This window comes from Callospermophilus lateralis, chromosome Y (assembly GCF_048772815.1).
Source record: "Callospermophilus lateralis isolate mCalLat2 chromosome Y, mCalLat2.hap1, whole genome shotgun sequence".
NCBI lineage: Eukaryota > Metazoa > Chordata > Mammalia > Rodentia > Sciuridae > Callospermophilus > Callospermophilus lateralis.
In genome coordinates, this window is record NC_135326.1 from 11,468,230 (window position 1) to 11,537,271 (window position 69,042).

The 69,042-nt window shown below is 57.6% G+C and overlaps 3 protein-coding genes across 5 annotated transcripts in view; all 3 read right to left on the reverse strand.

Annotated features, from left to right (window-relative positions):
• Positions 1-14,033, reverse strand: part of Gyg2 (glycogenin 2) — a 22,913-nt gene extending 8,880 nt beyond the window's left edge. The window contains exons 1-7 of the mRNA XM_077107779.1: positions 13,960-14,033; positions 9,384-9,525; positions 6,648-6,822; positions 4,806-4,968; positions 3,461-3,587; positions 1,118-1,446; positions 332-414 (exon numbers count right to left, since the gene is read on the reverse strand). Of these exons, the coding sequence (XP_076963894.1) occupies positions 332-414; positions 1,118-1,446; positions 3,461-3,587; positions 4,806-4,968; positions 6,648-6,822; positions 9,384-9,525; positions 13,960-13,966 (1,026 nt within the window). The 5' untranslated portion in view covers positions 13,967-14,033. The remainder of the gene's footprint in view (positions 1-331; positions 415-1,117; positions 1,447-3,460; positions 3,588-4,805; positions 4,969-6,647; positions 6,823-9,383; positions 9,526-13,959) is intronic.
• Positions 14,034-22,421: 8,388 nt separating this feature from the next.
• Xg (Xg glycoprotein (Xg blood group)) lies at positions 22,422-38,378 on the reverse strand. The gene is made up of 11 exons (XM_077107850.1): positions 38,303-38,378; positions 34,610-34,651; positions 33,264-33,287; positions 30,749-30,811; positions 29,904-29,969; positions 29,006-29,062; positions 27,720-27,776; positions 26,471-26,515; positions 25,595-25,630; positions 23,183-23,299; positions 22,422-22,528 (listed from the first exon to the last, which is right to left on the reverse strand). Exons 1-11 carry the CDS (start codon positions 38,364-38,366, stop codon positions 22,512-22,514), a joined length of 588 nt encoding a protein of 195 aa, XP_076963965.1. The 5' UTR covers positions 38,367-38,378; the 3' UTR covers positions 22,422-22,511.
• A 3,506-nt stretch (positions 38,379-41,884) lies between these two features.
• On the reverse strand, positions 41,885-56,577 carry Cd99 (CD99 molecule (Xg blood group)). 3 transcript variants are annotated; one of them, XM_077107814.1, is made up of 10 exons: positions 56,424-56,577; positions 50,481-50,504; positions 49,334-49,384; positions 48,006-48,050; positions 47,041-47,097; positions 46,740-46,787; positions 46,557-46,607; positions 45,936-46,049; positions 42,782-42,835; positions 41,885-42,381 (listed from the first exon to the last, which is right to left on the reverse strand). In XM_077107814.1, exons 1-10 carry the CDS (start codon positions 56,491-56,493, stop codon positions 42,356-42,358), a joined length of 540 nt encoding a protein of 179 aa, XP_076963929.1. In that variant the 5' UTR covers positions 56,494-56,577; the 3' UTR covers positions 41,885-42,355. The 3 variants fall into 3 exon arrangements, with proteins under 3 accessions (XP_076963929.1, XP_076963928.1, XP_076963930.1); XM_077107813.1 differs by having other exon boundaries at positions 42,782-42,838; XM_077107815.1 differs by lacking the exons at positions 41,885-42,381; positions 42,782-42,835 and adding an exon at positions 44,501-44,609 and having other exon boundaries at positions 56,424-56,574.
• Between the last annotated feature and the right edge of the window lie 12,465 nt (positions 56,578-69,042).

The following is a 69,042-nucleotide window of genomic DNA, read 5'->3' on the forward strand; positions in this document are numbered from 1 at the left end:
AGGTGAAAAATGGATCTACACCCAGCACTTTTCTCCCCATTCCTATCTGGACCATTGATTTCTCTCTGAAATCGGAGCAGGTGGGAGGCTGGGGGCGGGGGACAGCTCCCAAGATGGAGTCTACTGTTGATTCTGGGAATTGGCTGATTCTACATTTTTCCCTCCTATAAGGACCCTTGTGATGAGGCGGGTCCCCTGGGATAATCCACAACCCTCTCTGCACCTCAGCATCCTTGACTCCAATCCATCTGCCAAACCCCCTTCCTCGTACAAGGTTGTGCGGGTCAGGGCGTGGGCGCCTCTGGGCAGAGGGTGGGAGGCGGGTACTCACGTCTTCACGTCCTTCAGGGGGCGTCGGGGTCTCCGCCACCGTGGTGGACGTGTTCTCCAGAGCAGACCGCAGGTGGCCCGATCCTGGTGCAGAATTTGCACACGGCACCTCAGAAGGGGCAGCTGAGTTTGCACACGGCTCTGCGGCACCGGGGGCTGAATTTGCACGCGTCACCTCGAGGCCATCTGAGCAAACCTGCACACACACACACACACACACACACACACACACACAAAAGGACACATTTTCACTAGTCCGCTCTGCTCCGGTCCCCCCGGTCATCCTGCCCCGTGGGTGTGCAAGAGCTGCCCATCAAACGGAAGGATCTGTGCCACTGGATTCCCAAGAACCTGTAAATAACCCACAAGTGTTCCGTGTGGCAGCCCAAGAACCAATAAACTCCTTCCTATTTGCTCCTAGCCTTCAAAGGTTCCCGAGAAGTAGCATCCGGAACCACCGATTTCTTTTTTTCAAGCAAAAAAATCAGAGTTGACCTCCAGCCAGACGCAGTGGCGCAGGCCTGTGATCCCAGTGGCTCGGGAGGCTGAGGCAGGAGGATGGAGATTTCAAAGGCAGCCTCCACCAAAGCGAGGCCCTACGCAACTCAGGGAGACCCTGTCTCTCAATAAAATGCAAAACAGGGCTGGGGAGGGGGTGTAAATACCTGTCCGATTGTTTTGGGGGAGTAAGAACGAGGGGGGAAATGGACCTGTGTACTGGTTCCGTGCAGACGCAGCTATTTGCAGAAGTCTTTTGTATCCGCGGTTGGAAGGGAACCGCGGATACGGAGCATCCGCGTGTTTAGACACAATGGGGCGAAGCCAGGGGAGCTGAGGGTCTTGGCGGGGACAGGCTGGTCCTCAGCCGAACTAGCAGAGGAACGTCCACTCACGCGGAGCCCCGCAGGTCCCTGCCTCTCCTGCGCACGGGCCGTTGGGTACAGAGGCCGCGCGCCCTCCTGGAACAGCCTCCACCAGAGATTCAGGAAGGTCACGTGCTGCCGGGGGCCGGACCCCGCGCCCTGCTCCGAGACGGAGCCCGTCTGCGGGTCGTACGTGCAGTTCCAGGGCTTAGTGGACCCCAGAAAGTGCACCACCTTCGCGCCGGAGCCGAACCTGAGGAGGAGGAAGGGCAGATCCCGATTTTCCACCAGGAAAGGGCACAAGAGGTCGCCCGAGCAGGACGGTGGAGGTCCTCACCGAGCGCCACCTGGAGGGGAACCGTCTGACCCGCCACCACTGTTGACAGGGACCTTAGTAGGGCAATGATTGACAGTTACTTTGGGTAAAGGGAATAACATTTTTGGGGGATTTTGTGTGCGTGTGTGTGTGTGTGTGTGTGTGTGGTGCTGGGGATGGAACCCAGGGCCTCTGCATGCGAGGTTAAATGCTCCACCCCTGAGCCCCGTCCCCAGCCCTATTTTGCATTTTATTTAGAGACAGGGTCTCCGTGAGCTGCTCAGGGCCTCGCTCTGGCTGAGGCTGGCTTTGAACTTGCGATCCTCCTGCCTCAGCCTTCGGACCCGGCCCCCTAAAGATCATTCAAGAAATCCACATGTGCAGTTCTTAGAAAAAGCATCCCTGCTCCGAAATGCTTTGCACCAGCCGGGTTCCGGATCTCCGCTGTCACCAGGTCTTGGAAACAGCATTTGTGCATAGTGAGACATCCTGAGCTGGGCTCCGTGGCACACGCCCGTCGACCCTGCAAGCTGGGGAAGCTGAGGCTGAGGGAGGATCTCAAGTTGGAGGCCAGCCTCAGCAGCTTCCCGAGGTCCTCGACAATTTGGCGAGACCCTGCCTCCACATGACGTATCAAAACGAGGCTGGGGATGTGGCTCAGTGGTTAAGCACCCCCGGGTGGCACCCCCGACACCCCAAATAATAAATGAATGAATAATGAAGACGTCCTAAGATGTCTTGGGTATGTGTCACGCCTCATCAAGAAATCAATTTGCTTCACCTGCAGCCTGAAGGTCATTTTCCACGGTATTTGGAGCACACCTGGGCTCTGCCCGGGACCCACACACAATATGGGATATGGGTCCAGTTCTTGGGTTCTGCAGTGTGTCAGATTTGGGATTTTGCAGGGTCGGGGATGGTACCCAGGCTGGGCCAGCACCCCACCTCTGAGCTGCACCCGGCGTCCACACATCAGTCCTGTACAGAGGAACGGCGGGGCAGCTCCAGCGACCTCATCCTTCAAAGGATGGGGACAGGGAAATAAAATAAAGAGCTTTCGTGGCAGATGACACAGGCTGCAAACCAAACGCCTCTCAAAATAAAAAGAAAAAGGATCAAAGATTCTGAAATCTCCCCTTCTGAGCCTTTTTCCGGTGCCATTCATTATCACTCCCCAAGTGCTTTTTGGACACTTTTGGTTTTAATTAACTCCCCACGAAATTTTAACACCAAAGGCGCATGGTCTATCTGAGATTCACACATTATTTTTTTTTTTAAAAAAAATATATTAACAACAACAACAACAACAAAAGACTATTTGCCGTCCCCAGAACCAATTTCTGCCTCCCTGGGAGCAGCAGGACCCCTGCTGGAGTTATTCATCTCCTGGATTATTATCACATTTTGATTTTCATTTTAACGTCTCCTCTAGCAGCAGAGCTCCAGATTTTGGGGTCCCAGGACCCCAGGGAAGAAAAAAAAAATCACTGAGACCCAAAGAGGTATAACCCCATGGAATTCATCTTCTCTACTTTACCCTCATAGAATCTAAGGCTGAAAATTAAGGAATACCGTCATCCATTCCTTAAAAACAACCCACTATACAGAAATTTCATAATTTTTCTTTTACCAAAAAGGAAATCCCTGTATTCAAAACAAATATCTTTCTGGGTGCCGTGGTGCACAAGCCTGGAATATGAGTGACTCAGGAGGCTGAGGCAGGAGGATCGCAAGTCGGAGACCAGCCTCATCAACTAACTGAGGTCCTGTCTCAAAATAAAACTTTTTTAAAAAAGCCTGGGGGTACAGTTCAGGGGTACAGCACTTGCCTGGCATACGGGGACAGGGTCATCTATTTCCCTTTCCTCTACGAAGAGCTGAAATCTAATCTGGGAGATAAAAACAACCAGTGGCTACGGCCAGTTGGGGTTCAAGATGGCGGAGGGCTTACTGCTGGAAGGCTGGACTGTAGGTGTAGGCTGCGTTGCTGGTCAGGTTGTAGATGAACGGCAAATGCTTGTGGATATCTGCCGTCGGCCAGTCACTGAAGAAACTGTTCAGCAAGCCTTGATCTGCGCCTGGGCCACCCGCCAACACAAACAGAGGTCAGTAGAGTTGGGTGCGGTTCTCAGGTCGGCCTTATGTGAAGGACCTAAGGTCTACACTGGCCTTGAGAGGTCCTGTCTGCCAGCTACAGTGTTCCCGCGCTTCTTGGCAGTGATCGGCTACCCATACCATTACTAAAAATCAGGGTGTGTTCCCTACAGGATCTGCATCCATTGCCCCCCAAAATTAATAATAAAACTGTATACAACCTCCAGCATCCTCCACTCACCCCCAGTGAATTCCATCTGGTAGCTAAAAATGGCTTCCCCATTGTTATGTTAGGACTGTGCAGACTCTTGGAAATGGGCTACATGTATTTTGCATGAGATTTTGGGGGGCCTGGGGGACAATGATATGGTGTATATATGAGGTGTGTCCCAAAAGCTCATGTGTGAGACAACACAAAAAGGTTCAGAGGTGAAATGATTAGAAGAGGTGTAACCTAATGGTGGATTAATCCACTTGGATGGACTCACTGGGTGGTGACTGTAGACAGGTGGGGTGTGGCTGGAGGAGGGGGTCCCTGGGCTGTGCCTTTGGGGTCTCTGTCCTGTCCCTGGTGACAGAGCTCTCTCTGCTCCCTGGTGCCCTGTCCTGAGCTGCTCTCCTCCTCCAGGCCCTGCCGCCATCTTGTTCTGCTCCCCTTGGGCCAGAGCCATGGAGTTGGCCACCAGGGACTGAACCTTGGACACCATGAGCCCAAATAAAATTGTCTTCCTCTAAAATGGTTCTTGTCAAATCTTTTGATCACAGTGATGAAAAAAATCGGATGATAGCAACAAAGACCATGCACCCTGCAAAGCTGACAACATCGCTTATTTGGTCCTTCGGAGGAAGGTTGGAACACCTGTTGTATACGATCGGCACTGCCAAGGTGCCTGGGAGGGAGTATTCCAAAGGTTCTCCTGGCTGCTGCCTATTGACATAATAACTTCTTGGATGTCTCCCTGTCACCCTGTGCTGTTTGAATCTACAAAGCTGTGAGTGGCTCGTGATTTGTGCCCAGCCAGACTGCGGCATTTGGTGGCCCGTACGGGGAACGAACCCGGGACCTGGCTGACTTCTCAATCTGCACCTTTGTCTCCAGGCTCCAGCTCATGGATGCGAGAGACACGTTGAGCTGGGTATAAAACTGGATCCCGGCCACGGGTCCTCTCTGCCCTGCCGACTTCCAGGCTGCCCTCACTCACCGTCAAAGCTGCCGTGCTCCGTGGCATGCTGCAGCAGGAGCTGGTGGGTCTCCAGGGAAGGCTGGAAGACAAACACCCCGCTATTGAAGCAGTCAGGCCATCCCGGATCCGGGGCTGCGGAGAGTTCTTCCCTGTCAAACAGCTCGTCGATGTTGTGCAGAACCTGGCGAGGCAAAGCCACACATCTGTCGCCTCCACTGGGCAACCGAAAAAATTCCACAGGGGCCTAGAGTGAGCCCAATGCACCTCTGGTGCCCAGAAACCTTAGACCAATTTTTTTTTGTGTGAGATTCTTAAAACTTTTAAGGTGAAATGAGAAACCCTAGTGAGAAAGACTCCTCTCCAGTTTACCTGCAGTTGTTGAGTCCGCACTGGGTCTGGAATGATTTTTCTCATGGATCTTCAGATTCTAGAATGAGGAGGATTATCCTTCCTTACATCAGCAAGTGTGCAAAATGGAACTGGGGTCCCAGGAAGGGACATGGAGACCATCCATATCCAGCAGATACTGGGTGAATTTCGTCGCAGAGTGGAAATGGTCTCCCCAGCCTCGGCGCCAGCCTCTGGGATACGCCACCTTGAGCCAGCACCCATTCTTGGGGGTCCTAGAACTTTCTCTTATTTTGCAAAACTCTTAGCTTGCTTCCCATGTCCTGGAGCCCATTCAAAAACCACTTAGGATTTGTTTCCGTTCCACGAAACTCAGAGCGAGACCAAAATGCACTCAGTACATTTAGGCTACCCGACATCCTAGCTCAGCAACTCACTGGGCCCTTGAGAACCTGACCCCTAATTGCAACTCCCTCTAACACGTACTGGTTTCTAAATCATGCCATTTGGCAGGGGGCGACCCTGTTTTGGAAGACAGGGTGCTTCACTACCTCTTCCTAAAGAGGTGCTTTTGCTTAACCAAAACTGATTCGCGGTTGACCAACTCCGTCTTGCATTCCAGATCCCCCGTGGCCATTCTGAAAATGCCCATCCCATGATAGTTCTAAGGTACCACCCCCCAAATGACATCGGGGGACGCCACCATTTGCATTTTCGGGGATAGCGCGCTGTCCAATCCGGAATCTACAATTCAATGTACATTATGCTCTTTTGAGCAGATGAGATACTGTGGCTGGGACGGTTTGGATCTGGAGTGTTCTCCACAGGCTCCTGTGTTAAAGGCTTGGTCTCCGAAGCAGCAGTGTCCAGAGCTGGGGATTTGGGAAGTGATTGGATCGTGAGGGCTCTGAGCTCATCAATGGATTAATCCATTGATGGATTACCGAGATGAAAGGGTTATTGGGAGGTGGTCTAGGCTGTAGGAGGTGGGACCTAGTTGAGGGGAGTAGACCTTGGAATGGCACATCTTATCTCTGGCTCTTTTCTGTTTCTTTCTCAGCTCCCCTGAGCCAATCAGCTTTCCTCTACCACTCCCTTCCGCCATGATGTTCTGCCTCAACTCGGGCTCAGAGCAATGGCGCTAGCCAACCATGGACCAAGACCTCTGAAACCCTCAGCCAACATAGACCCTTCGTCCTCTAGGTGGATTCTCTCTGGTATTTGGTCATGGCAATGGAAAGCCAACGCCATGGTTCTCAACCACTCTTTGAGAAAGGATCAGTCTTCAAATCCTTCCTGTCCTCACCAGGGTCTAGCCTACTGCCCCTATGTTATTGGTGGTTTGGACGAATTGAATCTCCATGGTGCAGACAGAAGCGCTCATCACCTCTTGAGAACTGACCTGCAAGAGCTGCCATGCCCTGTTTAGGAACAGGGTCGTATTATGGCACAGAGGCATCAGAGCCTCCTCATCAAGCCGAGAAGTTGGTCCTCACCACTCCCTGCACTCACCAGGGTGTCGGCATCCAAGAAGACGCACTTGCTGTAGTGAGTGAGGGTCCAGCAGTGGAGCTTGGTGAGGGTGACCCCCAGCTCAGGTCTCTTCAGAAACGCCAGGTGGATGTAGTCCTCGCTGTCCATCAGATTGACTTCAACGACCTCATCGAACACCCGTGAGAGGGCATCCCTGATAAAGACACGGGTCACCAGAGGACCATTAGCCCAGGACAACACCGTCCTGCCAGAAGATGCCCAGGAGCTGCTCCCAAACACGGAACAAAGCTCCAATTCCCATCACACCCACAGCAGACTCAGCATTTGGGGTTGTCTCCCATGGCTGTCTCTCAACTGGGCACACTTTGCACTCGTTCTGGAAATGACCCCAAACGGGACAAGCATACAGGTTGAAGGGAACTGTTCTAGATAGACTGACTCAGGTCATCTCTTAGAAAGGTAGCTTCCTTCATAAAATATGTCGGCAGGGAGGTGTGAATGCCAAAGTGATGGGAACCCACTGATGTCCCCCGCAATCTCCCGTCAATTTTTGCTTTACGTGTTCAAAACCCACATTGTTAGTTGCATACAAGTTTGAAGCTCAGATCTTGAAACATTATATTTTTTTATCAAAATAAACTTATCCCTGGTCCATTATGATTATTCTTTTTTTAAATTTGGCTGACACTGTACTTCACAGTGACCTGGAACATGTTATGATGATATTTTTTTTTAATATGAGCAAGTGCTAGAAAATTGATAAAAGTATGATAACAGGACATCAAGACCCAACAAGGAAAAGATTCCAATTTCCAGAGCAGAAACAATTTGGTCAGCAAAATAACATACACAAAGCATTAAAATAAATGTTTCTGGGTCTCCATTGAAAAAAAAATTTGAATACACAACCAGGGAAGAGGGAGGAGGATGACCTTGGGAAAGAATTCCACATAATAAATACAGAATGAATGAGGAACAGAGAAAATCTACGGTAAGCAAACAGCACCATCATAATTCTTGCAAGCCAGACTGACTCACTGACGGATGCTTAGATACATGCATGAATGTTTGAGGAGACGCATTTGGTTGCACAAACCTAATATGTCTGTCCCAGGATATTTATTCTCCATAAAGGGAAAAAATCACAACTTGATAACGGAGAATGCCAACTGTGCCTACTTCATTTATTCTTTGTCAATGTTTCTGAAGGGGACAGACAGACCTGGGTGCTGGGACACGAGGTCCAGGGGACAAGTCTATCAATGGCCCCCGGTGCTGACCCCACAGCTTCCTTCCCAGAAGCCCTGGACCTGCAGCCCTGCGTGGCCTCCGGGCACAGGCTCCGCCACCTTCCTCACACTCCACCTGTGACCTGCAGGGGACATGCAGGCGGGAAGTCATGTCCCTGAGAGGAGCCAGGTGACCCTGAAGGGGGGACTTCTGTGACCCTGACGCAGACCAGGTCCTGGGACTCAGGGGGACGAGGATCCTTCCTCCAACCATAAATGGCACTGTGGCCTGAGACCTCAAACCCTGCTGTGCGGCTCTGCCCGTCTCCTAGAAGTGGAATGTTTCATGCATACAGTCGGAAGCACTCAGGTTGTGCCTCTGCAGACAGGTTTGCCTCATAATGCCTGGGAGAGGGGTGGGTCATCTGGCCTCACACCCCTGGTGGTTTGTGGTCAGGGTCCACTGTCTGTCTTCTGTGCATGAAAAGTCAACCCGGTCTGCGACATCCTACCATGGTCGTTTTGCCCAGATCTGACATCTCCTGTCCACTGTGACCAAATGTATTTTCTTCCCTTGATCTCCTTCCGTTTGGACGCTGACAGACTTATTGGATCAAGAGGAAATACAACCTCGGCACCCATTCCTTGGATCTTCAAGAGAACGGGTCACAGCCAAGAGGGTCCAAATCTGATCGTGTTGCTGGGCATCCAGCTCAGAGATCCACCCAAGGAGGCCACCATTTTAAAAGACATTGGCCAACCCAGGGAGGCAAAGACCTCAAAGAGTAAAGCAAAGACTGACACGGGGTGACTATTTGAGAGGGATGGAGACGTGCTCATCACACACACACGCCCGCTACTCTGCCTTTGCTTAGTGATTTATAAGAGTTCTTTATATAGGAAGGATGGTAGCCAAACTCTGCATTTTCCCACTTTGCATATCGATCTCTCTCTCCATCCAGCTACCATCTACCACCTAAATATCTTAAATACGTGTACCTACCTACCTATCATCTGTCTATCATCCGTCAATTCTACGTGGTTGTCACAACCTGGGTGGGGTTGCTCCTGGCTCCTGGTTTCAACGACCTGCCATCAACCATGATCCCAAGCTATTCGGCAGAAAATTCCAGAAAGAAACAATCGGCTGAGGCCCAGAGCAATGGAGCCACCAACCACGGACTAAGACCTGCTGAAACCAGGAGCCAACATAATAAACCTTTCGTCCAACGTAATAAACCTGGATTTTCTCAGGTATTTTGTTACAGCAACGTAAACTGACTAACACTGTGGTTCCCAACCACTGCTTAGGAAAGGACCAGACTTCCAATCCTGCCTCCACCTCAGGAGGATCCCCCTGAGTTCTAGGTGGTTTCGATGGACTGAAAAATCCACATTGGAGACAGAAATGCTCATCGGCTCCTGGGAACCAACCTGCAAGGGGGGATTGAGAGTATGTCCTGGGTCCCCTTGGGCATGGTGACCTTTACTGCGTCGGGGTGCATGTGGAGTCCCCAGCTCTTACCTGAGCAGGCTGGACACCTGAGGGGTGATCAACACCACCAGCTTCCTCGACGTCTTGTGATTCCTCAAGGACAGTCCCAACACCAGGGCCCCCTGGCAGTAAATGTCGTTGGTGGCCAGCGTGACGAAGGCCTGTGTGGTCACTGGGGGTAGGACAAGAACATGAGGGTTACTCTCCTGAGAGATTCCCCGAGACACTGGTTCACAAGTGGGGCTCTAAGGCGATGAGGGATCATGAAGCTCTGACCTCATGGGTGGATTAATCCACTTGGCGGATTTTGTTGTGTGGGCATCGCACAATCTACTTACACCGACGAGATGGCTACGGTGTCCACACCGCAAGAATCCCCTAATAACACACTTCTGAGAACACCTGGATAAAGTCCACACAACTATATTCTGAAGTCTATCAAGCGTCCCGTGGATCAAAAGGATTAATCCATTTGGGGCGGGATGGATGATGGGAGGTGGGACCTAGTTAAAGGTAACTAGTTAGTAGGTGTGTGTCCTGGGCTGACCTTCTGTCCAGTCCCTTCCCTTCCCTTCCCTCCCTCTCTCTCTTCTTCCTGATTGACAGGACCTGCCCACCTCCATTCCCTTCCGCCATGTTTTTTTTTCTCCCTTGGAGCCAGTTGACCATGGAGTGTACCTTTGAAGCCATGAGCCCAAGAGGAGCCATTTAGCTCCTCGCAGGTCACTTAGTCACATCAGGGAAAAGCTGATAGAGACACTTTGTCTGGTGGGAACCCAAGGTCCAGGGGACAATTCTGTCAACGGCCCCCGGTGCTGACCCCACAGCCTCCTTCCCAGAAGCCCTGGACCTGCAGCCCGGCCTGGCCTCCGGGCACAGGCCCCGCCACCTTCCTCACAGACCACCTGTGACCTGCAGGGGACATGCAGGCGGGAAGTCACGTCCCTGAGAGGAGCCAGGGGACCCTGAAGGGGGGACTTCTGGGACCCTGACGCAGACCAGGTCCCGGGACCCAGGGGGACCAGGATCCTTCCTCCAACCCTAAAATCTGCAAGAACAGGTTCCACTGAGAACCAGGCAGCAGGGGCCAGGGGACCCAGAGTGGCCATGGCCGTGGGGACTGGAGAGTCGGAGGTCACCCTGCTGTCCGTCAAAGTCAGGAGGGGACCTGGGCGGGGCTCTCTGGAGACTTCCCTGGGACCCCAATAAAACTGGGGGGCAGGAGGGGCACGTTGTCCCTGTCCCCTCTGAGAGGACCCCTCTGTCCCTGGAGAGTGTCACCTACCCACATGGACCGGCTGCCAGCATTGATCTGGATATTTCCAAAGCACTGGGTTGTCCATGATCGAGCAAAGCCAGAGGTTAGGACAGGAGGTGGTTTGAGCGCTGGTGGGAAGGGACCAAAGGACCTACCCAATGGACAGCCAGAGACCAGGTGTCCCCTGCTGGACGGTCACAGATGGGATCCTCAGAATCCAATGCCCCCCATCCCCAGGAGAAAACTAAAAGTGGAATCGACTCTAAAGAAAAGGGAAGGTTCCCGAGAGAAAGTCACCCCCCCACGTAGAAGCGGGACCCCCTAACTCCTCATGCACAACGTCACCCCCCAAATTCAGGCCCACCGAGAAGCCACGCCCACAGGCAGGACTGACGTGGACAGTTGCTCAGCTAACACACCCGGACGCAGAGCTGATGGGGAACAGAAAGGTGCCCGAGAACTTGAATCCCAAACAGAGCAGGAAGGGGTGGGGGAAGGAAGGAGGGTTCCCAGAGGACCGGACGTCCCACGCGAGGGACATCCAAGGAACGAATTGGGCACACGCCTGTCATCTTAGCAGCTCAGGAGGCTAAGGAGGGAGGATGGCAAGTTGGAGGCCAGCCTCTGGAACTTATCGAGGCCCTAAGCAACTCAGGGAGACCCTGTCTCTAAATAAAGTACAAAATAGGGCTGGGGACGGGGCTCAGGGGTCGAGGGTCCCTGAGTTCAATCCCTGGTACCCCCCAAAAATACACAAAAAGTCAGGAGGTGTTGATGTCCCTCTGATGCCCACCCCTTAGGCTGAGAGGAGGAAGATCGCTCCCAAAGTCCATGCCGCTAGACACACGGGGGACACAGACCCAGAGGAGGAGCCCCGTGGAGACTGCAGTGAGGGGCCACCAGCCCAGGGCCACCTGGAGCCCAGGAGCTGGAGAGGCAGGAGGAGCCCCCTGGAGCCCGTGGAGGGAGCTGGACACCATGGTAAGAGCTGGGTCCTGTCCACAGCTGGACCCCAGCACCTTGAGTGGGACCTGATGTGGGAACAGGGTCTCTGCAGAGGTCATTAGTGAAGGGTCCTGAGATGGGCTCCTCCTGGGTCAGGGGGCCCTCGTGCAATGGCCGTGTCCTCCCAAGAGACAGGAGGGGACACAGACCCAGAGGAGGAGCCCCGTGGAGACGGACGCAGAGACTGGAGTGAGGGGCCACAATATGCGTCCTTAGGTGCTGCAGTTCGGTAGGGGACAGTAATGTGAGCCATGGACGTTTTCAAAGCCACATGGACATTGACCCAGGAGGTGACTAAGGGCTGAAAACCAGTAGAACTTACCGCAGCTCCCCACACCTGATTGGCAGAGGCGAATCCAGAGACCCCCGCCCACCCAGGAACATGGGGACTCGCCGTGTGTCCACCCCATCGTCCATTCCCACCCCAACTCCGAGACGGGTTTTAAAGCCCAGAGAAATCGGGGCCACCCGTGAGTCACTGAGCTGAACGTCACCTCTAATTGCAAAGCCACAAAAGTCCCCAAAATAACTCTTCTCTCCTGTCTCCAACAGAAACTAGATTAAAAATAACCCGGGAGGGACGAGGCCACCCAAGGCAGACGAGTGTCCCAGTGAGGTAGGGACGGGGATCGCAGGCTGGATGTGGGGACAGGGTGGTGGGAAGACAGAGGCCCAGAGGAGCCGGGTAAGAAGGGGACACCCAGAATTTCTCTTTGGCTTTAGTTGTTTTTCCCCCCATCAGTGTGATCAAAGGACCTGACAAGAAGGAGAAGTTGATTTGGGCTCCTGGTGTCCGAGGTCCAGTCCCTGGTGGCCGACGCCATGGCTCTGGCCCAAGGGGAGCAGAACAAGATGGCGGCAGGGCCTGGAGGAGGAGAGCAGCTCAGGACAGGGCACCAGGGGGCAGAGAGAGCTCTGTCACCAGGGACAGGACAGAGACCCCAAAGGCACAGCCCAGGGACCCCCTCCTCCAGCCACACCCCACCTGCTGCAGTCACCACCCAGGGAGTCCATCCAAGTGGATTAATCCACTATTAGTCTACACCTCGTATCCAAACCATAGCGTCTTTTATCCCAAAGGTCCTTTAATTCCAGAGGGTTGCAAATAGCATTATGGACACCGTGTTCCAGCGAGGAGGAAGATGGGGTTGGGTACCCTAACGGCAAGGGACAGGGAGGGCACGGGCGTCAGCTATCAAATCAGCAATCGATAGCTTCATACGTTGGGTCTGTAGCTCCGCAGGAGGACAGCAGGAAGGACCGCTGACCCTGGTGGATATTACACATGGAACCCCATCTCCCCAAAGTCCTCGGCTGCAGCCCTGACCCCAGGACCTTGGGACGTGACTGTATGTGGAGACGGGTCTTTGCAGAGGGGATGGGGGTGCAGTGAGGTCCCCAGGGTGGCCCTGACCCAGCAGGACTGGGGTCCCCGTAGAGGACGAGAGGAGGACACAGACGCACACAGAGGGACGGCCCCGGGAGGACACAGGGAGAAGACGGCGGCTGCAAGCGCAGGGGAGAGGGTCAGGAGGAGCCCGCCCTGCCCACCCTGGACCTCGGACCTCCAGCCTCCAGCCTCCAGCCTCCGGGACCCAAAATGGATAAAAGAACCATAGACCGGGCTTATGACTCCTATACACAGCACCCACGAGTGGAGGAGCCCTCTGTCCGGCCACCAACTGTCCCTCCGGACAAGAACATTCACCGGTGAAGGGAGCGCAGCCTCCCCTGGGCCCTTGGAGGCCATCTAAGCTGCAAAACCGGCTCCGCGGATCTGAATGCAGTTTGCTTTTAAGACATCGGGGTGACCAGCTCTGGGGGGCAGCACCCAGGAGCACGCTCCAGGCCCCAGGTCAGCAAAGCAGTCACTCTTAAAAAATCAACTCGAGGCTCAGCCAAGAGTCTTCCACGGAGTCTGCCAAAAAGTGGTTATTTCTTGGCCTCCGCCCTGCATCCACCTTCCATCTCTCCCCACCAAATAACACCACGGGCGTCTTCTCCGCTCAAAGGTGGTTTTTGATTCCTGCAGAGAGCTGAAAAACCCCCAAAGCAGGTCCAGCAGGACATTCCAAGCCTGGTCAAGGAGTGTCCGGCGGTGGGCTGGCTGAATGCTGGCATTGTACACACCCCGGCGGCCTGGGGGGCGGGGGGCACGTGGTGGCCACTCAGGAGAGCTCCACCGTGGTTCTGGGAACAGAGGACCCTTTCTGTGGCTGCCGGGAACAGAGACTCCCAGTCCACCCAGACTCGGCAGCCAGTTGGGGACTCAGGTTGGGAGCAGTGGTCAGGGTCAACGTGGGGAGGGGGGGGGTCTTCTGGAGCCAGCAGCTGGCTACTCACCGGACATGTTGGCCGCCGCTGGTTCCCAGAGAAGCCTGCGCCCTGGAGCGGTGGATGGATCCTCCTGGCCCAGGCCTGCGGGAGGAACCCTGGGTAGCAGCTCCGGCCACAGTCCCCGGGCCCCAGGCCCCTGTCACCTGCGCCCCACGCCTCCCCAGCGCAGGGTCAGCCTCTAGCCTCCACCTGGGCTCCCCACCCCCGCGGCCCGCAGCCCCTGAACCTGGTGTGTCCAGGGCCCCACGCGGGTGTCCTCAGTCGCCTACCCGCGCCCCACACCTCCGGCATCTTCTGCCACCAAGGCGGACCGCGAACGGGGCTCCTTGTCCTCTCCCGGGCCAACCCTGCGCCCTGAGCGCTGCGCTCCCCAAGTCCTCCCACCTCCCCGGGCCTCTAGCCTCCCCCAGGCCTCCCGCTCGCACAGGGCCTCCCGCTGCGGCGCCCCCCCCCCCCCAGACCCTGCGCGCCATCCCCACTCCCTCTATCTCCCCAGAGCCCGGCCCACCTCCTCCACCGGCGCCTCCCGCTGCCTCCCGAACCAGCCTCCCCTCTGCTGCCTCCAAGATGCCTGAACCCTGCAGCAGCCCTGCCCCTCCCCGGCCCGCCCAGGACCCACGCTGCCTTCACCTCCCGCGGGCTCCTGGCGAGGCCGCGCCCCGCTCCCCCCACCCCTCCGGCGTCCCCTACGCTCCCTAGCAGCCTCCGTCCCCGGCCTCCGCTGCGCCCAGGCCACCTCCACGAACCACGCTCCTGTGCTCGCTCCACAGCTCCTGGGCGCTCACCCCGCAGCCTCCTCCCGGGCCCGCGCCCCCTCCCCAGCCCTCTGCCCTCCCGCGCCCCAAGCTCCCGCCGCCCTCGGCAGCCTCCATCCCAGGCCTCCGCGGCTCCCCCCTGCAGTCCCCGCACCTCCGCGGCCCTCGGGCGGCCTGTGCCCCCGCGCCGCCCCGCAGCCCGCGCGGCAGGATTGGCCTGTCGCAGGAAGCCCGGCCCCACCTCCGCGCCGCCACTCGCCTGGCCCAGCGGTGTCGCAGCCCCGGCCAGAGAGCCCTCGCGCCGCCCGTCGCCCAGCCTGGGCTGGCTGCCAGGAGACGCCAGAGGGGACCTGGCTGCGCGCCACTCCCGAGAGCCACCTCCCCTCCCCGCAGCCAGCGGTTCCTGGCTCCCGGGTTTGGACATTTAACCTTTACTCAGCCAGCCCCTGAGCAAATGTTTGCTGTGGCTTCCCCGGCGCGGGCCCCAGGCCAGCGGGCGGCTCGGCCGAGGCCAGGCTGGGAGGCCCCCGGCCCAGGAGGCGGGATTCCATTCCCCATCTAACTGCATGCGCGCGGGAGAGAAGGGGCATAAATGAGCGAGCCCGGCTCAGCTGTTGGGTGCGTGGGGGGTTGAGTGCCTGCACGCGTGGGAGGGTGGATGCCTGCAGACGAGAGAGAGAGAGAGAGAGAGAGAGAGAGAGAGAGAGCAGAGCAAGCGCGCGCATTCCTGAGCACACGTGAGGAGGGACTGGTGGAGGGAGCCCGGGACTCACCAGAGAGTACACCCCGGGCTGGGAAGGCGCCAATGATTGACAGCGTGAACGGATGCGTGCGTAAAGGACCCGCTACGCCAATGAGCCAGAGAGCTGCATGCGTGCGTGGGGGAGCGAAGGGCCGATTGAGTTCGTGCGTGCAGGATGGAGTGAGCAGACTCACGCCTTGGTGCAGGAATAAATGCGGGCATGAGTGAATGGATACGGAGCTGGATACGGGGCGTGCAGGCGTGGATGTGTGAATGAGCGCACGCCGAGTAGGCCGCGTGCCTGCGCGAGCCAATGGGACGCAGGAACGACGCACGCGTGAGCCAAAGCGAGTGGGCGCCGGAGCAGTGAGTGTGTGGGTGAGCGTGCAGATGAATGAGCTGAGCGTGTCCATCAGCGCGTTAACGCCGGCCGGCAGGATGAGCGAGTGCTCGGGAGCGTGCCTGCACCAGCGAATGAACCGAATGCGTGAAGGAGCGGGAGGAGTGCGTGGGTGTCTGGGGGATGAGTGGGAGGATGATGAATGAATCCCATCAGCACGTGCACGGACCTAAGCGGATGGGCTGGGGAATGAAGGAGGCCCTGGGAGAAGGCTGCATCAGCAGGTGGACGGAGTGAGCCAGGGCAGGAGGAAGAGTGAATGAGCAGGGTCCCTGATGAATGAACGCGTGCCTCAGCCGGTGAGTGGACGAAGGCAAGAGCACGCGCGCACGAACAGATGAGTGGAGAGAATGGAGGCGCAAGCAGATTCCGCTACGTGAGGGAATGAGATGATGAATGAATGAGTGAGTGAGCGCGTGAATGAGTGAGTGAGCGCGTGAATGAATGAATAAGTGAATGAATGAATGAGCGCGTGAATGAATGAGCAAGTGAATGAATGAATGAGCAAGTGAATGAATGAATGAGCAAGTGAATGAATGAATGAGCAAGTGAATGAATGAATGAGCAAGTGAACGAAGGAATGAGCATGAACAGATGAGTTGAAAGAATGGGTGCACAAGCAGATTCCGCTGAGTGAATGAGCGAATGAATGAATGAATGAACAGATGAGTTGAATGAAACAGTGAATGAGCAGGGGCCTTGAATGAATGAATGCGTGCCTGATCAGGTGAGTCGAACGAATGCACGAGCAGGTGTACGCATGAACTGTTGCGCTAAATGAATCGCGTAAGCAGATTCCGCTGATGAATGAGCAGGGGAATGAATGAATGAGTGAGCAGGGGAATGAATGAATGAGTAAGCAAGGTAATGAATGGATGAACGCGCGAATGGATGAATGAGCGCGTGAGTGAATGAATGAGCGTGTGAATGGATGAATGAGCGTGTGAATGGATGAATGCACGTGTGAATGGATGAATGAGCAAGTGAATGAATGAGCAAATGAACGAAGGAATGAGCATGTGTGCGCATGAACAGATGAGTTGAAAGAGTGGGGACACGAGCAGATTCCGCTGAGCGAATGAGCGATTGGATGAATGAATGAACAGATGAGTTGAATGAAACAGTGAATGAGCAGGGGCTTTGAATGAATGAATGCGTGCCTGATCAGGTGAGTCGAACGAATGCACGAGCAGGTGCACGCATGAACTGTTGCGCTAAATGAATCGTGTGAGCAGATTCCGCTGATGAATGAGCAGGGGAATGAATGAATGAGTGAGCAGTGGAATGGATGAATGAGCAGGGGAATGAATGAATGAGTGAGCAGGGGAATGAATGAATGAGTGAGCAAGGGAATGAATGAATGAGTGAGCAGGGGAATGAATGAATGAGTGAGCAGGGGAATGAATGAATGAGTGAGCAGGGGAATGAGTGAGTAGGGGAATGAATGAGTGAGCAGGGGAATAAGTGAGTAGGGGAATGAATGAATGAGTACATGTGCCCATGAACTGCTGAGTTGAATGAATGGGTACAGGAGCAGATTCCAGTGAATGAATGAATGAACGAGCACGTGGTTGCGTGAACAGATGGGTTGAAAGAATGCACGACCAGTTTCAGCTGGATGAATGAGTGAAGGAGCCGATGGATGAATGAGTGAAGGAGCAGCTAAGTTGACTCAGTAGATGGTGAGTGGAATGAATGAGTCAGTGCCGGAATGAACAGGTGAATGAATGAATGAATGAATGAGCGCATGCGCACCTGGACAAGTGAGCCGAATGGGTGCTGCAGTAGGTCTCGCTGAATGAATGAGCAGCTGAGTTGAATGAATGAATGGGTGGACGGATGGATGGGTGGGCGCATGCGCACCTGGACAGGACAGGCGAGCTGGACGAATGGGCCCAGGAGCGGATCCGCTGAAGGAATGCGGGCCTGAGCAGGCGGGTTGGAGGAAGAAGGAGTGAATGAGAAGGTGAGGGACCAGGTGGATGGACAGATGCAGGTGAGCATCCAGGTGAGCTCGGGGAAGGAGCAGGTGGCCTGTGGATGGGCCCGTGAGTAGAATAGTAAAGGTGCCTTCCCACCTGGGCCCCCATAGGGGGGTGCGGGATGCACTCAGATGCAAACCAGCCTCGCTGGGCCTTTTGTGTCCACCCCACCCCCACCCAGCAGGTGGGAGCCCCTGCAGAGCCTGCAGCTGGGCTGGAGAAAGGATCCAGATCCAGAGAAAGGATCAGGAAGGGCCCCTTGGGTGACAGTGTATTTCTACCCGGGGTCACAAAACCCAGGCCAGTGCGCCTGGCCGGCTCCAGGGACAGCGCATAGCCGGACCCAGCCCCTTATTGCAGTCAGTTGGGGGACAGGCAGAGGCCCACGGGGCCAGGTGGCCCCTCACGATGTGTCCTTGAAGCCTCGGGTTACTGCGGGGACCGGGTTGATGGTTCAGGCCGAGGAGGGATGCAGGCAGGTGTGGGCCTGAATCCTGTGCATGCATCCGGAGTGCAGCAGCCTCTCTGGGCTCCACACACCAGACACTAGGAGCAGCGGCCCCCTCCCCAAGAGTCAGATCCAGAACCTTCTCCAGACACTGCCAACGCCCCTAGAGGTGACACCACACCAGCCACACTCAGGGCTGTGGGGAAACAGTGCCCAGAGGCTGGAGAGGCCTCTGGGTGGGAGGCCACCTAGCTGGATCCCTGTGCCAGGCCCTGAGGACACAGCCGGTCTCTCCACTCACCTCCGACCCCCCAGACCTCCCTGGACTTTGTCTTCAGGTGTCTTTGCTGGGAACATGGAAGCTGGACATGTCCATCTCACTGACGGTCAGCCCGGGAGGGAAACGGAGGGCGGGAAACGGGACAGAGGTTGGAGGCGCTGGGTCTGCAACACAAGCTTCTGTCCATGTCCTGCCGTCCCCTGCCCCACACTCGCTCTCGTCACTCTTGGTTCCCGTTTCCTCTCCAAGCAGAGCAAAAGCCTCTTTCGAAATGACACTGTGCCCAGTCGGCAGGGGACAGGCAGCCCCCTCGCTCCCGGGTGAAAGGGCAGGTGCGCGTTTAGACCAGGGAGAGAGGGTTCCCAAGAGAAGGCGCTGGCCAACGGTTGTATCAATGGTTCATCTGTCCATAAAAGTCGTACCTTGGCTATTGTTGATCTCGCTTTGGCTGAGGCTGGCTTTGAACTCGCGATCCTCCTGGGATGACAGGTGCGGGCCATCAAAAACCCTGAACTTTTTTTTCTTGCTGTTTGCCTGGGCAAAATCGTGAACTGGATTGGTCTTCGGCAGGTAAAAGGTTTATCTCTGCAAACCAGCAGAATACCGCGTGCTTTAACTAGTATTTGGGTTTTTCAATGATAAACGTTTTTCAAACACGAAGATCCGATTCTCCCTCTTTGGGATGTCGAATGCTCGACGGGGCGGGGGGGGGGGGGTACCTGGTGTGTTCTCTGATTGACAAGCTCAGAGAGACTGCAGGCTGCCCGTGAATGTAGGGAAAAGAGTGGGGAAAAGAGTGTTGGAAATGCAAATTAAATCCACGCTGAAAAACCTGATCTCACGCGGGTCAGAAGGGCGGAGAGTGTGGGGGGAGAAAAGAACACTTTACACCGTTGGTGGGGGCTGTAAACTACAACCACCACTACGCAACTCAGTAGGGGGGTTCCTCAAAAGGCCAGCTGGACCACTCCTCCGTATCTATCCTGAAGCCTGAAAGTCATCTCACGGCAATGATCCACACACACCCAGGTTCAGAGCAGCACAGTTCACAGCAGCCAAACTACGGAGCCAGCCGGGGGATCCATCAGTGGATGAATGGATACAGAACATGTGTTATATATATGCACAATGGAATATTACTCAGCCATGAAGAATGACATTTGCAGGAAAATGAATGGAAATAGATATCATCACGCCGAGTGACCAGGAAGAGGAGGAAAGGGAAGAAATGGGGAAGAACTGGGCTGTAATTTTAAGCAAGTTATGTTGTATGCATAGCCCACAGTGAAGCACGCTGTTCTGCTTAATTAATATACACCAGTAAAAAAAAAAAAAAAAAAAAAAAAAAAAAAAAAAAAAAAAAAAAAAAAATTGTATTTTAATAATTTAAAATAATTCTTCAAATATATAATCTTAATAATTTAAAAATGATTTTAAAATGTTATTATTTTAATAATTTTTTTGTGTTTAGTATCATGTTTTGAGAAATCTTTACACGATTTTTAGAATTTTTATAAGCGTTTTAGGCGTCGAAAAAAAAAACAGGTGACTTGCCATTGGCCAGACGCAGTCACATGACCGTGCCTGACTGCAAGGGATTCTGGGAAATGTAGTTCTTCTATCCGCCGAGGAACCGGGCCCCATTGGTCAAGTTTACGGATTTAAAACTATTGAGAAGGAAAAACTGGGCCAAACAGCCTGGATTCTCTACTCTCCAGAGACATAGTTTTCCTCTGCGGTTTTGATTTCATGGTGTAGAGTTTCCAGCCATTTCTGGGAAATTCCCAACGTGTTTATTTATCTTTTTTTTTTTTTTTTGGAATGGGGTAATTAAGACTCAGAGAGGTTGTGAAACTTATAAAAGTTTGCACAGCTTCAAGAAACCTCCTTGTCCTCCTCCTCTTCCTCCTCCCTCTCTGCTCCCTGGTGCCCTGTCCTGAGCTGCTCTCCTCCTCCAGGCCCTGCCGCCATTTTGTTCTGCTCCCCTTGGGCCAGAGCCATGGAGTCGGCCCACCATGGACTGAACCTTGGACACCATGAGCCCCAGATAAACTCTTTCTCCTCTAAGCTGTTTTGTTTTGTTTTGTTTCAGGTCTTTTTGTTAAAGTGATGAAAAAGCTCACTCAAACCCCCAATCCCGGATTGAGCCCCTGAAACAGTGAGTCCCAAAGAAATCCTTGTGATAAGCTGACTTACGTCGGGTGTTTTGTCACAGTACCGGGGATCTAACATATATCCCAATATCTTCACCCTCTTGTCCTGGGGCGGGGTTTGATCTTGTCAGGGTCTGACCCTATTTTATATGTTCCTAAGTCCTTGATCCTCAACCCAGAAAGGGACTCCTTAAGGTGAAACTTAACACAGGGCAACAGTCAAAGCCAAGAGTTTCCTTTGGCATTTATTTATTTGTCGATTGGAGAGTTGGAGGACGTGCTGAGGTTCACACTCAGGGCCCGGTGCCTGCAAAGTGCCCGCCCTGTCCCTGGGCCACCCCCAGCGCCCACCCTTAGGTGAAGGAATTAAAAGTGGTTTAGGACAGTCATGGAAATGGGCAGACGTCCATCAAAAATGTTTAGATTCCTCCTCGGTGTGCGGGTAGGAATCTCAGTGTGGTTGTTGTTTTGGTACCAGGGAATGAACTCAGGGGCTCTTGACCCCTGAGCCCCCGTCCCCAGCCCTATTTTGTATTTTACTTAGAGACAGGGTCTCCCTGAGACTCTTGGGTGGCTCATGCCTGTCATGCCAGCTGTTGGGGAGGCCGAGGCAGGAGGATCGTGGGTTCAAAGCCAGCCTCCGCCAAAGCCAGGCCCTAAGCAGCTCAGGGAGACCCTGTCTCTCAATGAAATGCAAAATAGGGCTGGGGACGGGGCTCGGGGGTCAGGTGTCCCTGGGTTCAATCCCTGGTACCAAAAATAAAAGAAAAAAAATGAGAAACGTGATTCTGCGTCACCAGGATTGCAAGTTTGGGGTCCTTTTTCAAATCGAGGCTATTTCACCCCTCTGTCTGGAAACCTGCAGCCCGGATGACAAGGTGAACCCAAAGTGTCCATGTCGAGGACTTGGGGGGGGGGGGGTCCTCTGTACGAGTTCCAGCCTGTCATTACTTCCAAAAACTTTGGTTGTGATATTTGGGTCAAAGTGTGAAAACCTACGCCATTACAAACCACTCCTGAATCAAACTGGGTCCGAAGGCCATGTTTTTCCCCCTGTCCCTCAGAGTGTCCCTAAAAATAGAGCGAATGGCTCAGACACTCTTTAGATGTTGAAGGATCTAGGAGGTTTCCCCTCCGTGAATAGACAAAGGTATAAACCAAGGGCGGAGGCGGAGGCAGGAGGATGGCAAATTGGAGGCCAGCCTCCGCCACTCAGTGAGGCCCTAAGCAACATATCGAGACTCTGTCTCAAAATTTTGAATTTTTTTTTTTTTTTTTGAAAAAAAGGCTGGCAACAGAGCTCAGTGGTAAAGCACCCCTGGATTGCATTCCCAGTACAAAAAAAAGGAAAAAAGAATTTTCTAGAAAAAGTCTTGCAAGACCCATTTGCACCAGGTGATTTTAACATCCGTGACTTTAGATTTTAAAACCTCAAATTCCATTTGGAGGGGACTGGAGAGGGGACGAGAGCCCTGGGAATCCCTCCTGCCCCTTGCAGGGGGCGAAGGGGCAGTGTCAGTAACTACGGCTGCAGATCCAGCCTCCGTCCCGGAGACCCATCTGCTCCCTGGCCTCCGCAGCTGGGCTCAGCCTCCGTGGAGGCCCCCCCCCCCCCCCCCCCCCGCCCCATGAAGGCAAGAGCTGCGGGGTGGAGGCCACAGGTAGAGAATCCTTCTGGAGGCAGCTGGCCTCCTTCCTCAGGTGGGAATGCACTGAAATATAAAAGGAGCTTTTCCGCGGGACAGTCCCCCCTGCGTCCTCCGGCCCTTCTGGGGACCTCGGGAAGACCTGGTCAGCCTCACACCGTCTCTGGATCTGGAAGGGAAGGGGCCAAAGGTCTCAGGTCGGGGCCGGGGGAGGAAGCTGCATCCCTCATCCCAAATGCATTTCGGGGGATTTCAGCGAAAAGCTTTTTGAGTTAAAACTGATATTTGTGTGAGCCTCTTTTTTTTTTTTTTTTTTTAATGCGGCCTCATCAGATCTGAAGCGCGGAGGGTGATTTTCTTCTTCTTTTTTTCTTATTTTTCAGTACCGGGGATTGACCTCGGGGGCACTCAGACCCCCTGAGCCCCTGTCCCCAGCCCTATTTTGTGTTTTATTGAGAGACAGGGGCTCCCTGTGTGGCTCAGGGACTGTCAGTACCGCGTCTCGGCCAGCAGAGGGCGCACGAGGCCAGGTTTTGGAGTCAATCCCAAACTCCCGGAGGGAGGCCGCCCGCGGAGGCCCGGGAAGACCTCCACGTGGGTGGTCTCCCAGCTAGACCCCAGAGAGGCCAGTTAAACATGTGACTGGTCCTTCGGCATCAGCGGCCCTCCCCTGGTTCTGGGTTCTGCCGTTGGAGAGTGTCTATGGCTCCCTGGGTCCCCAGGGGCTAAGCCCCTGCAGTTTGTAAAAAGCAGCCACCAGGAAGCATTTTCTTGCCGGCTTAAAGCAGCCCGTACCACGAGAGGGACAAGAGAAGGCACTTACCACTGGCCCGAAAGCAATTTCTCCTCTGGTTGGACTTGAAGTAGCTGACCCCGGCCCCCACCAAGGCCACCACCACGACAGACACGATCGGGGACACGATTCTGGCCACCGTGTTGCCTGCAGGGTGGACAAAGAAAGTCTGCCTGAGGGGAAAAATATTGGTGAGCAGAACCGCGGCTAAAAAGGGCAGGTCGGAGAAAGGCCTTGAGAGGCGCCTGGACGCTGGCCGGGAGCCCCCTGGCGAACCGCGTCCTTCAAGGGACAGACACCCAGGGCCGCGCTCTGCACGGTCCGCTCCGGGGTCTGCAGCCCTTGATGGACAGGCTCCGGTTCAGCCGCAGGGCTGTGCCTCCGCACGCTGTCGGGGCTGCCGAAGCCCCGGATGCTCAGAACGGACCCCTGTCCTCCGGGGCACTTGAAACCACCTCTAGGTGACTTAGGGTGGCTGGCAGCCGTGGGGACACTGGCGACCCAGCTGAAGGACAATTTTCAATCCGTGCTTGGTGGGCTCCATCTGTGGCCGTGGAACCCACAGACATGGGGGGACAGGGCAGAAAAGTGTCGCACAACAGAAAATGCGTATATGTATATGTGTGTATAATTAAGGGACCCTTTGACCCCGGAGCCCCGTCCCCAGCCCTATTTTGCATTTTATTGAGAGACAGGGTCTCCCTGAGTTGCTGGGGGCCTCGCTTCGGTGGAGGCTGGCTTTGAACTCGTGATCCTCCTGCCTCAGCCTCCCCAGCTGCTGGGATGGCAGGCGTACACCTCGGTGCCCGGCTGTGTGTATAGTTTTTTAAAAAAAAACTAGAACATTCCTGCTAAGACTTGTTTCCAAAACCAGGCTGATTCTCTGGTGCCCGGAAACAGAAACACCCTCCAAATATAGACGTCCTCCCTTCCTACAAAGTGTCCACGCACAGAGAACCGAGGCTGGGGACCTCTGTATACAGACACAGCCATAGGTATGTGTATACAGGATGGATGTCCCGTGTTGCCCGGAAGACTGTCACCTCACCATCTGTTTACCTTGCCTCTCGGGCCGCCCCAGGGCCACCGGCCTCCCTCCTTCGCCTGCCCAGCTCCACACCCCTGTGCAGGGCGGCCGGGCTGCATTCCTCCTCCGTGGCCAGGCTCTGGGTGGGCCTCCCCGGAGGCTGGGCTTTGGCAGAAGGGAGGCTGGGCTGGTTCTCAGCCGGGTGTGGCTTCTCTGTCAGGCGCCCTGCCCTGCTGGCCGCCCTGGGAACCAGCCTCACCCTGGAGGGACGTGAGATCCCAGCGGAGGCAGAGAGGGGCGGCCTCAGCTGAAGCCCCAGGTCTACGGGGAGGCTCGGCCCCTCAACCAAGAGGGAGAGCGGCCTCCACCCGAGCACCGCGGAGCAGGGAGGCCAGGTGGACCTTAAACCACCAAATTGAATTCGGCATTCTGTAACTTTGGCAGAAGTTCATTCACTACTTGACTTAGGGGGACACTCTTGTTTAAAAAAGAAAAATGAGCTCAATCTCCCCCAAAGGACCTCGGCTGAGCGGCCATCAGTCCACCCCAGGTGGCCCCGCGTCTCCCATCGTCAAATAACCGCCACGGTAGCAAACAGTTGGCGGGTTCTTTTGTTACGCAGCGTAGCTGACTGATACTCACCGCTTTCCTCTCTGCGCCCCTTAGACGTCATTCGGGGGCTGTCATTTCTGCTAAGTGGCCCCCACCCCAGGACTTCTCTGCCGTTCTCGGCTCTCTCCGATTTGGGGGACACGAGGTGTCCTCACCGGATTCCCAGGGTCAGGGGACAGAGATGGCGGAGACACCGGGGCTAATATGAGGAATCAAGGGGTTCTCCGGAGATGCCAAACCCAGGCACCTGCTTCCCAGTCCGCCTAAGATATGGCCACGCGGACGCCGTGGGCACTGGGCATGGCCGGTCCCCGCCGTCCTCTCCCGTAGTGGACGGGACAGCCTCGGGGTTGGGCGCGCGGGTCGCGATCATCCTCGTCTGCGCTCAAGCGGGTTGGACCAGGTCCCTGGGAGGGCGGGACGCTGCCCCCTGCTAGGTGGCCCTTTGGGCCCAGCGTCCTCTGTCCTTTGCCCTGAGATGGCCGATGGGGCATTTGAGGGCTTAGCTGGGGCAGAACGTCCCCCCCCCCCGACCCGCAGCTGTCTGTCCCGGGTGCTGAGTGACTGTCCCCTGCACAGGCGCCATGAGGACCCTCGGGCCAAGCCCGGGCTGCAAGGCGCCTCAGCCCCGGGCTGTCCCCACGGCTGCTCCCTGTGAATGGCCGTGGGTGGCGCAGCCTGTGGACAGGGCACGTGAAAAGTGCCGTCGGGGGGGACGCACGGGGGATCGCCACCAGGGTGGGCGCAGCGCCCGTCTACACCGCGCCCGCCCACCCGGGTCCCGTGAGACGTGGCGGGCTCACCTTGTGGGTTGCCGTAGGTGGACTGTCCGTCTCCACCTGCAAACAGAACGGGACGCGGTCACGCGCTCAGCTCCGCCCGCGCACGTCTGAGAGGCTCCGGGCGCAGGCGCGGGGCTGCGGAGGGTTTGCATTGCGCACGGGCCACGGGGGCGAGGTGGCCCGGCCGAGGGCAGGCGCGGGGACTTGGGGTGGGCAGGGGCGCTCGGGTGTGCGACACAGACAGCGCAGGCACACACACACGCAGCGAGCTACGCCAGTGTGCACGCACACCCACCAGGGCACGGGGCACACGCAGACACACAGCAACGCGAGTGCCCGTCCACACACGGGCGCACACATCCGTGCCCGCTGCACCCCCGAGGGCGGAGCAGCCCTTACACACTCGGTCAAGCGTGTGCAGACGTGTGGATCCGCAAAACACACACAGGCACGCGCGCTCACACACCTACACGCACGCACCACGGTACAGACGACTGCACACTTGCGCACCCCTCAGCTCCACGGTCTCACACACACACACACGCGCGCACGCAAGAACACACGTGTGCGATTCACGAGCACACCCAGCACTAGAACACAGCGCATGCACACGCACCTGCGTGCACGCGCGCAATCATGCACATTCTGCACGAACACACGCGTGTGAGCGCAAAGCGTGCTCACAGGTGCGCACACACACACGTGCACGCAGCTCCCCTCAAGGTGTTAAGGCCGCGTGCAAAACAGCTCCCGAGCATCGAGGGGCGTGAGCACAGGGATCGCAGACCCGGGTGCGTTAGTGGCCCCCGCGCAGGGGGACAGGCGGGCCCCCTCCCACGCCAGCCCGGGGTTAGTGGGGCGCGAGGACGGCGGCGCCCAGCGCGTCCCTTCCTTTACCATAGGGATTTCCATAACGAGGTTTGGGTCTGTAACCCCCTCTGCCTGCAGGACAGAAAGACCCGTGAGACGCGGGACTGGACCCGGGAAACCGCAGGGCACAGGGCCCACACCCGAGCCCAGCCCTGCCCAAGCCCCCCAGGGACTGGCTCCCGGGCACCCGGGGCCTCCAGGGCCTGCGACCGACTCAGGGGCACAAACGCCTCTTCCCCGGACACAGGCAGCCCCGCCCAGCGGTGAGGAGCCACCCGGCCAGGACCCCGGTAAGTGACCAGCAGCGGAGGCCCCGTCCAGGGGGCTCCCGGGCCTGTTCCCTGTGAGGACTGGACCAGACACAGGGCCAGTCCCCAGGGCTCCCGGCCAGGTTAGGACACCCACGGGCAGGACAGCGCCAGAGCTCAGGGCTCCTGCAGCCCCGGAGGGCGGAGGCTGGACCAGGGTCCCCGGCTGAGCCCCCTCCAGGGCTCCAGGGGGGCTCCTCCTGCCTCTCCAGCTCCTGGGCTCCAGGTGGCCCTGGGCTGGTGGCCCCTCCCTGCAGTCTCTGCCTCCGTCTCCACGGGGCTCCTCCTCTGTGTCTGTGTCCCCTCCTCTGTCTCTTGGGAGGACACGGCCATTGCATGAGGGCCCCCTGACCCAGGAGGAGCCCGTCTCAGGACCCTTCACTGACGACCTCTGCAGAGACCCTGTTCCCACACCAGGTCCCAGAATAAATTTTCTGCTGCAGCCCTGGCCCCAGGACCTTGGGACGTGCTGTGTGTGGAGACAGGTCTTTGCAGAGGGGATGGAGGTGCAGTGAGGTCCCCAGGGTGGCCCTGACCCAGCAGGACTGGTGTCTCTCTCACGCCCCGAGCTTCCCAGTCTCCCGGGACCAGAGTTACAGGAACTGAGCTCGGGCCAGGCACAGTGGTGCACGCCTGTCATCCCAGCGGCTCGGGAGGCTGAGGCAGGAGGATCACGAGTCGGAGGCCAACCACCCGAGGAATTCCCATGTCACCGCGTGGGCTCCTTTGGGTGACGCTGCATCAGAGTCTCGCTCCCCTTTAAACAGAGCTGTGGGTGCAGAGCCTGGGCTCCCGGGGGACAGACGGGATCCTCCCAGCACAGATGCTCAGAGACCCTGGCCCCAGCCGAGGGGGCCCAGCTCACCGAGGACCCCAGATACCAGGCCCAGGCGGAACCCAAGGGAAACCAGAAATTCCAGCACCTGGGTCCCCGCTGCCCAGCGCCACCCAGAGCCCACGTGACGCACCGTCTGTGTGTCCGTAGCCGCCAGATCCACCGCTATATCCACCGCTGCCACCTCCTCCTGTCGGACAGAGAAGGAGGGACTTAGGGTCAGCAGGCCCAGCCTGGCTCACGGGCAGTGGTGACCGACGGGTACGATGGCCAAGGTGATCCCACCAAAGTGACGTCGTCCACGTGATAAATCTCACACCGGGACCAGCTGTGGAGACTCCTTGGCTTCACACGACCGGATCTGCCACATTGAAACCACTATGGGTGCATGCTGCTACTGCAGGGAGACTTCTGAGGGACCGGCAGCCCCGGGCCAGAATGAATGACCCACTTCGGAAGCACAGCTCCTCCGAGGATCCCAATCGTGAACGCTCTCATTATTATTATTATCATTATTTTATTATTATTAAACAGGCCTATATTTGCATATAATCATCATATGCAAAAATCACACATATATGTATGAATGTCTATGCAAATATTATGCATATATTTGCATATAAATATCATATGCAAATATCATGCATATAGGCACATATAAATATCATATGCAAACACCATGCACATATTTACATATAAACATCATATGCAAATATCACGCATATATTTACATATAAATATTATGTGCAAATATCATGTGTATATTTGCATATGGATATTATATGCAAATATGATGTAAATGTGCACGAGCATCTGATAGACACATACAGGTCCGTACGCATATAAAACGCACACACAGACATGGTATATGTGTGTGTAGGGGCAGCTCTGCACATGCTGAATGCAGAAAGATTCACAGACCTATATAGAAAGATGGTCCATATGCACAAAGTTCTATCCATTTGTATACACATGACGGTGTATACAGACAGGCATATATTAACCCCCTTCTGTATAGCCACAGGGAGGTTATTTTACCTGAAAATGACCACAATTTTCTTTTCCTTCCGTCCTGGGCATTGCACCCAGGGGAGCTTAACCTCTGAGCCACACCCACGGCCCTTTTGAGCTTTTATTTCGAGACCGGGTCTCAGTGAGTCCCTTAGAGCTTTGCTAAGTTGCTGAGGCTGGCCTCCAACCTGCAGTCCTCCTGCCTCAGCCTCCCGAGTCCCAGGGATGCACCTTGGTGCCCTGAGTGAGCACAGGTCTTGAGAGGTGGGTGGGTGCACAAGCCCCCGATGCAGGGATGGACAGACCCTGTTTGTGTCCTGCAGGTGTGACCTCCCTCCTCATGGGCTCTGTCCCCACCCACCCTCTCTGGGCACACCGGAGGCCCAAAGCGGCTCTGCACCTACGTACCTGCGGGCGGCCTGGGCTTGGGTGGGTAGCGTCCATCATCCCCGTTGTGATGGTACCCTGTGGGGCAGAGGCACAGCGTGAGGCCCACGTCCCGCCCACACCCCCCTGCCGGACCCACAGGTCGGGAGCCTTTGTCCCGGACAAGCCCTGTGCACGCAGCAGCTCTCTCCAGGACACCCAGGGACCCCACAGAGACATCTGCTGGGTGTCCTGTGGGCAGACAGGGACACTGGCCACCAGCCTGCAGGAACAGCGCTCTGCAAACAGAGGGGCCTGCCTTGCTGTCACCTGGGAGGGCCCGTGCAAGGGTCCTGGGGCACGTCCTGCTCAGAATCTCCCATCAGGATGCTGTGCCCCTTCCCTGCCCAGGCGCCACCCTGTCTCTCCTCCCGCCCCTGGTTGGCGGGGCCTCCAATGGCCGATGCAGCCCCCTGACCCTCACCTCGGCCCTGGGGGGGATCTCCAGCCTCAGCCCCTGCTCCCCAGGGCCCCAGACCCTCCTCTTCTTTCAGGTCCAAAATGACCTCCCTCTCCCACCCAGCAAGCCCAAGCCGGACCAGCGACATGCTGTTTCGACGTTCGGCCCCCAACACTGGGCTGAATGAACCTTTCTTCTTTATAAAGGCAGCCAGCCTGGGCTATTCTGTTATAGTAACAGAGACCAACGTAGGAAGGGTTCAGAAACAGGAGATGCTCCCGTTGAGAACCAGGAGGAAGGTTGCTCTTACTCCTTTGTTTGTTCAGTGCAAACGTTTAAAAAAAAAAAAAAAGCCACTATATGTCACCATGTGACACGGGCAAAGCCAGACAGACCTATATGTCATGCAATCCCCAGGCGCTGGCCAGCAACCTACGAAGCCCGCTGTGAAACTATTCCAGAGGGGCTCAATGTCCTTACCTCCTCCGCTGTTATCGGAGCTCCCAGGCTGTGGGCGAGGCTGGGGTTTCGGCTTTGGGTAGATATCTGCAGGAAGAGAGCGCGGGGATTTCACAGAAACTGTGACACGCTCACCCCGAGCGTGTGCCCACCCCAGGACCTTTGCACACCACCAGCTGCCCACCTCAGGACCTTTGCACACCACCAACTGCCCACCCCAGGACCTTTGCACACTACCAACTGCCCACCCCAGGACCTTTGCACACTACCAGCTGCCCACCCCAGGACCTTTGCATGGGGTATTCTTTCGGCAGGAATCTCTCTGCCTGATGCCTCTGAGGCTCTGGGGTAAAGGACCTCTGGGTTTGTCAGCCACCACTGGAGTGACATTGCAGGCAGCACTGCCTACATTGGGGATGCTCTGGACACACCCTCTTGGATACCGGCCACGGGGGGCTGCAAATTAACCGTCCAGCTCTGCAGGCTAGATTCAAACCCCGGAACCGGAGCCAGGGAGCCGCCTTCCTGTGCGCGGAGGCAGGAACGGGAACATCCAGCTCTGAGTCACACAGGGCCCCGCCTGAGCTGGGACCTGGGCCAGGCCCTCGGGTTGGTGAGTCACTCGGGGATGGGAAGGGCCCGTGTCCAGATCCCGTGGCTCTGACGGGTCCTGGGCAGGGAAAGCCCCAGGGCAAGTGGCCAGAGCTGGGAAGAATAAGAACCGGCCCCGGGTGTTAGGGAAAGGACCCGCGGTCCGTCCCCTTCGGTGTCAGGGACAAGAACAAAAAGTGTCCCTTGAATTTCGTCTTCTCCAAGCTCCCGGGTTAGGAGCCTCCTGGGGCCGAGGCTGGATCGAGGGAACTTACTGCCTCCGCTGTCCGGGTTTGCAGGCTGGGGGCCGTAAGGGGGCCTGGGCTTGGGGTAGATATCTGTGGGAACAAGGGTGCATGCTTAGAAGACCCCCCAAATCCTTCTGTGACCTTTCTGCAGGACACACACCTCAGGATTGGGTGCCAAGGCCCACGCCTGTCTTCCCAGGGGCTGGGGAGGCTGAGGCAGGAGGATGGCAAGTTGGAGGCCAGCCTCAGCAATTCAGCGAGGCTCTAAGCAACTCAGGACCAGCCCATCGCCCGGCCCTGACCCTGCTTCCTGGATTCTTGCCCTGTTTTCTTTGCCTTGAGGACGGTTCCCAAGTCCCCAGACACAGTCCACTCAAAGTCCCTTCCCGGGTGTCCACACGGCTCTCCTTCTCTCTCCTCCGTGAATTTATTTAATTTTTAAATTTTTTTTTTTTTTTTGTGCTTCTGAGATGGAGCTCAGCCCAGGGACCCCTCCTCCAGCCGCACCCCAGCTGCTGCGGCCACCACCCAGTGAGTCCATCCAAGTGGATTAATCCACTTCTGGGTCACGCCTGTCCCCATCTAATGGTCTGATCTCTGAGCACTTTTGCAGGGGTCCCCCCATGAGCTTCCGGGGGACCCTCTTATCCAAACCACACCGACCGACCGGGTCCTGTCTTCCCGGAGCGCGGCCGCGGCCCGTGTGGCACCCACCACGCCGTCCCCGCAGCCGGGACGTCCCACATGGAGCTCGGGGCGAGGGACTGTGGTGGTCTTGGTGACGGGGACCCCATGCCAGGTCCCCGACGCTGCCTTTGATTGACACGTCGCTAAGTATTTTACCATTTAAAAAAAATGACCATAACTGTCACTCCTTGTCAGTCATTTCGGTCCCTGGTTGCAAAACGCCCCCAGAGTGGCTCCCCAGGATGGGCCTGGCGCCCGGCAGGTGCCACCCCACGGAGCTCCAACCCCCGCCCAAGAGCCACCTGAGTCCTTATTTAGGGCGTCCTGTCCCCGGCTCCGAGTTCGGGTGACACTCGCCCTCTGTTTCCGTATTTCTTTATACAGTTGTTGTGCACGTCCTGCTACCGTCCAGATAGGTGGCGTCCCCAAAGGTCACGGGTGAGACCAAGCCGGAAGGTTCAGAGGTGACATGACTACCTTACAGAGGTGTAGACTAAAAGTGGATTAATCCACTTGGATGGACTCACTGGGTGTAGACTAATACTGGATTAATCCACTTGGATGGACTCACTGGGTGTAGACTAATACTGGATTAATCCACTTGGATGGACTCACTGGGTGTAGACTAATAGTGGATTAATCCACTTGAATGGACTCACTGGGTGTAGACTAATAGTGGATCAATCCACTTGGATGGACTCACTGGGTGTAGACTAATAGTGGATCAATCCACTTGGATGGACTCACTGGGTGTAGACTAATAGTGGATCAATCCACTTGGATGGACTCACTGGGTGTAGACTCATAGTGGATTAATCCACTTGGATGGACTCTCTGGGTGGTGACTGCAGCAGGTGGGGGGTGGCTGGAGGAGGGGTCCCTGGGCTGTGCCTTGGGGGTCTCTGTCTTGTCCCTGGTGACAGAGCTCTCTCTGCTCCCTGGTGCCCTGTCCTGAGCTGCTCTCCTCCTCCAGGCCCTGCCGCCATCTTGTTCTGCTCCCCTTGGGCCAGAGCCATGGCGTCGGCCACCAGGGACTGGACCTCGGACACCGTGAGCCCAAATCAATGTCCTCTCCTCTAATTGTTCTTGTCAGGTCTTTTGGTCTCGCTCAGCCCTGGGTACCCACCTGCTCCTACCTGACCAGTCCCTTCCTGGGTCTCCCTGAGCTGCTTACGGCCTCACTAAGTGGCTGAGGCTGGCTCTGAACTCGCCATCCTCCTGCCTCAGCCTCCCGAGCCTCTGGGATGACAGGCGTGGGCCCCTTGGGCCGGCCCCTGGCCACCAGTCACCCACTTCCCATCTTTGGATTTCTCGATTCTGGCCAATTTATATAAATGGGATCCTGGGCTCTGTGCCCTTTGGGGTCTGGCCTTTCTCACCGAGAAGCTGATGTTCATGCTGTAGCTGGTGTCGGGGCTTCATCCCTTTGCATGGGTCAGTAATATTCCAGGGTGCATGGACCACCTTGTTCCTTTTTCATGACCCAGTCATACTCCACAGCGTGGACGGACCAGATCGTGTGCATTCATTCATCGTTTGATGGACGCCATGCCTTGGTCCCACCTTTTGGCTTTACCGAAATGCTTCTACGAACGCGGCCTGCAGGGTTCTCCACACCTGATACCATCGATTTCTAAAAGCCTAACCCTCCTAGTGAATACGGTGGAGCTTCTCACGGTGGCTTTTTTGATTTGCATTTCCCAGGTGACCGGCATTTGCTTGTAACGTCTACTGACCGGCCCCCCGTCCCTCCCCCCGACACCCTACAACGGCCCTACAGAGCGTCCACACCCATTGCTGCCAAAGCCTCCAGCCCAGGGTGCGGCCCCCCGTGATGCCCGGAACGGGCACTCACCTGAGCTTGGCTTCGGGGTAGGTTCTGCGAACAAAGAGAGAAGACAGATTCAGTGAGCCGAATGGGAGCCTGTCCACCAGCTGCCCAGGGGCTGTGTAAGTGCCCACAGTTATGGCCAGCAGGGACGACAGCACCCAGGACAGGAGCCGCCAGCCTTGGGACGGCAGGTTTTTGCACCTGTGAAGCTTAGATAAAGCCACCCGTGGTAGGACTGGGAAAAGCAAGTCAAGCGATATTTTCAGCTTTCCAAACGGTGCCTCTCCTCACTCCTCTGACCCACTCCTTGATTCACGCTGCAAACATCGGCTGGGTGCCCACTAGTACCAGAAGAGGTGCCGGTCCCTCTGGGCACCCAGATCACCCCACGGTGCACATGGGAACATCCAGAGCCTCGTGAGATCAGAATTCTTGGATGCGGGTATCAGGTGGGGGGTGCTCAAGGTGCAACCTTGCTCTGTGACTTAGGTGTGGACACAGGTGGGCGTGGGGGGGGCAGCAGGGGGTTGGAGTCTTCACAGAGCAGAGAAGATTGGACACACATCCCGGGTGTCCAATGGCCAGAGTCCTTCCAAGGACCCGAGTGTCTACTGGAAGTTCCGTCTGAAAAGCTGTCTGGCATTCCCTTGGTAGGAAGTGGCCGGAGAACGGGAACCGGGGGGCAGCATGACCTGTCCTCCTTCCCAGAGCCCCCGATAATCTACTTCCTGTCTGTATGGACGCTATGGTTTAGGTGGAGGTGACCCCCCAAATCTCCTGTGTTTCAGTGGTGTAATGATTGGGTTAGGAGAGGTGTAGACTAATAGTGGATTAATCCACTTGGATGGACTTACTGGATGGTGACTGCTGGAGGAGGGGTGTGGCTGGAGGAAGGGTCCCTGGGCTGGGCCTTTGGGGTCTCTGTCCTGTCCCTGGTGACAGAGCTCTCTCTGCTCCCTGGTGCCCTGTCCTGAGCTGCTCTCCTCCTCCAGGCCCTGCCGCCATCTTGTTCTGCTCCCCTTGGGCCAGAGCCATGGAGTCGGCCACCAGGGACTGGACCTCGGACACCGTGAGCCCCAAATAAAGTTTTCCTCTTCTAAGCTGGGGACAGGGCTCAGGGGTCCAGTGCCTCACCAAAGCCCCCCATGTGTCCCTGGACCACAGGCTCAGATCTAGCAAGACAAGGGTCGGAACCGATGGCCAAAGTGGACCTCTGCAGACAGGCTTCTAGAAGGCGTCTGTGGGTCTCCCGAGGAGGCTGGCCTCCCTGGAGAGAACGCGAAGCTCAGCCCCCAGGGATTCCCAGCTGACCCCAAAGCCCTGGCCCAGCGGGGACCAGGCCAAGCCCCACTGAAAACATGGGCACTTACCTGGCTCGTCCAGGGCGTCCGCCAGGTCAAAGTCTCCCTGAGCTGTTGGGAGCGGAGAGGGCACAAGTCACATGGGGAAGCAAAAGGTGACAGATGACAACTGCAGGGACCCCTGTGCTCCTGCCTGCATGGCCTGCCGGTCCCTCTGGGCACCAAGATCACCCCACCGGGCGGCAAGCTGTAGGATCCGACTCCCCGGAGCTCAGGGGTCCTCCTGCGCCCCACTCATTTTGGACTCGGGAATCGAGTCTCTGTGGGTCTTGGTATCGGAGGGGACCCTGCAGCCACCCTCCAGGATACCTAAGGGTGAAATGACGGTGGGTGGTCAGGGACAGCCTGTCCAGTCCTGTTGGTGGCATTTCAAGAATCCCACCCTCCCATCCGCCCCAGGACCTTGGCAGAGGCTGAATCTGCACTTAGACTCGGGCCCAGTCACCAAGTCCCAACGGAGGCGGGGCCTGGGGAAACCCGGGGAGCCGGACACTGGGTGTCCCCAGCCACACGTCCCCGCTCCCCGGGGTGCCCTGCTACAGGGGAAGGTCAGCGGCTCCAACCACATCACAGGCTCTTCCCAGCCTTTCAGGTGCCCTGTGAGGGAGCCACCGCCCTCCTCGGTGCTCCCAAGGCCACACCCGGCCAGTGTCCCACTGAGCCAAAGCCTCTGCCCTACGTCCCTCCGTGGAGGCTGGCCTCTCTGAAACCCTGTTTCCCAACTGCCCTGGGGTGGAGGCTGCGTCTTATCAGAGGAGCCAGGAGGGCAGGCTGGAGACTGTCCCCAGATATCACCAGCCGCAGCAGGGGCCCGTTGGCCCACGAGGTGACTTCCAGAGACTCCCCTCCTGCACCCCTTGTCTGTCCTCCCTTCTCTTTTCTTTACTGGGGAGGGGTATTGGGGACTGACCTTCCGGGGCACTGGACCCCCGAGCCCCGTCCCCAGCCCTATTTTGCATTTTATTGAGAGACCGGGTCTCCCTGAGCTGCTTACGGCCTCGCTTTGGTGGAGGCTGGCTTTGAACTCGCGATCCTCCCGCCTCAGCCTCCTATTCATCCCATGGCCTCCTCCTGCTCTGACCAGCGGCTGGGGGACCCCGTGGGCGGGCAGGACGCGGGAGGGGCCCCTGGAGGAGGCCGAGCAAACTGGCCGGGCGAGGTTTTGCCTGGTTTTGAGAGTCGCTTTCCAAGCAGGAGTGTCCCCTCCGGGCAGCGTGACTCACGCACACGCGGGGAGGGCGTGGGTGCCACTCGGGCCTCCCGGTTGGGCCTCCCGAAAGCCAGGCGTGGCGACAGCCCCTGTCCTGCGAGATGGGCGGGAATCTGCCCTGCGATGGGGGCGGGGAGCCCAGCCAAGGGTCCCCGGGAGGGGAGGGGGGCGCTCAGGGCGCGGCCAGCCGGGGCAGTGGACATCGCGCGGGCATCTTGCGCTCAGGAGGCCACGGACTTCAGAACGCGTGTCTCCGACTTGCTTTCTGGTGGCTTGCGCTGGGTGGCCTTTGAATCCAACCCTGCTGGGTTCTGGGACCCCTAGCCCCCCCCCCCCCAGGAGTTGGGGACAGCAGGCTGCTGTGCTGTCCTCTGGTTTCAGGCTGGTCCTCGGTGGCCGGTCCCCCGGGAAGGCCGGTGGAGACTCGCCCCAGCGCAGAGCGCAGCATTTCTGCACGAGAGGCCCCGGGCCCCGCGCATGCGCACAGAGAGAAGTCGTGCCGCGGGTCCTGCAGGGGGCGCTGTGGATGCAGCTGAGACACCCCCCGGCCTCGTTCTGCAACCAGACCCCGGCCCCCGGCTGCAATTCGTGCAAAACGCGTGCAACCTGCAAAGACCCTCGATCCTGACCTCTGTCCACACCCGCCGCCGGTTACCCGTGCACACAGCCAGCGGCCCAGACCCCGCGGCTGGGCTCCACCCAGAGGAGAAAACAGGCCCCGGGCGGGGCTTGGAAATGAAGGAGAAAAATTTAAAAATAATAATATATGTATTTTTTTAAAAAAAGGGGTTTCTAAAGCCCTGGGCGGGCGCAGCACCAATTCCAGCAGAATCTGCACACGAAGCGCCGCGGAATTGAATCCCAGTCTACCGAGGCCACCCGATGGCAAACACAGCTGGCTCCTCTATTGTGTTGTGCAAACCAGTGTCACCCCATCTGCAAAACATCTGCCTTCCCTAGTGACAGTTGGTTGGGGTTTTTTTTTGGTACCAGGGATTGACCTCAGGGGCCCCCCACCCCTGAGCCCCCTCCCCAGCCCTTTTTTTTTTTTTTTGCATTTTATTTAGAGACCGGAGTCTCCCCAAGCTGCTGAGGGCCTCGCTCAGTTGCTAAGGCCGACCTCCAAATCGTGAGCCTCCTGCCTCAGCCTCCGGAGTCGCCACGATTTTTTTTTTTTTTTCCTATAAAGAGGATTTTTAGAGGTTTCTGGGAAAGCGGTTGCACAATGGCTTTCTGAGTCTCTGAACCTGAGGAACTCCCTGGAGCCCTTGCCCAGCACGTGGGAAACCCGGGGGGTGGATTCTGAGCTCTGCAGACACAAAAAGAAACAAAGTAACAGACAAGGAGAGGCCACTGTGCCCTGGGCAGCCCCCTCCCTCCCTGCATTTCTGTCAAGTGTCTGAGCACCTCAAAGCCCACGGGTCTCCCAGGCTCCCTGCAGAATCAGCTCAGGGTCTACTTTGCAGGGACTGTCACCAAAGACCCCCACCACAGCCACCGCACTGCACGGAGACCACCGCAGCCTCAGGCAGAGAACAGTTCTGCAAACACACCTGCCCGGTACGGACTGCCCTGCCTCCTCCTCACCCCTCACAGCCCACAATCAGTATTTCAGTAGGCATTATGCACCTCATGCATACACCAATTCACCTGCCGTGGAGCCTGGGGACGTCCCCAGCACCACAACCAGGCTGTTCACACTGCCAGCCTCCAACCCAGGAGGCTCAGCCACCCTCTTTTCTTAATAAAATACCCGGCCTCGGGTACTTTGTGCTATCAACAGAAAATGGACGAAGGAATACAGGAAGCACTCGGAGAACTCATGTCACCCTTCCGGCCACCAGAAAGACCCTTTTCAAGGGCAAATGAAGAAGGCCCTGGAAATATTCGTTTATGCACCTGTCAAACGACCAGCCGACGTCCCCATCCATTTCCAACGAACCCCGGTGGCTAGATAAAGCGAGTGACTTCCAGTTATTGTTGGTGGCCATCTCTGGACCTCCTACAAGTGGACCGTGACCCCCCACACTGAAGCAAGAAAGTCTGGATTTAAAAGTCCTGTAGTCTCAGGCCAAATGCATGGGAGGCGAGATCGACAGGTGGCATCGGGGTGTGAAGTGTTCCCCTGATTTTTGGTCACCAGAACCAGCTCTGGGCATCTCCTCCGCCCATGCGCCGCCAGCTCCTGTCTTAATGACACCCTGTCTTCAAACAGGACAGACCAGAAAGGCCAGTGTAGACCCGTCTGGAGGAAGCCTGTCCCTTCCTGACCCTCTGTCCATCATCCCCTGGAAGGACCCTCGGGGTCCCACGAACCTTCTCGATGCGGTTCCACCCTGCAGTCCCGAGGTCCCTGCGCAACCCGATGCCCCATCCCAGAGCCTGGGAGGTGGGCGGAGCGTCTTGGCGAGTCTTTGGTAAACTTTGGCGTCAACTCTTTGCAGGACTGGGACCTGCGGGAACCCAGGCTCGCGGGGGCGCCCCGTGCTCACCTGGGACGCGCGGCAGCAGGCACAGGAGCAGCACGAGGCCGGGCAGCCCCCGCCGGGTCTCCATGGCTGGCTGAGGTCCCCGGGAGCGTCCGTCCGTCCCACGACGCAGCTGGCCGCCCCGCCCTGCCCTGTTGACTCCGCTGTCCCCGCCTGGGCGGGCAGCGAGCGCTGTGTCCAAGTGGAAAATAGGAAACCAGCCGCGCGCGCGCGCTGCGCTCCCGGTGCCAGGAAACCCCGACTGCGCCCGAGCCCGGATTCCACGGAGCCGGGGACGAGTGCTCACACGCTCGCCCAGGGCCAGCTGCTCCGAACTGTCCCAGCCAATGGCACCAGCGCAGGCCCCGGGGCGACCTGGGCGGGGCCACGTGCCAATCATTCAGCATCCGCGGTGGCTCCTGGACGCGGAGCCCGCTGCGCACCTGCTCAGCCACGGGGACTCCTGCACCCTGGAGCACACACAGGTGCTTGGCTGAAACCCCTCTGTCACTGGGGTCCTGCCCAGAGGGTCAGGGCGTGGCCGCTGCAATCCAGGATCCAGGATCCCAGGGACTTCCAAGAATCCCCTCCTCTCCCTGGAGCCCCCAATTATCTCTGTGAGCAGCAGAACCAATAGCCAGAAGGGGCAAGGGACCCTCCGTGTGGCCCTCTCTGTCTGTCACCTGAGACCTAGACACCAGCATCTGGGATGCTGAGAGGCCGGATCTGATAACCAAGATGGCTCCTTACCGAGGACCGGGAGGGTAGCATATACAGCGTGGATACTCCACGGGGCAGAGCTGGGATCTCACGCAGGAACAACGGGACCCCATGCCTTCACGTGACACAGACTAGCTCGGGTTTGAAAGTTCGTAAATGACTGATTTCTGGAATTTTCCATCTGGTAGTTTGGGGTCCTGCTCGACTGCAGATGATTCGAATTTTAGAATGTGAAACCGTGGATGAGGGGGCACCCGTGTCTCAGATCAGAGGCTGGCGGAGCTCAGCTCCGGGCACAGCAAATTAATGATGGAGGAGATGGGTCCCTGGGGGGGGGGTGATTCTGATAGGTCAAAATTAAACACTGCTGGGTGCAGTGGTGCACGCCTGTCATCCCAGTGGCTCGGGAGGCTGAGGCAGGAGGACTGCAAGTTGGAGGCCAGCCTCAGCAACTTAGTGAGGTGCTAGGCAACGCAGTGAGACCCTGTCTCAAAATAAAATTAAAAAAAAAATAAATTTTAAAAGGCTTCATGGTTAAGCACCCCTGGGTTCAATCCCTGGAACCAAAATGAATTAAAGAGTAAAGACTAGGCAAGAAAATTTCAAAAAGACTAATGGGATGTGTTTAGTTCCATCAGATATTAAAAGAGTTAATCTGTGATAATTAAAATCATGTAGTTTTTCTCTCCTTTGTCGATGAAATGATCCGCGAGGGCAGAGAAATTATAGCAAAATCTTTACCCCAGTGCAGTGGCCGATGTCTGTTGCATTTCAAATGTGTAAAGGAGAAAATGGAGAATTCACTAAATGGTTTAGGGTGTATGAAATTATCCTATAAGGAAAAAAGAATTACACTTGGTACATAGGAATCTCTTCTCTCCACTAAATATACAGATTGGGATCAAGAAAATAGCTGTTAAAGATTTCAGAATTCAGTAAAAAATCACGTCTGCTAATTGCAACCCAAGGGTGCTATCTTTAGTATGTAAAGAGTTCCTACAAATCAATAAGAAAAGAAACTGACGGCGTACACAAATGAACAAAGGGCTTATTCGGTTTCCAGGAACGGTGTGCAAGTTGCTTTTTTTGTGCACCCAACCTCCTTCCTAAGACACATGTGAGAATGTGAGCCAGTTGATTTGATCTTGTTTTCCACCCAAGCCCTGGTGGAATTCATTCGAAAGTTCTCGGATCTGCCAGGAAAGCATCTGAGGAATTGCAAATCTGCTGCGTGTCTGTGGAACGATTTGGCAATGGGCGGAAACAGGCTGCAGAGCCCTTTTAGCCTCACAAAGGCAGACATTCATGACAACGTGCCCACTGAAACGGGGTCCCCGTAATGCACTTCCAGAATCATTCCTGGTCGTAGGTGCTCAGTGGGACATTCTTGGCGACAGCTTAATGTCATTGCAACCAAAGTTCTGACTGTTGGAAAGAATGACAGGGACCGTCTCTCTGCTCACCAACAGCCTCTGGTGTGTAGCAACAGTTCTGTGAATATTTGGAGAATCAAGCACAGAGAATCTTAGAGCAGGGGGACGTTTCCCATAGGAGGTTAGATATTCTGTGCATCATGGTGATCCGCTAGATAGAAAAGGGGAACACGCTCGGTAGAAATGGCCTTTTGAACCTGGAAGTGTGATTGTCCTCGGGGCTGGCGATAGGCGGCAGGTACCTCTCCTGTGACACGGGGAGGTGGGGGGGGCGTGGCTCCTGACAGCCACAGGATCCTGGCCACAGATGCCCCTGCCTTCCTGCTGGACTACCAAGTGACCAGATGGGTGTGGTCCACCGTGCTCAGCTTATGACACTTTCCACTTCATGACCAGTTCTACCACTGGGCAGCATCTGGGTGCTGAAGAGTTGTCTGGGTGCAGGGGAGCATCTGTGCACAGGGGAATATCAGGATTCAGGGGAGTATCTGGATACAGGAGTATCTGGGTGCAGGGGATTATCAGAATGCAGGGGAGTATCTGGATGCAGAGGAGTATCTGGATGCAGAGTAGTATCTGGATGCAGAGGTGCATCTGGGTGCAGGGGAGTATCTGAGTATGGGGGGTGTCTGGGTGCAGGGGAGTATCTTGATGCAGAGTAGTATCTGGGTTCAGGGGAGCATCTGGGTTCAGGGAACATGTGGGTGCAGGGGAGCATCTGGGTGCAGGGAGCATCTGGGTGCAGGGGAGTATCTGGGTGCAAGGGAGCATCTGGGCATAGGTGAGTATCTGGGTGCAGGGGAGCATCTGGGTGTAGGGAGCATCAGCATCTAGATGCAGGAGAGTATCTGGGTACAGAGGAGCATCTGGGTTCAGGGAAGCATCTGGGTGAAGGGAGCATCTGGGTGAAGGGAGCATCTGGGTGCAGGGGAGCATCTGGGTGCAGAGAGCATCTGGGTGCAGGGGAGTATCTGGGTGCAGGGAGCATCTGGGTGCAGGGGAGCATCTGGGTGTAGGGAGCATCAGCATCTAGATGCAGGAGAGTATCTGGGTACAGAGGAGCATCTGGGTTCAGGGAAGCATCTGGGTGAAGGGAGCATCTGGGTGAAGGGGAGCATCTGGGGGCAGGGAGCATCTGGGTGCAGAGAGCATCTGGGTGCAGGGAAGTATCTGGGTGCAGGGAACATCTGGGTGCAGGGGAGTATCTGGGTGTAGGGGAGCATCGGGGTGCAGGGAAGCATCTGGGCATAGGTGAGTATCTGGATGCAGGGGAGTACCTGGGTTTAGAGGAGCATCTGGCACAGGGGAGCATCTGGCGTCTTGGGAGTATCTGCTGCGGAGCATGCGCGTGCAGGGGAGCATCCGCGCCCAGGTAGAAGAGGAGGCCGCGCCCACGCCCCCGCCCACAGCCCCCGCTGGAACCCTCCGCGGCAAACCCGGGCGCAGGAAGCGCTTGGTTTCCAATTTTGTTTTATTAGTTGGAAAAAAAAACCCTAAAAAACCAAAACAAAACAAAACAGCCGGATATCCTCAGGCATTGGAGGGACACGGGCGTCAGCTCCGCTCGGGAGGCGTCGGGCGTCGCCGGGGTCCAGGTACCTGGGCATCGGCCCAGGGCTTGCGCGTCCAGGCATCCGACGGGGCCGGTGTGGGGACCCCAGGTTCTGGGTCCTGGTGGGCCTTTCCCGTCCCGGGGAGCCCCAGGGGTCGAGGTGAGACAAGTCCCCGCGGGTTCGTCCCGCTGGTCACCGGGCGGCGTGCTGGTCACCTCAGGTCTGGGACAGGGAGTCCGTCAGTGGAGACGGGGCGGCGGCTCCCCAAGCGCGCGGTGGCCTCTGCGCTCGCAGCTGGTCTTGCAAAGTGTCACTGGGCAGGTGTCACCGGGCTGCGGACCTGGGACTGGGCTCTTCCCGCCCCGCGGCCTCTACTTCTCCAAAATCGTGCGCTGCACTGGGCGGACAGAGGACAGGGCGTCACTCCCCAGTGCCGGACGCACACGGGGACGCCCTTCCTAGAGGACCCAGGAGGCCCGGGCACCTCAATCCAACACGCACAGTAAAAGCCACCCCGTGAGCCCCACGGGTGACGGATGGGACCCCAGGAAAGGGACACCAGGGGTGCTTCACCACTAAAGCCCTGTCCCCAGCCCTTTTTATTTTATTTTTTTATTTTGAGACGGGGTCTCGCTGAGTTGCTTAGCACCTCAGTTGCCGAGGCTGGCCTCCAACTTGCCCGTCCTCCTGCCTCAGCCTCCCGAGAGACTAGGATGACAGGGGTGCACCCCCGCTACACCCAGCCAAATTCTCCTTCTTAGACTTGGAAGCCGGCCTCCCTACCTGCCCGTCCTTACCTGGTGGCTCTGCGTTGGTGCCTGCTCGGTTCTCCAAGTCCACTTCTCCTTGTCCTGCTGCAAAGAATCAAACGAAACACGCACAGCTCAGTGGAGCAGGGAGCGCACTGCTCAAGATGCACAAATCACACCCGGGGGTGGGGGTGGACGGGGTGGACGCCAGGGTCTGCTGCACCCCCGGCTCCGTTTCTCAGTCCTAAGACCCTCCAGGAACGAGCGTTGGACCACGGAACCCCCACTTCAAGGCTCAGAAGGGACCGCTGGGCTTGGAACTCTCGCAGCCTGCAGAAGCGGGGGCTTTTCATCCCTGCTAGAACCCTGAGGGCGATCCTTGGGCTAAAAGCTACCCCTGCCCCTGTACCCACCTGCCCCAGAATGCAAACCGCCAAAACCAGCCCTGGTGCCGGACACTGTGGCCTGTCATCCCAGCAGCGCGGGAGGCTGAGGCAGGAGGATGGTCCGTTGGAGGCCAGCCTCAGCAACTTAGCTTAGAGCTAACCTAAGCCCTAAGGGGCTGGGGACGGGGCTCGATCCGTGGAATTTCAAACTCACCCGTGCGCCCATGTCACCCCCTACCCCTGACCCTTCTCCTCCAGCGCGCATCTAAAAGCCAACCCACCTCCAAGTCCACACCAGGGTCACGGGTAAAATGCGTTTATTTGTTCTCTGCACCGTCACCAAAGGACACGTTTACACGCCACACGGAGGGGGCTCACCCCCCACGCCCAGGTCACCCCACCCGAGCCCTCCCTTGTCCCCTGATCACAGAACCTGAACGCACGCGCCCTGCGTGGTTCAAATACCGTCGTGCCGAAAGGTGAGCGGTGCGGGTTGCAATCGCGGGGGCGACAGAAAGGTGCACCCCCCCTAAAGGGACCCTAAGATCTGCAAACTGCACCCCCACCCAGCCTCTAAGTGACAGCCACAGTTAAGAAGCCAACGTGCTGGAGACCAGGGAGCGAGCGAGCCCAAGGCATACGCAAGGCGCGCACTTGAGGGCGGTGCGCAGGTGGTGACCAGAGAGGGTGCTGGCGCTGCGGACAGGCGACACAGCGGGTTGGCCCTTGAACAACTGCAAACTGCGCGAAAGCCTCGGAGCCCAGGTCAGCATGCCACCGAGTACCAGCGGCCGGTCACTCCGCGGTGCTGACCACCTGCGTTGGGGGGGACTTGAGCCTGCGCGCCTGCGCGCCTGCGCGGACTGGCTTCGGGGGATCTGAACCGAGGATGCTTTGGACACACGCGTCCTTCCAAAGAGCAAAAGGGCCATCCAGGCGGCCACGCTGGGGCGGTGACCAGAACCACACTCGGTCGGTCCACCACCTGCGGCGCCCTTTTTGGACAACGCAGGACAGGACTCTGGGGAGCGGTGTCTGCAGACCCTGCGCTGAGAGTGGCGCTGAGCGGCGAGGTCCCCAGGAGCAAAGGGACCCCGCCCCAGGGCTGTCCCTGCGCAGAAGAGCGCGGAGGGACCCTCGCCCTGCTGACCCACTGCAGAGGACCCTCGGGAGCAGGGCGACACCGCGCGCCCCGTTCTCTCTGTGGCGTCTCAAAGGGACACCATCCCTTCCCGTCCCTCCCCGCGCACTGGGTGCGTGCCGTGTGGCCATGGAGAAGGCCCAGAAATGGAGAATTTAGGGTCCAGAAATCGGCGGAGGGGACCCGGCGGGGAGGAGAGAGGCGCGCTAGCTGGCGAGGGGACGCGGGCGCACAGAGGGGGAGGCGGCTCGCTAGGGCCAGGCTGCGTCCCAGGAGTGGCACAAGGGTCCTCAGGACGCTCTGGACTGGACAGGGTGCTCTGCTCCTCCTCCCTAGGTCTTGGAGGCATCTGAAATGGGGAGGACCAAAAAGAAAGAAAAAAATAATAAAAAAGGAGACTTTTAAGAGGTCAGCTGGGGGCAGGAGCCGGGTGGACAGAGCGCAGCCAGGTGGCGTTAGAGGACCAGGCAGGAGGCAGGAGGGTGAGCGCAGCCCTGCTCCGCACTGCGTCCAGCTGTCCCGCAGGGACACAGGCCCAGCCCAAAGCGCCTCCCTGAGCATGGATTAGGCTCCGCGTGGTTGTGCGCACCCCCACGCGGACCTCGAAGCTGACCCGGTGCCAGGGGACGAGCAGCCGAGACAGACCCTGCAGGCGTCAGGCAGGTGGCCCACTGAAGCACCTAGAAATGCAGATTCGCATCTGGGGACATTTCTCTGTCCCTAAAACCAGGCTACCGGGATCACTTGAAAATTCAGGGGCGAAAACGGAAATGTGCACGACCCAGAAAAAGGTGGAGGCTCCTGAGGGAGGCCCGAGGCGCCTCCAGAAACAGAAGGTCCACTTTCTCTCCACGTCACCCCGGGGGGCCCCCTCGCTAGGACGCGTCCTTCCCGAGCAAGCCACCTGCGTCCCCCCTCCCGCTGCACGTCCGGCTCCGACTTGGGAAAATGGAGCTAAAGGGACATTGTAAAATCCACGTGGGCGGAGCTCCCGTCTGTTCCAGGTCCCGGTGACTCTGGGGAGACCGAGGCCGGTCGAGGGTTTGGGTTTTCCCTGGAATCCTAGATCCTTGGCGGCATCTCCTTGAACGTGGGCATTTGTCTGCCCAGTTTCCCGACTTGGAGCAAATCCCGGGCCTCATTGAAGGACTTTTAGGCACCAGGTCCCAACCCCCCTGACGGACCATGGAGTCCCCAAGACGCGCGTCCCCAAGGCGCCCCTGTCCCGATTCTCCATCCAATTTTGCACCCCATCCAAGAGCCTCACTGGTTAGTTGGTTTCACCAAATTGGACGGGAGCGACTCTCCATTTGGGGGGTCGGATTCCTCTGGGTGCAGAAAGCAAGATGGAGGCCCAGCCTTGGCCCTGACCTATGGATGTCCACCCCGGTGCTCCATCACGATCAACACGTGATAAGAAAGAACGCATATTTCCTCGGGATGGCGTCCCCCCGTAGAGGAGTCCCTACATAGCCCGGGGCACCTGCAGCCCGCGTGTGCCCAGAACCCGCCAGCGCTGGAGCAGTTAGCAACCTGTGCACATGTGCATGTCGGGGCAGCAGGGGCCTGATCGCAGACCCAGGGAGTCCCAGCCTCGCACCCGCGCGGTGAGCCGGCAAGAGCGCTGCGTGTGCTTTTGGGAGGAGGCCCGGTGCGCCGCCAGGAGGGCACCTACCGTTTTCTTTGAAGCACAGCTTCTTTTTCTGGTAGGCGATGAAGCTGGAGATGGCCCCGGCCACGGCCACCACCACGGCCCCCACGATGCCGGGGACCACGCCCTCGGAGTTGGCTGCACAGAGGAAGAAACAGACGTCACTGTGACTGGGAGGGACACGCGGATGGCAGTGGAAGCCCAGGGCAGCCGCCCGAGAGACCCATCTACACACAGCGTAGAAGACAGGCCCTGCAAGCTCGGGAGGCTGAGGCAGGAGGATCGCGAGGTCAAAGCCAGCCTCCGCCAAAGGGAGGCCCTGAGCAGCTCAGGGAGACCCTGTCTCTAAATAACATGCAAAATAGGGCTGGGGAGGGGGCTCAGGGGTCAAGGGACCCTGAGGTTCAATCCCGGGTACAAAACGCACCAAAAAAATTCGTCACTTATTTCCTAAAATTGCAAAGTGGCCACGCAGCCGTGCAGCCAGTGAGCTGTGGCCCATGAGTGACACGGAGGGACGGGGGCTCTGCCGAGGTCTTCAGGGCGATCGTGCAAATACTACGACTTAAAGCACCGTGTCCCCGGCGTCCCTTGTCCCAAGGAAGGGAGAGGGGAAGGGAGAGGGTGGCCGATCAAGGTACATACTTTCTTGTCCCTCGTTCCTGTGACTGCCACCGTCAGCGCCACCGCCGTGTCCTGCAAAAGAAGAGCAGGAGTGTGGACCGAGGGCAGCCCGCTCCCGTCTCCGCTGCACCTGGAAGGTACCCCCCCCCAGGTCCCCTGTGTCAACGGCTCGGTCCCCATGTGGCGGGAGAAAGGACAGCTCACCTTCACCTCCCGAAGTCCCGTCCAGAAGGTCACTGTCGGAAAAGCCGCCTGGGGAGAGAGGGGAAGAGTCAGCGGGTCCTCGGGGCGGAGGGGGCCGTCCCCGTGCGGAGGCAGGAGGATGGCTACTTGGAGGCCAGCCTCCGCCCGTCAGCACGGCCCCGTCTCCAAAGGAAATAGGAAAAGGGCTGAAAACTGCCGATCCCAGCCCAAAGCGGCCTTTGGGGCAAGGACGGTCCCCACAACCCCCAGTCCAGCCACGCCCCATGACCCCAAGTCCAGCCGAGGGACAGGGGGGACTTACCCGAGGAGCCGGGCTGGTTGGGCCTGGGCTTGGGCTCATTGGGCGACGCTGGGGCGTCTGGAACAGAGTTCGAGCAGCGAGAAATGAAGGGAAGGGACCTTCCTCGGCTCCCCCGGGCCACCCAGCAGCTGGACAGCACGGCTAGCCCTCACCCCGGAGGGGACACTCATACCCACGGCCACCTGGCAGTTGCCGTCCACCCCCTGGTGACGATGCTACTCACTGAGGGCTTTCAACAGAGGCCAAACGGTCACGTGGGAGACCACGCAGGGAGGTTCAGAGTGGAAATGAGTGGGTTGCGAGAGGTGTAGACCAATAAGTGGATTAATCCACTTGGATGGACTCACTGGGTGTAGACCAATAAGTGGATTAATCCACTTGGAAGGACTCACTGGGTGTAGACCAATAAGTGGATTAATCCACTTGGAAGGACTCACTGGGTGTAGACCAATAAGTGGATTAATCCACTTGGATGGACTCACTGGGTGTAGACCAATAAGTGGATTAATCCACTTGGAAGGACTCACTGGGTGTAGACCAATAAGTGGATTAATCCACTTGGATGGACTCACTGGGTGTAGACCAATAAGTGGATTAATCCACTTGGATGGACTCACTGGGTGGTGACTGCAGCAGGTGGGGTGTGGCTGGAGGAGGGGGTCCCTGGGCTGTGCCTTTGGGTCTCTGTCCTGTCCCTGGTGACAGAGCTCTCTCTGCTCCCTGGTGCCCTGTCCTGAGCTGCTCTCCTCCTCCAGGCCCTGCCGCCATCTTGTTCTGCTCCCCTTGGGCCAGAGCCATGGAGTCGGCCACCAGGGACTGGACCTCGGACACCAGGAACCAATGCCACCGCTCACGGCAGCAGGGATCAAATAACACGAGTTGGGTTCCTGACGCCCCTCGCTCCTTTCTGGAAGGAAATGCGCGAGTGGGCACCTCAACGACACTGGCCGCAGCAGGTCACTCACCGTGTCCACCACCACCGAGAGCGTCCTCGAGATTAAACCCGTTCCCTAGAAAGGGGGACAGGTGGTTAATTCCAGAGTTCTCGGGGAGCGATGCTGGCACAGTCACCGGGGGGTGGAGCAGAAGCAGCGGGTTATTAGCAAAGCTGAGCCTCGAGTGCGCGCAGCAGGGGACACTGGGGACCCTCGGGGAGCTCCCCTTTACCTTTGAGCCCCTCTGGGGAAACACACGGGGTGTTCCTCGGTGTCGCTGGGGGACAAAGTTGCAACTGACTCACGGCTGCGCATTTGCCACAAAGTTGCAACTTCGCGGGTTCCTTTGCAACAAAGTTGCGACTGCGTTTTGCGCAGTGCGCATCCTGAGCTGCGGGGAGCTGTCCGGTAGCTTTTTTCTGGGTCCTGGGAGAGCCCTGACCACAGTCCCCGCTTGGAGGCGTGGACCTTTCTCAGGGTCCAAGAGCCTCATCCCGCCTTAACCGCGTCTATTTGCAGGACCTCAGGACGCGCCAGGCCGTCCTTCTTGCAGACTCGGCCTCCAAGAGCGCGGAGCCGGACCTCAGGACCGAGGGGGAGCAGGAGGGAGACCCCCCAGCAGAGAAACCTCAACCCTCCTGAGGGTCTCCAGTGCCTCCCTTTGCAGAGTCGAGGCCCGCCCCTCCAGGAAGGCCCCACCCCGCTGCCCACCTTGCCAAGGCTTGGGGACGATCTTTGTCACGGGCCCCGGGGCTTCGAGCGCGGCCAAGCTGAGGTCAGCGGAGGGCGAGCAGCAGCTGCTCAGTGCAAAAGGGCTCCCCGCTGCGCCACCTTCAGAAGCAAGCAAGCAGCTAGGGCAGTGCGGCCTCCGCAGAAGCGAGGCCAGCCAGGAGCGGGCAGCGGCCATCTCATCCGCTAAGACTCCAACCACACTCTGGGGCCCAGTGATGCCCGTTAAGGAATAGACGGGCAGAGGCCACGGGTCCCAAAGTTGGGCGTGGACATGGAATTGAAATGGCCCATGGCGGTCCCCGCAGCGGCTCGGGAGGCTGAGGCAGGAGGATGGCGAGGTCAAAGCCAGCCTCCGCCAAAGCGAGGCCCTGAGCAGCTCAGGGAGACCCTGTCTCTAAATAAAATGCAAAATAGGGCTGGGGACGGGGCTCAGGGGTCGAGTGTCCCCGAGGTCAATCCCTGGTACCAAAAAAAAAAAAAAAAAATTGTCACCACCCTGGACACAGGCCCAACAAGTGACTCATGTCCTTTGGTGGCTTCGGGAGCTCTGTCCTGCTGTTAGTTAGGGTCCAGGAAGCCAGCGTTTCCTCTTTCTTCTTTGCACAGTGGGGACTTTGTCTCCTTACCGTCGTCGCTCGGCTTTTTGGGAGGCTTCGTTGGCTTCTGGTCATCGCCTCCTAAGAAGCCAACAAACAAAAAGAACTAGAGGTTACTGGACGGAGGCAGGGAGGCCCGCTCTGTGTCCACTCCGTGCACACGTGGAACACGGCTGGCTGCACAGCACGGTCCCGCCGGGCTGTCCCCTTCCTCCTGAGAGACAGATGCCCCCCCCCCCCGGAAACCACAAGAAGAGGAAGCTGACCAGCAAGACCGAGAGTGGACGGCCCGAGATCAGAGGAGAAGGCGGGGGACGGACCCGGTGCCCATTTACTCCTCGGGAATCCCGCTTCCTCCTCAGGGACCTGCACCCAAGCGGCCTCCGTTAGGAACCCAGGCTGGGCCGGGCGCGGTGGCTCCCACCCCGGATCCCTGCAGCTCCGGAGGCCGAGGCAGGAGGATGGCAAGTTGGAGGCCAGCCTCAGCCACTCAGCCAACTCTAAGCCATTTAGCGTGGGACTGAGCGACTTCCAGAAGGTGTCTGCAGAGGGACTCAGTGAAGGGTCCTGAGAAGGGCTCCTCCTGGGTCAGGGGGCCCTTGTGCAATGGCCGTGTCCTCCTGAGAGACAGAGGAGGGGACACAGACCCAGAGGAGGAGCCCCGTGGAGACGGAGGCAGGGACTGCAGTGAGGGGCCACCAGCCCAGGGCCACCTGGAGCCCAGGAGCTGGAGAGGCCGGAGGAGCCTCCCTGGAGGCTGTGGAAGGAGCTCAGCCGGGGACCCGGGTCCAGCCTCTGCTTTTGGGGTCTTTACTGTGACAACCCCGTGGGTCCAGAGCTGAGCAGAGCCCAGGACACAGGGGCCGCTGGACACCTTTCCCCGGCGCCAGGGTCTCGGGCGGAGAGAGGGACAGGATGTGGGCAGAGCGGACCTGGGAGCCAAGGCTGGGGCAGAGGACAGGCAGGATCCTGCCGCAGGGTGGACCGGTCCCTTCCCCAAGCCCCAGGCCGCCCGGCTTCCAGGTCACCATCTCCACTGAATGACCCCAGCGGCCACCACGGAGGACCCTGCTGGACCTCTGTGCGCTGTCCCCTTCCCGAGGGGCTCACACCATCAAGGCCTTAAGGGACACACTGTGCGCCAAGTTAAAAAATAAAAAAATCAGGCGCTACTCACCGAGGGCGTCGGACAGATCGAAATCTAAGAGGAAAAGGAGGGAGATCCAGGTTAGAAATCGGGGAAATCACGCCGGACGCGTGGCCCACGCCTGCCATCCCAGCGGCTGGGGAGGCCGAGGCAGGAGGATGGCGAGTTCAAAGCCAGCCTCAGCCAAAGCGAGGCCCTAAGCAGCTCAGGGAGACCCTGTCCCTAAATAAAATGCAAAATAGGGCTGGGGACGGGGCTCCGGGGTCGAGTTTCTGGGACGGTAGGTGTGGCCAGGGGCAGAGGTCCACCCGGGGGGAGAGGTCTGGACACCCCCGTTTCCCCCAGAGCCTGCAGAGCTCCCAGACCTGGAAGAGGACATTTGGGCACCTGGAATCCCCTCCAGGTGTCCCGGGATGGGACACATTGTGGCCACCGGCCTCCCCGAGTTCCGAACGTAATCCTTGTGTGTCCGGCTCCCCAAAACCCCCAGGAAGCCACCTGGGCACTTCCTGTTTCTTGTGAGAGTCAGAACAGGTTCCCCCTCGTCTTTCTGAGCCCGGCTTGTTTCAGGGCACACACACGTCGTCCCCTCCGGGCCACCACGCTGTCACCGAGGACAGGAGGAGCCTGCCTTTTTCGTGGTTGCATACTATTCCCACCTGCCGACAGGCCATATTTCTCCCGCGGCTCATCCTAGGTTGTCTGAGCTGCTTGGAAGGACACGGCCATGATCGTGAGGGCCCAGACGGCTGGGTCACCTAGATCATGTCATTTTACACCAGGCGGAGGGGGGGAGGGGACACAAAGTGACACTCAGGCCTTCCAAAAAAAGCCACCAACGTCCTCTCCTTCCCAGACCCAGAGCCCCGTCCTGCCTTCGGCTCCTCCTCGGTGCGCACAAAACCCAGGTGACCCATACCCAGATCTGCTGCCCAAACACCCTCCCCCAGGGACATTAGCGAGCAGGGGCAGGTGGCCAGTCCTGGCCTCTTCACGGGGGCCCCCAATCAGCATGGGAATCGCCGGCCCTACTTGTCCCGCAGAAAACCCTTATTTTTATTTTACTTTGCATTTTTTTTTTGAGCCCTTTCTGGGTTTCCCCCTTTGAGGCGGAGAAACTTGGAAAAACTCCCCCAACCCACGCAGGGCGCGGGGGGGCCCCCAGATGCCCCGGGGAAGCCGGCCGCCCGCTCGGATCCTCCCTCGGTTTGCAGAGAGGCTGCCTCCGCCCCGCCCCGCGCCCGCGCAACCAGCCTCCAGATGTGCCGCCGGGGACGGATGAGTCACCAGGGCGTGTCCCAACGGCGGCCCGAGCCCCGCCCTTCCTCGGCTCCGAGGCCAGGAAGCTCGAAAAACAAGCCACAAGCCGCGGCGCGCACGGGCCTCCCTCCCGGCCTCCCGGCCTCCCGGCCTCCCGGCCTCCCGCTGAGGCGCCTCCCGCAGGCGCGCAGGGGTGGAGCTCCGCAGGTGCAAACGCGGCCCGAAGGCGCACGAAAGGGCAGCCCCGCAGAGGCCAAGGGCCCCCGGACTTGCAAACCGGCTGGGTCGACCTACTCCGAGCTTAGGCGCCGCCTGTATACGGTGCCTTTTGCAGATCACCTCAGGGAACCGCCTTCCAGGCCCGGCGCTTAGCGACAGTGTTACCCCTCCGAGGCCCCTGTCCTCTGTCACTCCGAGGCATTGTCCCCCACCGTTGGGCGGAGGGACAGTCCCTTCCTGAGCAGCCTGGGTCTCCAGGCCATCAGGGGACGCGGTGGCCCAGGGACCGTGTCGGGATTCTCCAGGACAGTGACAGCCCACTTCAGGGCGCGGGAGGGACCCAGGCGGAGGTGACAGACGCAGAGACGGACCTGGCCGTCCCTTGGGACTCTGCACCGCACGGGTCACCACAAAAGGGAACGGTCCTTTTTCCTTTCTGGGGACGGAACCCGGGGGCGCTTCACGGCGGAGCCACACCCCCAGGGCCTCGCTGAGTCGGGTGGAGTCTTGCTAAATGGCTGAGGCTGGCCTCCGACTCTCGATCCTCCTGCCTCAGCCTCCCGAGCCGCTGGGATAACCCGGCAAAGGACCAAGGGATGGATGGGTGGATGGGTGGGTGGACCGGTGGGTGGGTGGACAGATGCATGCACATGGATGATTGACGGCTGGATGGTGGATAAACTTGATTGACAGCTGGAACCTGGCCTCTCAGGGCCTCTGGGGTGCTCTGGTGAGGGGCTTTGAAAAAGCCTTCAGTCTCTAAGGAGGTCCCTGGACCTGCCCAAAGTGTCCAAGGTATGAACTATCTGAAGGGCTTCTCCAAGTCGGGGCAGATGCTAGGGTTGGGGACAGTTCGGGACAATTGAGGGGATTAATTCAACAATCTGCCAACAATCTGATGCAGAAGAAGGAGCCAGCAGGAGTGGACTGGGCTGCTTCCCGTCCTGAGCTCTGGCAAAGGGCCATATCCTAAAAGATAGGCATCAAGGAGGGGATGCAGGCCAAGGAGACTAAAACCCGGTGCTTCGGCCACGGAGCACTTGGTGCATCCAGAGAGACCTGATCCCTGCGCAATTCCCTACGTGACCTCAACCCAGTGAGCAATCTGGGGACAGGGCCCTGGACACTGGGGGGTGGAGAAAAAGCAGAATGCCCAGATGTGGATCTAGGGAAGTTCCCTCTGTGATCACACTCCCAGTCTAGTTCTTCCCCACCATTTCCACTCCCCGCTCATCTCCAGCTCCTTATCTTGCTGGACACGGAGATGAACCCAGGCACCGGCGCTGACCTCGGGGGTCACGGCCATCGCCCCGCAGACATCTCTGGCTGGAAGCCGGACACCGGGCGGGGGCCCTGGCTGTCCGTCACGACTGTGGGAGGTAGCTCGGTGCAGGGGGACCGAGAAGATACCACGTCCCTCGGGCTCTAGAACCATCCGTGGCTCCCGTGCCCTCCTCCAGGGGCTGGCAGGACCTGCAATCTTGGGGCGCTTCTCAGCGCACAGAGGGACCCCGGCGACGGCGCCCCCTGGAGAAGTGACGCCCGGGAGCCGGGGGCGGCCCGCTGCGGTTTCCAGGGTACTCACTGGTGTGGCTCAGGGGAAGGGAAACAGGAAACAGGAAGTTGTCGAGGCGGGTAGAGGCCCAGCCTCACCGGGGAGGCTGGCACCCGCCCAAGCCAACGGCCCAGCACCAACAGGAAGCCCCCAGAGAGAAGTGGCAATGTGCCGACGGGTGGCGTTATCACCCCACGCCGTCACCGTCCTTGGTCACCCTCCTTCCTGCAGGACAAGGGCACACACAAGAAGGCCAGGGCGTATACAGCTGTCCCTGCGGTGGGGACATTCGGCCACCCCGTAAGGCCACCTCCACCAGCAACAACGCTCCTCCTGCCACCACGCTCTCACAAGGTGACGACGACCATGTGATAAACCGCTTGAGCCAGGCGCGGTGGCCCACGCCTGTCCTCCCGGTGGCTCGGGAGGCTGAGGCGGGAGGATCCCAAGTTGGAGGCCAGCCTCAGCAACTCAAAGAGGCCCTGAGCAACTCAGGGAGAACCTGTCTCTAAATAAAAAGGGCTGGGGACGGGGCTCGGTGGCTAAGCACCCCCGAATTCAACGGCCGGTACCCCCCCCCAAAAAAAATTAATAAAATAAAATTTTTAAATAATTTTTTAAAAAATCTAAAAATGGTAAAAACAAAGGAGCCGGGGTGTGGCTCAGTACTGACCGGTCCCCAGTACAAAATAAAATTAAATTAAAATTAAATGAAATAGACCCCTAGGTCACCCTGACAGACGGACGGATTCCAGGGGGTGAAATGTCCGTCTGTCTGGATTTTGGGTCTTTCTTTTGCCAAACGTGAAAACAGGTTTGAAAACCTGGTGGAAATCCGGGGAGAGGGTCCCCAGCCCGGCCAGAGGCTGACGGCTTCTGGGTTACAGAATCCAGCATCCCCGCGCCCCCCCAGGCTCTGGCCGCCTCTGGCTGCCCTGCATCTGGAGGGTCTGCAAATGTGGGAAGCACAGGGTCCCCATGTCCTGGTGCCAGGAGAGCCCAGCAGGACCCAGGTGACCTCCCTGGGTGCCCCTCGCTGGACAGGGCCCCCCATTGGACAGGAGTCCACTTAGCTCTGCACGTCCCCAGCCCCGTGTTGCATTTTATTTAGGGACAGGGTCTCCCTGAGTGGCTCAGGGCCTCGCTTTGGCTGAGGCTGGCTTTGAACTCGCCATCCTCCTGCCTCAGCCTCCCGAGCCGCCGGGATAACAGGCGTGGGCCACGGCGCCCGGCCAAGCGAGCAGCCTCTGTCCACTCACCAGAGCTCGGGGACAGACCCAAGACCTGGCTCGAGTGTCGTGGGGGTCTCAGATCTCTGGGTGGCCGACGGCTTCCAGGTACAGAGGGACGCCTCGTTGATTGACAGGCCCACAGCCGGCCACCTCAGATCTAAGGCACTGCTGAGCTCAAGGTGATGCACCAGGACCCAAGGTCCCCGCTACGGTGCCACCTGGGAGCCAGAGCCCACCCTGCAGGGACTTCGCACCCTCCTGGCTGCAGATGCCCCCGGTGGACCCTCAGCTGCAGGGGTCCCCTGCCCAGGTCCCCAGGGGACAATTCCTCCTCCACTAGCCGCTGCCCCTGGGCCTGTGTCTTCCCACTTCTCTAACATCCCCTGTCCCCGTGGAAGGCTCTGTCACCGTCACCGTGGAAATCAAAGCCACTCTTTGGGCATCGATTCCTGGTTCCCTGGGCGCCGCCCACGTGCCTGGGGAATGTCCAGGTGCAGTGAGTATCCATGTCCCAGGAACCCACCCAGGTCACGGTGCTACCTGGGAGCCCAGGACTCCCCGGGTCCCCAAACCGGGAACATGGAGCCAGAGTTCCCAGCAGCAAGACTTAGGACCCGTCTGGAGCCAAGATTTTTTGCAAAGCCCCGTGGAAACCAAGCCCGAGGCTCACTCTCAACCAACACTCTGGTCCCCATCCGGTCCCGGGAGGATCTGATGGCACAGAGGGGATCAGGAGCGGGAAGAGGAGGCGGCCCCTCAGAGGAAGAGCGCGGTCCCCTGCCCCACCCTGCGGCCACCCCATCACGGAAACCATCCACATCCCCAGCCTTGGGGTTGGTAGGGCCCGTGAGCACCACTGAGGCACTTCCAAGCCGACGCACTGAAACGCCTCATTTGGGACTCAAACATGACGGAGGCCGCCCCCTCTCCACCCGAAACCCTCCAGAAAGGTGCCATCGCCCCCGCCAGTTCTGCAGCAGCAGCATGTCAGGAACAAGTTAGGGAGGCGTAGGACCAGCGAGCTGTAAACTCGTTTTCCCCACCAGGAGGCAGGGATGGGGGAAAGAAAGGGCCAGGGGTCCCGGGGATTCTGCTTCTCTGGCTCCTTTTCCTGCCGGGTCCCGAGTGACAAGCCGCTGACCATCTGGTAAGGGCGCCTCGGTGTCCCCGCGTCGCTTCTCCACCAGGCGTGACCCGCGGCCAGCGCTCGCCAAGCGCTTTCCCTGCCCACCTCGCCCTGCCCCTCCTCCCAGGCCCGAGCTCCGGGAGCCGGATTCCAAATTTAGGCCGAGGCGCAGGGCGTGGCTGGGGACGCGGCTCCAAAACAAAGGCCCAGGCCCCCGAGGCCCCCGGTGTGCGTGGGCGAGAGGTGGCCGGGGGACAGCGGGCACCGGGCTGCGGGCCGTAAGCAGGTCGCCCGGGCTGGGGAGCGGAGGGGGACGGTCGCCGGCTGTCCCCCGGGGGGCCCCCTGCAAACTTTGAAAAAGTTGGAGACGCCCGAAAAGACACGCTGACCTTTCGCGCCTGGAAGCGACCCGAGCTGGCCCCGGGGACCCAGCGGGACACGCGGGCCTCCTCCTGGAGGCGTGGGCCACCCGCGGGCCGCCCGCCAGGGCTCCGGGAGTGGACCGAGGCCCCGCCGCGCGCTGCGCCCCCCCGCGATGCCGTGCGCCCCCCGCGCCCCCGGGCCGGGTCGCGGCCACTCACCCTGCGCCTGCAGCTCGGCGCCCAGCAGGAGCAGCAGCAGCAGCCCGGCCAGGGCGGCCCGACGCGCCATGGTGCGCGCGGAGCCGCGGGGGACAGTCCGGCGAGTGGGGCGCGCGGGCGGCGGCGCAGAGATCCCGGGCCCAGGCGGGGCCGGAGGAGGGGCGCCGCCCTGTCCCCGCCCCGCGCCCTCCCCGGCCACCTCCCACCCCGCGCCCTGGCCCCGGGACCGCGGCAAACCCTGGAGGGGACCCCGCGGGGCGAGTCCCGTGCGCTCCGAGGGGGTCGCCGGCCCCCGCCAAGCCCCTCCTGTCTGCAAACTGCCCCGCGGGGCTCCCCACGCGCCCCCAGGGAGGACCCCGCGCTCGGTCCGTCCCGGGAGAGGGCAGCCCTTGGTCCCCCGCAACCCCCCCCCCCAGGGCAGCTCCGACTCGTGGCGGAGGGAAGTCCCGGGGTGGGGGAGGGGCGGCGGGACCGGGCGTACGGTTGCTCCAGCTGCGCACGGGCAAGGATTTCCCTGAAAGTGGGCCTCAGCTCTGGCAGCTTCCGGGAGCAGGCGCCCAGGGGCGAGGAGAGCTGGGGGTGGGGACTGTCAATCATTGGCGGGGGGGGGGGGGGGGGAAGGGCAGGAAATGCCACCCCCACCCCGTTCCCAGGTCCCTGGGGGCCGGTCCGCTGGTGGGCTCTGAGTCTACAGGCCCCGATCCCAGGCCAGAGGTGCCCCCTGACCCCACTAAGACCGTGTTGTGTTCTAGGTGAGCTTAACGTTCCGCGCCTTTGCCTCCGCGGTGTGACATTCCACTACCCTGCGCGACAGACCCCTGAGTCACCGACTCTCCACCCTGAGTCACTACCTCCCCTCGGGCCAGTCCCGGCCCGTGTCACGGTCTAGCCGCAGGCTGTGTCTGGGCCCCCTCCCGCCTGTGTGGGAACACCTGTCATCTGCGGCCTGCCGCACCCTGGCCAGCTGGGTGACACTCTCACAGGGCCACAGGGCCACAGGGCCTGGCCCTGCACCCCAGGGCCTCCACCCAGGGCCTCCACATGCTGCGTATCTCAGGAGGTTACAAATCTGTTTCCAAATCTGGCCCTGCACACCTGCACCGGAGGAGAGAGGGTTTATCTTTTTATTGTCCCCTAATTGCCCTGCCACCTGACCCTGGTTCGGAGTCACAAGAAGAAAGCCCGACCTTTGTCGGTTGAAACAGGAAGTCTTACAGCTCACCTGAGTCGATTGCGCAGCCACAGCGCCTTCTCCCAGGTTTTTCTTCTGCCCCTTCCCCTCCTGCAGAGGCCTCACCCTCTGCCCAGTGACATTTTTTTTCCAGGTTGCACACTTGGGGACAATGGAGGGGTACGGTCTTTGGAAGGTCTCACGATTTTTCCTTATGAGGCCAGGGAATGTTGGAGCGGTCGCAGCCATTTTGGAGCCATGAGGCAGATCGGCCTGAGATGGAAACAGAAATGAAAGAAACCAAGGGGACTTCAGGCTGGTGGCCAATTCCAAAGACTTATTCGTGTCCCCTTTATCACAATGAGATGCCTTCTTTAGGCTATTGTTTTGTTTTTCTTCAGCCTTGGCTCAAAATTACAATTTCCATTAGATGCTGTGGGCATTTTGCAAGGAGGGTCTAAAGTTCTCATCTCCAGAATGAAAATTCAATTAACAGGGGGAGGAGGGATCCTTTGAATTGGATTCCACCCTCCAAGGACCCGAATGTGTCAATCATCAGGCACAAGTCTTCAAGGAGCCCGCAGTATGGGTACAGCTGGAAATCAGCGGCCCTGCGCCTGCCTCTGCCTCTGGGCGCGGTGTTTACTTTAAAAGCCTCCATGGAGGTCCATTTATCTGTGTTTATTGGCCTTGGTCCCAGCTGTGACAGGCTGCACTTTCAGGCCACTGTGGCCCCGGGCTGGGAGCCCAACCCCGAGACAGACACAGGCTTTTTAGGAGATTAAGTTCTCTCGGTGGAGTGCAAGCAAAGCACAATCAGCTCATGGGAAAGACTCAGCATTTCCATAATGAAGCATTTTGTTTTTGCAGAGGGAGCTCCAGGGGTGGAGCCCAGGGGTGCTTAACCACTGAGCCACGTCTGTCCCCAGCCCTTTTTTTATATTTTATTTACAGACACGAGCTCACCCCGTTGCTCAGGGCCTCTCTAAGTGGGTGAGGCTGGCCTCCAACTTGCGATCCTCCTGCCTCAGCCTCCCGAGCCCCTGGGAGGACAGACGTGGGCCGCTGCACCTTGCAAGTCATGCAGTTTCCGAAGCCCTCAAGGAGCCGGAAGAAACTCGTCAGCAAGGATGACCGAGGACACGCACGTAGGTCATCGCATACGTCGAGAAGTGCATGTCTGCCTACTGTGTGTGAATGCATGAAATCAAATATAAATGGTGCATATGTGGTGTATGGAGGGCGCTTGTGTGGTGTTAATGGAAGATCTATATATATATAATAAAATAAAATACAACGTATCTAAATCTCGATACACGAAGTGCAGTCTGCATTAACATACAGGACTGCGTGTGCATAGTAGGATTAATACTATGTAGAATCGCACAGATATTATACGTATTAACATAAAGTTGCATAGTGTTGATACATGTACTGTTTATATATGATATAATATATAATAAAAATAATAAATATACTTATTATATATTATATTTAATATAATATATAATAAACATATTTGATATATAAATAAAATATATTTATTATATATTATATTTAATATAATATAATATATAATAAATATATTCGATGTATAAAATATATTTATTATATCTTATGTATTATATTATATATAAATAGTACATGTATTAACATTAATATATTATAATATATCATACATATAGTAGTACGTGTTATATATGAGATATTATAATATATTAATAATGTACAATAACATAATATGTCATATTATCATGTTATTAATATGTTATGATTTATCATATAATATAAATATATAATAGTAGGGTTACATGTACTGTTTATATCATATATAATAAAGGATATTTCTATCTGTGTACGGAGAATACGCTATGTATTTAGAGAGAGCATGGCATACCTAGGATGCATAATAGTCGGTATAATTGCAAATATAATGTCAATAAAAGACGTAAATATGGCACATAAAATGAAGTGTGTCTATGTCTCTATTTGCAGAGTGAGATGTATATTAATATGCAGGACCCAGTGTGCATAATGAGTATGTGATGGACTGATGGACAGATGGACTGATGTCTGGATATCACAATGGATGGATGGACGGACGGACGGACAGGCGGATAGGTGGGTGGGTGGATGGACCGATGGACAGATGGATAGGTGGGTGAATGGGTGGGTGGATGGATGAGTTGGTGACTGAACAACTGAATGGTCCAGGGAGTGGAAGGACAGACAGACCACCGGGGGGACCTTTCCGGACACGCTTACCGGGCTTCCTGTAGCTGACCCAGCCCTCGCACACCGGGACTCAACCGTGAGGCCAGGGACTCGGGCTGGGGACTCCACTTTGCCTGATGAGGAAGCGGCCCACCGCCCCAGGGCCCCCCACCCCGCAGTGGGGTGGGATCCGCAGCAGGAGCTCGGGCCCCTGGATCAGGCCGTGGGGGCACCTGCCTCTCCAGAGCCTGCTGACCGCGGGCATCTTCCCGGGCCTTCCCGACGCTCCGGGATGCGGGCTCCGTTTGGCAGACTCCTGGGCTCCTGCCCGTCCGAGGACCGGCCCAGGGTTCAAACAGTCTCTAAGTCATTAGCAAAAACTTGGCTTCTGGACCCCGCTGTGTGCTGTTCTCCAGCGTCACGCAGATCCGGGGGGGCTGCTGTAGAAACCAGGAGTCTTGGGGAAGCTGCCTAATGGCCCAAGAAGTCCTTCGTGGACAGAGCAAAACCTCACCATGAGGCTGCCACGGAGTCCAGAAAGAACCGACTCCCCGCAGGACGCCTTTGTAATGTGAGTCCACTGAGAAAGACACGCGGCCTGGCCAGTGAGAGCCGTGTGGGTGGCCAGGGCCACACCCGGGGCTGGAGTCTCCATCAGCCGTGACAAGATGAACCTTTCCTATTCCAACTTGTTTTTCTCAGGTAATTTGTTACAGTCACGAAAAACTATAAACACAGCAGTGCATGGAGCTAATGCAGCTCTTGGTTGCCTGAGAGGAAAACCACGCGGACGGAGAGTACAGGGCTCCCTTCCCAAACATGGATGGGAATTTCAAGATGGCAGCCACGGGACGTGGAAGCAACTATGGAGATCCATTCTGGGCAAGGACCCAACTACAGAGAGTGTGAGCCCATGAGATCGGCCCCGGGGCAGACACCTGAGGAGACTGTCACCAGAACATGCACACGTGGTCCCAGGACTAGGTCACCATCACAGGAGGCTGGTTGGACCCCAAGAGGCGAGTCAGGTCTTCATTGCTGTGACAAAATACTTGATGTCAATAATTTAGAGATGGAAAAAATGGGGGGCTCAGGTTTTCAGAGGTTCAGTCCCTGGTGGCCGACTCCATGGCTCTGGCCCAAGGGGAGGCAGAACAAGATGGCGGCAGGGCCTGGAGGAGGAGAGCAGCTCAGGACAGGGCACCAGGGGGCAGAGAGAGCTCTGTCACCAGGGACAGGACAGAGACCCCAAAGGCACAGTGGCCAGCAGACATTTATTTAGCAAATAGAGTCACAGACCCCACCCTAGTGCTGAGCATGCACTGAGGAGGACGCCATTGCTGGGTCTTTTGAAGCAGCCCACAGCATCTACCAAGGGACAGCAAATACCCTCCACCCTCAGCCCTGCTGGGTCTCGGGAATGCAGATGATGGGATGTGGACCTCCGTGGGCTCCGTAATCACATGTGTCAATGCCTTATTAAATGTCCTTCCATTTATCATCGATCTTAACTGTCTATCCATCCTCCCATTTATATATCTGTTCATCCATCCAGGTGTGTATCTAACTTTCTATATATCCACCCATCCACCCATCCACCCATCCATCCATCCATCCATCCATCCATCCACGCATTCATCCATCCATCCATCCATCCATCCACCCATTCATCCATCCACTCATCCATCCACCCACCCATCCACCCATCCACCCATCCATCCACCCACCCATCCATCCCTCCATCCATCCCTCCATCCACCCATCCACCCATCCACCCACCCATCCACCTGTCTATCCACCCACCCACCCATCCATCCATCCACCCATCCATCCACCCACCCATCCACCCATCCACCCATCCACCCATCCACCCATTCATCCATCCACCCATCCACCCATCCATCCATCCATCCCTCCATCCATCCCTCCATCCATCCACCCATCCATCCACCCATCCATCCATCCATCCCTCCATCCATCCACCCATCCCTCCATCCATCCCTCCATCCATCCCTCCATCCATCCACCCATCCATCCACCCATCCATCCATCCATCCCTCCATCCATCCCTCCATCCATCCCTCCATCCATCCACCCATCCCTCCATCCATCCCTCCATCCATCCCTCCATCCATCCCTCCATCCATCCCTCCATCCATCCCTCCATCCATCCCTCCATCCATCCACCCATCCATCCATCCATCCCTCCATCCATCCCTCCATCCATCCACCCATCCATCCACCCATCCATCCATCCATCCCTCCATCCATCCACCCATCCCTCCATCCATCCCTCCATCCATCCCTCCATCCATCCACCCATCCATCCACCCATCCCTCCATCCATCCCTCCATCCATCCCTCCATCCATCCCTCCATCCATCCCTCCATCCATCCACCCATCCATCCATCCATCCCTCCATCCATCCCTCCATCCATCCACCCATCCATCCACCCATCCATCCATCCATCCCTCCATCCATCCACCCATCCCTCCATCCATCCCTCCATCCATCCCTCCATCCATCCACCCATCCATCCACCCATCCCTCCATCCATCCCTCCATCCATCCCTCCATCCATCCCTCCATCCATCCCTCCGTCCATCCACCCATCCATCCACCCATCCATCCATCCATCCCTCCATCCATCCCTCCATCCATCCACCCATCCCTCCATCCATCCCTCCATCCATCCCTCCATCCATCCACCCATCCATCCACCCATCCATCCATCCATCCACCCACCCATCCACCTGTCTATCCACCCACCCATCCATCCATCCATCCACCCATCCATCCATCCATCCATCCATCCACCCATCCATCCACCCATCCATCCACCCATCCATCCATCCATCCATCCATCCATCCATCCACCCACCCACCCATCCATCCACCTGTCTATCCATCCACCCATCCATCCACCCACCCATCCACCTGTCTATCCACCCACCCACCCATCCATCCATCCACCCACCCATCCACCTGTCTATCCACCCACCCATCCACCCATCCATCCATCCATCCATCCACCCACCCATCCATCCACCCATCCATCCACCCACCCATCCATCCATCCATCCATCCATCCACCCATCCATCCACCCACCCATCCATCCATCCATCCATCCATCCACCCATCCATCCACCCACCCATCCATCCATCCACCCATCCATCCACCCATCCATCCACCCATCCATCCATCCACCCATCCACCTACCCACCCATCCACCCACCCATCCATCCATCCATCCATCCATCCACCCACCCATCCTCTGTCCACCCATCCACCCACCCATCCATCCATCCATCCATCCATCCATCCACCCATCCATCCACCCACCCACCCTCTGTCCACCTGTGTATGAATCTGTCCATCCATGTGTCTGTGCCTGTGTCTGTCTCTGTACCCGTCTATCCCTCTGTGTGCATTTGTACGTGTGTCTCTCTCTAATCTTCCCTCCTTTGGTCCCTTTGGTCCCATGAGGCAGACACTGACCGTGGCTATTACAAAAACAAGCCCCAGAACCCAGACCCGGAGACGCAGAACTTGAAGTGGACAGAGCTCACTTGGACGCTCCGTGTTCCACTCTGGGGTCAGACAAGGACACCTGGAGGTGGACTTGTAAGTTCTCTGGATCTGCACAGAAATAAGCCGCTGTCCCGTCGGTCAGCAGACCCACCGCCAGCTCCCTCTGACCTCCTGGTGGGTCTTAGTGGTCAACGGTGATTTCAGAGAAGGCGGGAGGTTTCCGGCTCAGGCGACAGCGTGTCCTCTGCTCTCTGGGGAATGGGTCAATCAACTGGACGGAGGAGGGTGGGGGAGTTTGGGTGGCAGAGACCCAAATGTGACCTCAGGACCTCACATGGCACTTGGGTGTTGAAATTCACCAGGAAATAAAGAAGGTGTTGATTTGCACTTGCAGGATTTTCACGCGTCATGATTTCGTTTTATAACTTGGCATTTTGAAAAAAATGACCAATTCCCCGGGAACTGGCCAAACCAGTCCCTACAACTCCATATGCCCCGAATCCAACCCCGTGGGGACGTTTCACATGGTGACAGGAAGACCTGTCCATCCAGACGTCACCTCCACTGCATTAAGGAGCCTACAGACCACGGTGGCTTCTCCCAATTCAGTCAGCTCTGAGGCCCCTTGCCTCCAGCGTCTCCAAAATACGCAGATACACGGAGGCACCCTGGGGACGGAGGGCCATCTGTCCACTAAGTTCTGGGGAAAACGCACACCCAGGGGTGGACATGTCCATTGGCAAGGCCGCCATTTTGGTGGGTAATGGAGCTCTGGTCAATTTCTGCTCCAGGGTCTCCTGGGTCCTGTTTCTGTGAAATCTTGAGTAAGGAGAAGGGTTGACGTCCCTTGGGTCATTTCCAATCCCCACTTGTGGTTTGCTGAGAGGCTATGCAAAGAAAGGTGCATGGGAAATGACCACGTGGTGGGCCACACCATATCAGGTCGTGTTTGAGAACAGATGTGCAGAAAGCAGAGAACTGGGGTGGTCCAGGGCGAGGGAAGACCCTGGGGCTCATCAATAAGCATCCGGAGAGCAGGGACTTTTGAAATGTTTATTAAAAAATTTATTCCTTTTTCCTGGTTCATTCACATTGATATTTTTTTTTTTCTTAAACGTCCAGTTGAAACCGTTTCATCTGAAATCCTTCCCCGTTTTTTAAATAAGTGGATGCATGGGAGGAAGCTCAGAGAGCAGAGTCCCTCTGGAAGTCGCCCTTTGAATGAGCAAATCAGAAGCCACAGAGATGGACGGCTCCCAGCTCTGCAGCTGCAGCCCGAGGTCCAGGTGTGGCTGCCCAGGGTCAGCTGAGGCTGCTTCCTGCTCCCAGAGGCGCCTTCTCCTGGGTCCTCCATGGGGGACGGGTAGGGGGCTCTCAGGGGCTCGCTGAGAAGGACCCTGGTCCCCTTCATGGGCTGCACCTGGGAGCTCAGCCCTCCCAGAGCCCCCATCTCAGTATTAGGGCCACAGGGATCAGGATTCAATATGCAAATTTGAGGCACCCCCAGGGCCACACCACAGCAGATTTGCTGGACTCATAATGGCCCCAGAGACACGGTGGTTCCTTAGGCACCACTGGGCGCCAGGCAGGAAATTCCTTCCATGTCCCCTTTGACTGGGTACACAGTTAGTTTTCCAATACCTCCTTTCCAATGGGCGGCTTGCCATCCTTTGGGACCATTTTGGACCCGCAGCCTCCAAACATGTGGGAACCATCAGGAGAGCTGCACTGCCGCCCGCCTCGGAAATTCCTTCCCCTTCGCATCCTCCCTCCGCCAGGATCCAGCGTTGGAACCGTCAGGGAGATGGGTGACTTTTGGTGAGTTTCCTGCTGCCATGTTGGATTGGGGCATTGGCTACGTGAGGTTCCTGCTGCCATTTTTGTTCAGGGCATTTATTGAATGAGGTTGCTGCCGCCATGTTGGATTGGGGCATCTATTTGGTGAGGTTCGGGCTGCCATATTGGTTCAGGGAATTCCGGGATCACTGGGCCACACAGCCGGCACAGCAACAAGACAGGTGAGCAGAAGGTCCGAGTTTGTCTTTGCATTTGCAGTTTATTCACACGGGAGTTCCGCTTGGCTCCCAAGAGCCATGACAACCTCAGGAAGGCACCTCGGCCGTGTTGGATCATTTGAAGTCATCCTGCCACACCCCCTGGGACTGAGCAGGTGAACAGTCTGGTCCATGTGAGCTCCTGCTACCGTCTTCTCAGCCTCACTGCCCAAGGCGTGATGGCCGGTCCAGCAGCAGCCCTCAGGTGCTGAGAGGAGATGCAGATTTCTCCACCTCCTATTTCAGGAGGTACCTGAAAATCTCCAAAAACCACGTATGAGTTTTCTTTTCTTATTTTTTTTTGGGGGGGGTGTGCGGGAATAGAGGTACCCAGAATTGAACTCAGGGGATTTCGACCCCTAAGCCCCATCCCCAGCCCTATTTTGCATTTTATTTATTTCAGGAGACAGGGTCTCCCTGAGTTGTTAGGGCTTCACTTTGGCTGAGGCTGGCTTTGAACTCTCCATCCTCCTGCCTCAGCCTCCCAAGCCGCTGCCTCTAACAGCTCAGGGAGTCAGGCGACTGAGGATGAAGAGGACGCTCGGCCTCACCTCTAAGGTGCCGCCGTCATGAGCCTCCGGAGGAGGAAGCCGGTGCTTAGACAGGGGACGTCCTTCCAGCCACTTCCCCGTCAGCCCAGGGGACAGCCCAGGGGAGCGGCTGCAGCGGACGCTGTGGCCACCCACAGCCCCCACTCCCCCTCAATGTCTCCCATCCCTGCTTCCTGGCCTGGGGGGGGCCGTGCTGGCCACACCTGCTCCGGAGGTGGACCACTGCACTGTGAGGTCCACCTGAGCAATGGCCTGTGCGGCCCAGAGCCCGTGACCCCTCGGTGGCCCTCCGTGTAGCAGCAGCTGGTCAGCTCTAAGGTGGACTGGCTCCCAGGGCCTGAGTCCGCCGCAGCCCTCAAACTTGTGAGCTGCCTGGAGCCTCCGTGTCTGCAGCTGCTGTGCAGAACTCCACGGGCCAGCGACAGTGGCCAGTCCCCCGAGGTGGCCCTCACCAGTCCCCTTCAGCGCCCCTCGTCCTGCTCCCCTGGGAAGAAAGTCCACTAAGCCTTGATCCCGTGACCCTGTGAGGATCAGGAGGACCTGAGCTCAAGGTGGCTGATCCATCCATGGGTTCCTGGGGGGGGGCAGTGATTGACAGGCGGCAGGGACGGAAGCAGGTGGGAGCTAGCGGGAGGGATGGGTCTTTGGAGACCTGGCCTTGGGGACTATGTCCTGTCCCTGGCCTTGGGGACTATGTCCTGTCCCTGGCCTTGGGGACTATATCCTGTCCCTGGCCCTTTTCTCTCTCTGCTTCTGACAGACAGCGGCCCACCCGCCCCAGCCCCTGATAGTTCACACGATCACTCCCGGGCCCGGTCATTCCGAGCTCCACTCTTTTACCAATGCAGGTCCCTGAGTGGCAACGTTCTTGACCTGATTTTCTTTCCGGTGTCATCATGACTGCAATGTGACTCACAAGAGCCAAGCTGTGGCATCCGCCTGAGCATTTGTCCATCGTGTGGGTACAGTGGAGTACTATACACCCCCCCAAAAGAATGGAACCCTGTCTGCTGCGACAACCACACGGATGGACCTGGAGGACATTCTGGAAAGTGAAATAATTCAGGCAGAGAATGATAACTTCCACACGTTCTCACTTCTGTGTGGACCCCCAAATAATAATAATAATGATAATAATAATAATAATAATAATAATAATAATAATAATAATAATAATAATAAAATCCAAAGTGTAGAAATACTAAAATGGTGGATACCAGGGGTTGAAGTGGAGGAAATGGAACGTGCTGGTCTCGTATCGTGCACTGGAAATCTACCCAGAGAGCGGGTTCTCTGCGTGTTTCACAAACTCTCTGTGCTACTCAGCTCTCCGTTACTGTAACAAAATACCTGAGCAAGTCAACTTAAAGAAGGAAAGATGCAGATAGGCTGATGGCTTCGGATGAGCTGCTTTGCTCTGTCCCGCAGTGAGGCAGGACATCATGGCGGAAGGGCGTGGTGGAGGAAAGCAGGTCAACTCGTGGCTCCCAGGAAGCAGAGAGAGAAGAGGCCAGGGACAGGATATAGTCCCCAAGGACAGGTCCCTCAAGACTTCCTGTCTTCTAATAAGTGTCACCTTCTACAATTCCCACTCCCTTCCCATGGTCCCCTCAGCTATGAGTCCATCAATGGGTGAGTCCATGCCTGAGGTCAGAGCCCACCTTTGGGGACCAAGCCCCCCACCCAAAATGGCCCCAGGCTGGCTCTGGCCAGGAGGGATTACCAAAGACCCTCCCTAAACCGTTAGATCCACACGGATCCCCGACTGCAGTGGGGGTCAGACACTGGGTGCGTTTCTGGCCTTTCCAAGAAACACTGAGCTGACGGTCGGAGCCAAGCACTGGCCTCTCGCTGGGATGTCCCTCCCAGGTGGACACCTGGACGTGCCTGCCGATGGTCAAGTGGGACCTGAATTCTTTTTATTTTTCTTTTAAATCGGCCCACCACGCACCTCCACGGCCGTGTTTTACCGTCTGCCAGGGTTCCATTCCTTTTCAAGGCTGCATACTCTTCCACAGCGCAGAGATAACACATTTTCTTCATCTACATTTTTTTTTAACCAGAGACTGAACCCAGGGGGGGGGCGCACGAAGCTCATTGCTCCCCACCCTCTGCGTCCTCTTCCCGATGCCCCTTCCTGCCTGCCAGGGTCCCGTCTCTCTGGTCCTGCTTGGACTCCTGTGGACCTTGCCAACATCGTCCCTCTGGACATTCGCGGGCAAAGCTCGTTTTCTCTTGGTCACACAGAAACCTCACCGGCTGGGGGTGCAGCCCAGTGGTCCAGGGAAAAATCCAAGGTGTAGGGAAAGAGAAAAAAAATGGAATTCCCTTGGACCAGGGTCCAGTTTCTCCCCCGAGTCCTCCTCCGTGGGCTCCTGCTACAGGAGGTGGCCGCACCTTGCTCTTCCCGCGCACACGCTGCCCTCTGCTGGCGACAGGCTCTCCCTGCGCCCCCGCGTCCATGCCAACCTGGGACACTACCAGCTGCCCGTGGCTACCTGCAGTGAGGGCCACCCGCCCAGGGCCACCTGGAGCCCAGCAGCTGGGGAGGCAGGAGGAGCCTCCCTGGAGCCCGTGGAGGGAGCTGGACACCATGGTAAGAGGCGCGTCCTGTCCACAGCTGGACCCCAGGACCTGTGGGTGGGACCTGGTGTGGGAACAGGGTCTCTGCAGAGGTCACTAGGGAGAGATAAGGGACTCAGAAGCAGTCACAGATGAAGACCCACGGGTCCGAGTCCCGCGTCCACCAAGCCCTCCGCCTGCCCCAGCGTCCGTCTCTGCGCCCAGGGTCCGCGTGGTGCCAGGACCGAGCGGCTCCGTGTGCAGAGCGCCCCCCTGTGGCCAGAACGACCACCTGCAGATGCCCAGCGACGAGCTCAGTCCTGGGCCTCCACTGACCGAGTGGACAGGGCAGGTGGCTGCGGCCAGCTCGTCCAGCTTTGGTGACAAGCTAAAAAAAATATTTGCACAAGGCTCGGTCCTCGGGGCTCTGCTAGGAAATGCTGTACCCTGCCCTGCTACTGCGCCCTGCGCGCTGCCGTGGGGACAACCAGGGGGTGTCCCCTCCGGAGACCGGAAGGATCTCGACCCCCGA

Excerpts from the sequence above, each read along its gene's own strand:
- Xg (XM_077107850.1), bottom strand. The coding sequence starts at position 38,366 with ATGGAGACCCGGCGGGGGCTGCCCGGCCTCGTGCTGCTCCTGTGCCTG. Across the intron at positions 30,812-33,263 it reads TACCCCGAAGCCAAGCTCAG|ATATCTACCCCAAGCCCAGG; the intron begins GTGAGTGCCCGT and ends TTGTTCCCACAG. Across the intron at positions 27,777-29,005 it reads CAAGCCCAGGCCGCCCGCAG|GAGGAGGTGGCAGCGGTGGA; the intron begins GTACGTAGGTGC and ends TCTGTCCGACAG.
- Cd99 (XM_077107813.1), bottom strand. The coding sequence starts at position 56,493 with ATGGCGCGTCGGGCCGCCCTGGCCGGGCTGCTGCTGCTGCTCCTGCTG. Across the intron at positions 47,098-48,005 it reads TCTCGGTGGTGGTGGACACG|ACGCCCCAGCGTCGCCCAAT; the intron begins GTGAGTGACCTG and ends ACTCTGTTCCAG. Across the intron at positions 42,839-45,935 it reads GCTGTGCTTCAAAGAAAACG|CAGGACAAGGAGAAGTGGAC; the intron begins GTAGGTGCCCTC and ends GATTCTTTGCAG.